General features: G+C 46.1%; 1 protein-coding gene and 1 pseudogene across 1 annotated transcript; both read left to right on the top strand.

Annotated features, from left to right (window-relative positions):
• Nucleotides 1-24965: 24965 nt before the first annotated feature.
• On the top strand, nt 24966-54556 carry NALF2 (NALCN channel auxiliary factor 2). Its single transcript, XM_070785176.1, has 3 exons — nt 24966-26768; nt 51158-51329; nt 51691-54556. Exons 1-3 carry the CDS (start codon nt 25905-25907, stop codon nt 52071-52073), a joined length of 1419 nt encoding a protein of 472 aa, XP_070641277.1. The 5' UTR covers nt 24966-25904; the 3' UTR covers nt 52074-54556.
• Nucleotides 39406-42640, top strand: LOC139181310 (coenzyme Q-binding protein COQ10 homolog B, mitochondrial pseudogene; annotated as a pseudogene).
• Nucleotides 54557-72089: the final 17533 nt, after the last annotated feature.

Below are 72089 nucleotides of genomic sequence, written 5' to 3'. Positions count from 1 at the left end.
TTTGCTGGCATATTGAATGTAACACTTTAACGCATCATCTTTTAGAATTTGAAATAGCTCAGCTGGAATTCCATCACTTTCACTAGCTTTGTTCATAATAATCCTTTCTAAGGCCCAATTACCAATTTAAAATTTCAGTACTTTGGTAGATTTCATCAAATTACCTTTATTCTGATCACTGTCATTTTTATTATACCATCTAATTTAATGTTTTATATTTACTCTGATTTTTTATGCTTCTTTTTTCTCCTTTTCTGTCTTATTTACAAGTAATTGGGGTTTCCTTGTTCAATTTTTCCCTCTACTAGTTTGTATGTTGTATTCTCCATTTTCTATTCTTTTAGTAGTTACTATTAAATTTCAATATTCATACTTAAATAAACCAAGTCTAAATTTAATTACTATTTCTACCTTCTGGTTTCCCTTGTGGCTCTGAAGTTAAAGTGTCTGCCTGCAATGTGGGAGACCTGGGTTCAATCCCTGGGTCGGGAAAAATCCTCTGGAGAAGGAAATGGCAACCCACTCCAGTACTCTTGCCTGAAAAATTCCATGGATGGAGGAGCCTGGTTGGCTACAGTCCATAGGATTGTAAACAGTCTGACACAACTGAGCAACTTCACTTCACCTTTCTCTCAAATGATACAAAGATCTTCTAATGCTTTAATGCTGATCACCCCCTCAGCTTACTTGTTGTTTTTGTCCAATAAATTAATTGCACCCTTTTTTAAACTCCCAACTCAGTCACTATAGTGTTTCACATAGCAAATGGTTGTTTATATTTATCTAAGTTTCTTTACTCATTATTCTTTTTCTCATCTCATTCTTCTTTCTGGAAATTTGATAAGATCTTTAGTGAGGATCTGATTTTATATATATATATATATAAATGTCTTTATTTGGCTCTTATTTATCAATATTAACTTTTCAAGGATGAATATTCTAGGTTGACAGATATTTTCCCTTGGCACTTTGAAAGTATTATCCCTCTATCTTCTGACTCTGTTGCTTTTGAGAAGTCTGTTCTCAGTTTAATAGTCATTGCTTTGGAAATAATTCCTTATTTCTGCTTGACCCCTTTTCAAACATTCTCTATCTTTTTACTAAAATGTATCTCTATCTTTTTACCATACAGCTTTCTTTGTCTTTGTTCTGCCTGAGATTTATTGTAATTCCCAAATCTAAGTATTCATGTTTTTCATCAATAATGGAAAATTATCAGAAGTTTTTCTTTGAATTTTGTTTCTCTCTCATTTTCTTCATTCTCTCCATCTAGAAATGCAATTAGATTTACGATATATTGCCTCATTCTACCATCCATATCTTTTAATTTCTTATTTATAATTCCTATCACTTTCTCTCTCTTTCTGTTGCATTCTGAACAATTTCTTCAGATCTATTTTTATGATCACTAACAGTCTATTTCTGTCTAATTTGCTATTTAATCTGTCAATTGAATATTTTAAATTAAACTAACAATTACATTTTTCATTCTGAAAAAATGTATTCAAGTTCTTTTTAAAAGTGACCTAGGCTTCCATGACACCAGATGTGATGGTATAGATTAACTCATCCCTACTCTCCTTGCTGCAACTAGAAATACTAGAAATAGCACATGAGGAAATAGAAAGAGAACTGTGAAAGGTGGAAAGATGACAATGAAATGTTTAGAGAGTCATGGACTTCAGGAAAGGGACATCTGCAGAGCATCTAAGAATCTCCTACCTGACAGATGTTGACCCAGGCCTATCATAACTGACCCCCAATCTAGTAACACAAGGAAACCAGGTAGGTCCACTTCCCCAGATGGAACAAGAGCCCCAGTAACAACCCCAAGTGATCTTAGCAACATTGGCAAGGGAGATTAATGGGGATCACCTCTGACAATAAGTGAGCGAACAAGTTTCTCCTTCCACACCAGATCCAAGAATCTCCTCCACCACAGAGAGACAATATGTGGCCAGACAGTATCACCACAGGGTACCCCTCCATAACAAATGACCTAGGCCTGCAAATTTATTTGTACCCATGGGCTTGAGACTCCTCTGCCCCAACCAGGGACATGGAATATGGCAGCTCATGGGTACCAACAAGGAAAATCCCATTACAACAAGTCATCTGGGCCTGAAGCCATTCAATCTCCCACAGACAGGAGGGTAATACTGCCACAAGAAGCACCTGGCCAGAAAGAAATCTCCTTCTCCCACAGAGCCAGAGATGTCCCTCCAAAATAAGTGAGAGGCAGGGCCAGTGGTGAGGGAGATCCCACCATAAGTGGCTTGGACCAGGAAGCATCCTTCTTCCCTGTAGAGAATCCCTTTCCCCATAAACATGCACTAGGCAGTCTGACTTGAGAAAAGTGCTTCTGCAGAGACCAGTGAGAACCCAAGCAGCACCAGATAAACCAAGAAGATGAACAGATAATAGCAAAGGCTATGAAAATTAAATTATCATTGGAACCAGAACCTAGGTCAGGACCAGTGTGTTGTACCTAAACAGGATGAACTGCCTGCTAAAATAAGAGATTTAAATACGACCCAGAGTGTTTCAACATAATGGCCAAAATGTCCAAGATACAATAAAAATCATCTGGCTCTTCATAAGAAGAATCAAAGCCAGAAAAATCACAACATGAACAAGAAAAAAAAAACAATCAAATAACACCAACACCAAGATGAATCAGATGTTAGAACTATCTGTCAAGGATCATAAAACAGCCATCACAAAAATGCTTCAGCAAGCAGTTACACATTCACTGAAAAAAAGTGAAAAACAGAAAATCTCAGAAAATAAATGGAAGTTACAAAAAATGGAAATTATGGAACTGGAAAATACAATACAAAACTTGCCACATGGGCTCAATAGTAGAGTGGAGATGACAGAGGATAAAATCAGGAAATTTGAGGACTGGTCAATAGAATTCACCATATCTGATGAACAGAAACAAAAAGGATTGAGAACAAAGTAAAGTGAATCTCAGATGCCTAAGGGACAAAACAAAAATCCAACATTCTTTTCATCAGAGTTCCCAAATGAGAAGAGAATGCAACTGAAAGAATTGTTGAAAAAGTAATCTTTGAAGCTTCCTAAAATTAGTGAAATACATAAACCTACCCATGGAAGAAGCTGAATGAACACCATAAAGGATAACTCTAACAAAATCCAAACCAAGGCACATCACAAATAAACATCAAAAGCCCAGTCTATAAAAGGAAAAACTGCTAAATTGAACTTCATAAAAAATTAAAATCTATTGCTCTGCACAAGACTTTTAAGAGAATGAAAAAACAAAGACTGGGAATATTATTTGCAAAGCACACATCTGACAAAGGATTCATACCTAGAATATATAAAGAACTCTCAAAACTCAATAATTAAAGAAGCAAATAATCCAATTAGAATACGTGCAACAAACATGAATAGACATTTTACTAAAGACTGTATACAAGAGCAAATAAGCACATCATTAGGGAAATGGTAATAAAAACCATAATGAATTATTATTACACACCTATCAGAATGACTAAAATAAAAAATAGTGACAATACCAAATGCTAGCAAGGATGCAGGGAGAGGGCGATGGCGCCCCACTCCAGTACTCTTGCCTGGAAAATCCCATGGACGGAGGAGCCTGGTAGGCTGCAGTCCATGGGGTTGCTAAGAGTCAGACACGACTGAGCAACTTCACTCTCACTTTCATGCATTGGAGAAAGAAATGGCAACCCACTCCAGTGTCCTTGAGAATCCCAGGGATGGGGGAGCCTGGTGGGCTGCCGTCTATGGGGTCGCACAGAGTTGGACACGAGTGAAGCGACTTAGCAGCAGCAGCAGCAAGGATGCAGATAAACTGGATCACTCAGACATCGCTGATGGAAATGTAAAGTAGTAAAATCACCCTGGAAAGTAGATTAGTAGTTTCTTTTTTAAAATAATGATCACATGATCCAGCAATTGCACTCTTGGGCATTAATCCAAGAGAAATGAAAACTTCTATTTACACAAAAACCTGAACACAAATGTTCATAATATCATATAAAAGTCAAAAACTAGAAACAATCCAGATATCCTTCATCCGGTGAATGGGTAAACAGACTGGTACATCCATATTGTGGAAAATAAAAAGGAACAAACTATTAATAAAAAACAAATTAGATAAATTTATAGGCAATTATGTCAAGTGAAAAAAAGTTAACCCTGCAAGGTTACATACTGTAGGATTCCATCTATATAGCACATTTGAAATGATGAAATTATTGAGTTAAAAAACAGATTAGTGGTCATCAGGAATTAGAGAGAGGCATGGAGGAAGGAGCGTAGTGGGTATGTTTATAAAAAAAAAAATAAGAGATCCTTGGGTGATAGAAATGTTCCATGTTTTAACTGTGGAGGTTGATACCTAACACATGTGATAAAATGGCATAGAATTAAACACATACACATACAGACAGACAGACAGACACACACACACACACACACACACATGAATACAAGCAAAACATAGGAAATCTGAATAAAATTGGTGAATTACAACAATACTAATATCTTGGTTATGTTGTGCTATAGTTAGGCAAGCTCTCACCCTTGGGGCAAATTGGATAGAGGGTACATGAGTTCTATCTGTATGTCTTACAACTGTATATGAATCTACAACTATTTCAAAATAAGATTAATTTTAAAAGAATTATAATAAATGTGGTATATTCTTATGATGTATTATTCAGCAATAAAAAGGAATAAAGGATATTGACTTCCAGAATTGCAGTGTAAGGAATGCTGCAAGTCCTCTTCCCAGAGAAAAACCAATCTCACTGCTGAAGATTATTTTTAAAACAACCATTTAAAGTCTCTGGAAATTGTTCTAAGCATGTACCCCAAACAAAGAAACATATATTCAAAAAAAGGTGTGACAGTGAGAGTCTGTGTCTTTGAGTCATGACACACTGCCTTATCAACACCCCAGCTCTCATACCAGTCATGTGCGGCCAAGGAGACAAGCTTCTCTCTTCATCTACCTCCCAGTCTGGCACTGTGGTTTCATCTTTGGAGGGGCAAGTCTCATTTCTCCAAGAGTCATATTTCAGAAGCTCTACTTTGGGCAAACACTGCCAAGAGGACCAGTCTCCTTTCCCCAACCCAATCTCCATTGGTAAGACAGAAACTTGACTCTAGGCATGACAGGTTGAGAAAGTTGGGTCCCAAATGGCCTTGTTCCAGCTTATTCACAGGGTTAAGGGGCAAGTTCAAAAGGGGCTACTATCTCAGCTGTGAGCCTTACTCATAGAGCAGTACCGTCACAGAAGCAGAAGAATCAGGCCACTGCCCCCACCTTTAACTCCTACATAAGAGCAGAGTTTCTACCCAAAGTGAGACAGACCATACGAACAGAGAACTCACACTTACAAGGGGAATTAATCGACAACAAAGGAGGAAAGAATATACAATGGGGAAAAGATAGCCTCTTCAATAAAAGGTGTTGGCAAAACTGGATAGCTATACCCAAAGGAATCAGCCTGTGCCACTCTCTCACACTGTGCACAAAAATAAATTTAAAATGGATTAAGGACTTAAATGTAAGATCTGAAACCATAAAACTTCTAGAAGAAAACATAGGCAGTATGCTCTTTAACATCGGTCTTAGCAATATTTGGGGGTATGTCTCCTCAGGGAAAAGAAACAAAATCAAAAACAAACAAATGGGACTCGATTGGACTAAAAAACGTCTGCACAGTGAAGGACGTTTGAGAGAACGTCCAAATGAGAGAAAATAGCTTCAAATTATATATCTGATAAGGGGTTAATATCCAAAATATACAAAGAACTCACACAAGTCAACATCAAAAAAAATTAATAAACCCAATTAAAATGGGCAAAAGATCTGAATAAGTATGTTCCCAAAGAATTCAGGTAGATAGCCAATAGGCACAGGAAAAGATGCTCAACATCACTAATCATCAGGGAATGGCAAATCAAAAACACAATGAGCTATCATGTCACACCTGTCAGAATGGTTATCATCAAAAAGACAATAAATAACAAATGTAGGCAAGAATGTGGAGAAAAGGAAACCTTCATACACTGTTGATGGGAATGTAAATTGGTACAGCCACCATGGAAAATAGTATGAAGATTTCTCAAAAAATTAAAAATGGAACTAACATACAATCCAGCAATTCCATTCCTGGGTATTTATCTGAAGAAAATGAAAACACTAATTAGAAAAGATATATGCACTCCTACGTTCATTGCAGCATTATTTACAATAGCCAAGATGTGGAAGCAACCTAAGTGTCCATCAACAGATGAGTGGATAAAGATGTGAGATAGATAAATAGGTAGATATACACACATGAAATATTACTAAGTCATAAAAAAGAAGGAAATCCAGCATTTGCAACAACATGGATATAATATATAGAATCCAAAAAACAAAACAAATGAGCAAACATAACAAACAAAATAGAAACAGAGCCATAGATTCAGAGGACAAAAAGATGGTTGCTAGCAGGGGGAGAGAGGAAGGAGAGTAATAGGTGAGGGAGATTAAGAGGTACAAACTTCCAACTACAAAATCAATGAGTCACAGGTATGAAATATAGTGTGGAATGTAGTCATTAAATATGTAATATCTTTGTATAATGACATATGGTAACTAAATTTATCATGGTGATCATTTTGAAATGTATAGAAATATCAAATAACTATGTTGAGTAACAGGACTTCAAAAACAAACAAACTCATAGAAAAAAGAGATCAGATTTGTGGTTACTAGAGGCAGGAGTGGGGAGATGGGAAATTGGATGAAGGCAGTCAAAAGGTACAAACTCTCAGTTATAAGATAAATACATACTAGAGATGTAGTATAGTGGTGGTGATTTAGTCGCTAAGTCATGTCCAGCTCTTGCAACCCCAGAGATGTAATGTACAGCATGATAAATATAATTAACACTGCAGTATGTTATAGATGAAAGTTGATAAGAGATTTAATCCTAACAGTTCTAATCACAAGGAAAACATCTTTTTCTATTTATATTATTTTTGTATCTATATGAGGTGATGAATATTCACTAAATTTGTTGTGGTAATAACTTTATGATGTAGTTAAGTCAAATCATTATGTTGTATACCTTAAACTTATATGATGCTGTATGTCAATTAGATCTCACTAAAACTGAAAGAAAAACATTTTAAACAAAAGGCTCTGTAGCCCTCCTCAAAGGAACTGACATTACTTGGAATAGAGTGTGGGGAAGTTCATGTCTAAGTCTTGTTCAAGACAATGGAGACCTTGATGGTAAACAATTAAAAGGAAGTTAGTAGCTCCAGAATACTTAAAGCAACAAGTAAAATAGTATACCATCTAGAAGTTTAACAGAAAGACACAGAGCTTATGCGGGATCTGAGCAGCCACAAACACTGGTAACACTCTGCTTCTACAAAGGGAATCTACTTTAATCAGATCAGACCATGGAGTGATTCACACCCCAGGGCATCATCATAATCAACAGACTAATCAGCTAGCAATTAATTGAGGCTAACAACTGGTGGGATACCAGTAGAGGAAGACCATCCCAGGTACTCAAGGAGACTGTGCACTTGTCCAAGGCTGTGCCTCTGAGGAGGACAGAAGAGGCAGCAAACTGTGGGGGAAACAGGTATCACTGAAACAGTCCAGAAAAGTCACTAAACCATAGCCAAGAAAACAAGCAAACAACAATAAAAAGAAACCCCAGGGAACAGGGGAATCAGTATCCAGGGTTGCGGATGCTGCTGCTGCTGCTGCTACGTCGCTTCAGTTGTGTCTGACTCTGTGGGACCCCATAGACAGCAGCCCACCAGGCTCCCCCATCCCTGGGATTCTCCAGGCAAGAATACTGGAGTGGGTTGCCATTTCCTTCTCCAATGCATGAAAGTGAAAAGTGAAAGGGAAGTCGCTCAGTCGTGTCCAACTCTTAGCGACCCCATGGACTGCAGCCTACCAGGCTCCTCCATCCATGGGATTTTCCAGGCAAGGGTACTGGAGTGGGGTGCCATCGCCTTCTCCAAGGGTTGCTACAATATATTATCTAAAACATTCTGTTTTCAAAAAAAATATTATAAGATGTGCAAACAATAGGAAACTGTGACCCATAAACAGGAAATAAAGTAGGGGCAATACAAACTGCTTGTTAGGAAGCCCAGATGTCAGACTTAGCAGATAGACTTCAGAACAGTTACTACAGATATGTTCAAAGAACTAAAGTAAACTATAATTTAAAATGTAAAGTGAGCTATTTTGGCAATGTCTCATCAAATAGGAAATATTAATAAAGAGATAGGAGTTATTTTTTATGAAAACCAAATAGAAACTCTGGAGCTAAAAATGTAATAATTGGAATTTTTATATTCACTAGAGAAGTTCAAGAGTAATTAGAGCTAGTAGAAAAAAGAATCTGTGAACTCAAAGATAAATCACTAGAGATTATACAATCTGAAAAACAGAGAGAAAAAAGAAAGAAGAAAAAATTAACAGAGCCTCAGTGAAGTGTGAGACACCATTAAATACAGCAACATACATGTAATGGGAGTACCAGAAGGAGAAAATAGAGAGAAAAGAGCAGAAAAATACTCAATGAGATAATGACTGCAAACTTCCCAAATCTGATGAAAAACATTAACTTGTACATCAAAGAAGCTTGATAAACTCCAAGTATTAATACAATAAAGACAAAGAGATCCATATCCAGATACATCATAGTTAAAATGTTGAATGACAAAGACAAGGAGAAAATCTTGACAAATTGTCAAATGCAAGATGCCCCAATAAAATTAGCAGCTAACTTCTAATCAATAACGAAGACTGTAAGGCAGTGGGATGGCATGTTCAAAGCGCTAAAAGAAAACAAAATTATCAACCAAGAAACATAAACAACAAGACTGTTTTTCAAAAATGAAGGAAAAATTAAGACATTCCCAACTTGGCAGTTGCTTTAAATGTAAACACACAGTTACCTTAAGAGACAAGACAAATTAAAACATGTCTACACCAAGACTTCTACATGCATATTCATAGCAGCATTGTTCAGAACAGCTGAAGGGTGGGAACAGACCCAATGTGCATTGACTGACAAATGGATGAACAAAATGTATATCCATACAATGAAATGTTATTTAGCCATAAAAAGAAATGAAGTACTTATAGATACATGTTAAGCATGAATAAGCCTTGAAAACATTATGCTAAGTGAAAGATGCATGTGTGTGTGCTAAGTCGCTTCAGTCTTTGTGACCCTGTGGACTGTAGCCCGCCAGGCTCCTCTGTCCATAAGAGTCTCTAGGCAAGAATACTGCAGTGGGTTGCCATATCCTCCTCCACGGCATTTTCCCGACCTAGGGATTGAACCTGTGTCTCTTTGTCTCCTGCATTGGCAGGCAGCTTGTTTACCACTAGTGCCACCTGGGAAGCCCAAGTGAAAGATGTCAGTCACAATAAAAACATATTATATCATTGGTATGAAATGTTCATAATAGGAAAATCTATAGAGAAACAGAATAGATTAATGGTTGTTTAGGGCTGGGGGTAGGGATGAGAGCTGGACAGTGGTGGCAGAGGGGTTTAGGGTTTCTTTTTGGGTTAATGAAAATATTCTAAAATCGGTGTGGTGATGGTTGCATGGTTCTGTGAATATACTAAAAATCAGTGTACTGTACACTTCTATGGGTAAATTGTATGGTATGTGAATTATATCTCAATAAAGCTGTTTCCAAAAAGAGGGGGATAAAGTGTCTGATAAACACAATAACATGTAGAATATAAAAACATTATATGACCAAAATAAGTGGAACCCTAAAAAGTATATACTGTTATTCCATTATATGAAATTCTACAACAATAACAGAAAATATATGCATGGTGCCTACAGGGGCCAAGGGGTAACTGAAAGTAGAAATGAGAGAACTTTCAAGTGTGATAAAAATGTTTTATACTTTGATTTAGAGTGGTAAAAATACAATGTACACATTCATAAAAATGCATTGAGTTATTATATTTGGGATAAGTACATTTCACTGTATGTAAATTTTATCTCAATTGAGACAGAATATAAGAGACAAGAGGAAAGAGAGAAAGGGAGAGGAGAGGGAGCAGACATAGAAGCTATTTAAAGTAAAATCTATAAATTTGACATTCAGCAGGATACAAAGGGTAAGGGAGAGGAAGGGATCTAAAACAACAAAAGGTGGCAGATTCTATTAGAATCCTGGCTTAAAAACCAGATAATCCTCCAAGACCTGTCTGTGAGACTGGCAATCTCACTTCTCTGAGCCTTGGTTTGCTGCTGCTGCTGCTGCTAAGTCACTTCAGTTGTGTCCGACTCATAGCGACCCCATAGATGGCAGCCCACCAGGCTCCCCCATCCCTGGGATTCTCCAGGCAAGAACTCTGGAGTGGGTTGTCATTGCCTTCTCCATTGTGTGAAAGTGAAAAGTGAAAGTGAAGTCGCTCAGTCGCGTCCGACTCATAGCGACCCCATGGACTGCAGCCCACCAGACTCCTCCATCCATGGGATTTTCTAGGCAAGAGTACTGGAGTGGCTTGCCATTGCCTTCTCCGGAGCCTTGGTTTATTCATCTGTAAAAAAGAATTGTGATCCCTCTTTCACAAGGTTTTTATGAGGACTAATGAAATCATACATATAAAGTGCCTAGAGATATTTATTATTATGACTCCAGATCTCTAACTTTGCCCCTAAATAGGTCAAGTTCTTCCTCTGGGATGGGATAGGGTCTTGGACACAGGAAGGATTTGTATAAGGAATACCTGAGGGAAGGAGCCAAAAGTGAAAATGAGCAGCAGTTTCCCAGCTTACTGATGGATGGACTTAGAGCCCAAGATGAAAGTCGCTACATCTATTGATATTTCCAGGAGCCTTTTCCCCCACCTAATTCTTAAGCTGAGAGGTGAGATGCTGGTGGTATCCTTACTCTGCCAGCTCATATTCAGAGAGGCATAAACCCCTCCAAACCTTCTTATCTCTGTCTGGGCGGTCAGGCTTGGCTTTAAACTCATTTTCTGGCTCAGCGGGTAGAGCTGTACTGTCTCTGAGAGCAATGGGACATTTCTCTGAGGTCCATGGAGGAGCCTACATCTTTTGCATCAGATAAAGAGTCTGCTTCATCTTCCATCCATGCCCTAATGTCCAAAGGTGTGCAGAGCCCAGAGAGTGAGAGGTGGGCCAGCTGGGTTCTGGATCATGTTTGACCTATCAGAGCTACCTGGCAAAGAATGATAGAAGCTAAGTCATGACTCCTAAGTTAACTTCAAGGCATACTTAGGATGCCTTTGAGAATACTTACTTGTGATAGACTTTGAGATGGGTGCTTGGTGATCTTAAGGGGCTTCATGCTGACAATTTTGAGACTGAGCATGCTTTGAGAGGAATTATAACCTTCCCAGTGTCTTGAACACCCTGTTTCTCCATTCACTTTCCATATCCCTAGAAGAACTCTGACGGAGGAAGTCTGGATACAGGCCAAAGTGAGCAGCAGCCATTCTCAGTGATGGTCTGAGACTTACCAGTCTCAGGACTTGACCAAGTTGTGTCTTTCTCCTGCCCCAACTGAGAGCCATGTTCTTGGCAGCACTGCAGAGAGGGTTGAGAAAGCCATAAGGAACTAGGGAAAGCAGCCAGCAATTTGGAGATCTGACAGCCTTATTTCACAAGTCACCTCAGGTGAGGAAAAGTAACCTCAGTTACCATGGGGGGGCAGCAGAGGCCAAATTACAGAGCCCTTAGCCTAGACTCAGAACTCCTGGGTTAGAATCTGTGCCTGTGCATGGAGCCATGCCCGGGCAGCATCACTCCCTGAAGCCCAGTTCATATGGAACCCAATGTAGAGGATGGAGTCAGCCCAAAGAGCAACCAGAGAAGTTAGAGAAGACGAAACGTTCCAGGACAGTGGGGCAGCCTCAGGGACTGAGAATACCGCAACAAAGAAGTCCAAAGCATGGTAAAGGAGGGGGGCAGTTATTTGCAAATAATTCAGTTCAGTCCTTACTATGTCTGTGGGGCTCCCGGGTGGCACAGAGGTAAAGAATTCACATGCCAATGCAAGAAGTGCAAGAGACGTGGATTCGATCCCTGGCTCAGGAAGATCCCCTGGAGAAGGAAATGGCAACCCACTCCAGTATTCTTGCCTGGTGAATTCCATGGACAGAAGAGCCTGGTGGGCTATAATCCATGGGGTCGCAAAGAGTCAGACACAACTGAGCACACACGCAACTTACTACATCTGTGCACAGAAATCTCTCCCTCCCTAACTGACTCTCACATAGAAACATTCTCCAACTTTTGATATTCTAGGCTGAGCTGTGTGAGCCTAGAACTTCTGATCAGCTGCTTCAACATCTCTCCCAGATCATTCTAGCAATGACTTTTATTCCATATCATTGCTGGGAAACCATGCTGGTTTCTCTGGCCTGGAAAAGCCACCTTCTTACTCTTAAGGTCCATACATTTAAGGTACCCAGATATTATAAGAGGGCAATGCAGGGACTCTTCCTAGAGTTTCACCTTCCCCTTAGGTACACCAAAAGAGTGAATCATCAGTGATTTCTTGGGGAAGAAGGTGAGTCTGGTAACCAGTTCTAGCTTAATTCATTACTAAACTCAGAAGACACTGGCCATCCACATCCTGCAAATAAGCTGAAAGCCAGAAGCACTCCTAAAAAATAGGTCCTTATTGGAAGATTCCAAAACCAAGCTCAGAGTTCAGAACAGGAAAAGAGAGACTGCTAACTGACATATCAGAGCCCCAAAGGGGTTCAAAAGACCATGGAGCTGATAGAATAAACAGGCTCAGATTTTAGACCAACCCATGAAGGTGCTGAGCTTCTCTGAGGGATACCTTGCAGAAGGAAGCCTCTCCCATGCTTTTCCTCCTAAGCTCCCAAACTATGTGTGAACTTCATACCAACTCCAAGAGACCCACTGGCTTCCTTCCTGAAGACCTAGGGATTCAGTCTCCTTTCCTTTTCTGTCTTTTTTTTTAAATATTATAATTTATATGGTTGTGTCAGGTCTCAGTTGTAGCACACAGGATCTTTGTTGCAGCATGCGGGATCCTTCGCTGTGTTACACGGGCTTCTCTCATTATGGCACACAGGCCTAATTGCTCCTCAGCATGCAGGAACCTAGTTCCCCGAACAGTGATCGAACACATATCCCCTCCATTGGAAGTCGGAATCCCAACCACTGACCACCAGGAAAGTCCCTCCTTTCCTGTCTTACCACCAAAGCAATACAGAGCAGAAGCAACACATTGAACATACTAGGTTTGGTGAAGTATTACAGTGGAATGAATATGAACTGGCGAAGTTTCCATTTTCGAAAGTTCCTGGATTGAGAGGATTGAGATTGAAGAGGTTGTGCTCTATCTCCTGACTCCCTTCTGAGATGCCCACTAGAAGGTCTGTGAGGCTTTCTCCCTCTGCATTATTTATCTTGAGAGTGGGAATTACTTCCCCCAACACCCCTTCACACACCTTTATTCCACTCATACCTGAGCAGCAAGGGCATGGAGGCTCCCTTTCTCTGGATCTCAGAGGATGTTTATCTTGAGGGGCATGAAGACAAGCACCCAGCCCACAAGCCTCTAATATACACAGCATTTTCTCTTAGCCAAGAACCAGACTTAATAACCTGCTAGTGTTTCACGCAACAGAATAAAGACGCCATGAGAGACAAAAAGGAAATACCTACCTTGTGCTACAGGGGCTTCTCAGGTGGCGCAGTGGTAAAGAATCCGCCTGCCAATGCAAGAGACACAGGAGACACGGGTTCAATCCCTGGGTCAGGACCAGCCCCTGGGGAAGAGAATGGCAACCCACTCCAGTATTCTTGACTGGAAAATCCCATGGACAGAGGAGCCTGGCGGGCTACAGTCCATGGTGCCACAAAAGGTCGGACATGACTGAGCATGCATGCACCTGTGCTTCAAGGAACAGTTAAAGGTGGACTAATATATACTGAGGGCCATATAGCAGACTCTTCAGAGCCATCATGACATTTTGTCTGCACAAAAGCCTTATGAAGTAGCTATTTTTTCCCCATTTTGCTGATAAGGAAACTGATAGGCTCTGATGGCTTGTGCTGGGCTGGGAGGCAAAACCAGGCCAAGCCTGCCTAACTCCAAAGTCTGTACTGGTTTTACTACAATGTGCTGCTTCCCAAAGAGGGTGGGAGCCATAGACTAGAGCTCACAAGGTCAGCTGAAAGAGGCAACTTTTAAACCACTGTGCATGCATGAGTGCTAAGTCGCTTTAGTCATGTCCAGCCCTTTGTGACACTATGGACTGTAGCCCACCAGGCTCCTCTGTCCATGGAATTCTCCAGGCAAGATACTGGAGTGGGTTGCCATTCCTTCCTCCAGGGGATCTTCCCAACCCAGGGATTGAACCCACGTGGCTTAAGTCTCCTGCATTTGCAGGTGGGTTCTTTACCACTAGTGCCACCCAGGAAGGCTTAAATTACCATGCCATACCCCAAAACTAAGGAGGAGAATCACAGACCCTCCAGGGGACAGGACAGCTACAGAGCCAAAGCACAGCATATGCCAGGATGTGGACCCCAGTCAGAATCAGAGCAGGAGCAGGTTGTGGGAGGGACTGGGGGAAAAGCTCAAGTCTAGGAAACCAGGCCTTCCTTCCTTCAAGGTCCCAGATCATAGATTGAGCAGCATTCAATGTAATTTGGACTCTAGGGCTCCGCCCAGCTCTGTTGCATTACAATGTCCACTCAGTTCCCGTCTGTATTCATCTCTGCTGGTGTCAGAAGATGAAACAGGCAGTGACTTGGTATCGAATTGTGGAGGATGGAGGCCTACATTTCACCACCTTTACTAGGCTTGACAACACAAGAAACTGCAGAAGGAGACTTTCTGGCAATCAGTACTGGATCCCAGACCGGGAGGCTTTTGACCAAGGCCTTGCCCAGCCTAGGGGACTGGTTCCAGAGAAGATCTGAAGAGCAGTGCTGAATGAGCCCCATCTGCCCAATGCCAACTGGAAAATCTACTTGTCTCTATAGATAAGTCCCTTGTTAACCCATGAGAAAGTACCTGGTGAATAAAGAAACCAGTTCCCTCATTATGCACTGAAAAGAGCATGGGAAAGAGGCTATGGTTGCCTCCTAACTCTGGTCTATTAAATCTCCCTTACCTTTAGGGCCCTAGGCCTCACTCTGATCTTACCACTGTCACTCCTTTGGCAAAACAGAACATGGAGTCTCTCAGACTAGAGCAATGATGACCTTGGGGAGGGGGGTAAGCAGGAGGGAAGCTCTCACTCCCAGGACCTCCACAGTGGGTCCCATGGTAGGGTTCTGCTTCTTTCTCATTGAACCTGCTGCCATATACCCAGCTTCAAGCATACGACCCTCTCTTTTTAACACTCTGGCCTAAGAGGGCTACAAAACCAATCTTTGCGTTTTCCTGGGCACAGCAGAGGCAACAGGAAGCATTTTCATGAAGAGCTTCCTAAGGTATTCAGGGGGAAGCGCAGGGCAATGACAGAAACCCAAACAGCCCAGCTTCCACAGCAACACCTCTGAGCTAACCATGGCCAACTCTTCTCTGGGACTCACACTGTCTGTACCACATTCAAGCTCCAAAGGATCAGAGGCCAGGCTCCTTCCCTCTCTGCCCCTGGCCCATGTTCACAGGGTAGACCACTCACCTCCAATTTCAGTGAGGAAGCATTTGAGGGCTAAATTCCCTCCCAGCCAATACCACAGAAACCTGATTCCCAGACTTTCTAGAGGCCTCCCCCTCAGTCCTGGTTCCCTCTCTGACAAATACATTTCTTTCTCAGGTGATCCTCAGGATTATGATAGATACCATTTATTAGTCCACAGTTCAGGTGAGAACCAGTCCCCTACACTGAGAGGCATGGATTTGACCCCCATGGTTTTACAACAGTTCAATCTTACAAGACCCTTAATATCCGAATACCAAAAGTAGCCTACATACAGTAAAACAGATGGCACCTCAATTCTCTGTACTGTGAAATGTGGGGACATATATCCAGCCCATGACAATAACCTTTATTAAGAACTCTTTGGAAATAGCTAGGGCAGTGTACTACTAACCTTACTAGGAGGAACATGAGGAAATAGCTTTAAATTTAAGCAGGAAAGATGAAAATTGGAAGCAAGGTTGTCAGTGAATGATATAACTGAGAGAGCCCTGGAGGTTAAAGGATTTCTAACCACCCCCTAAAGCAATCCTCAATGTAAAATAATGTTGGTCTTCCCAAATATGGACTAGGAAAGATCTCAAGGAAGAGATCCTAGGTTTGGTTTTGGATGTGTTGAACTTGAGTTGCATTTTAGTCATCTCAGTAGAGATATAAAAATGGGATACATACCATAATCATGGATGAGATTTCCTAGAGAAAGAGTATAAGGGGAGAAGATAATGCAGATTTGAGGAACTCCAACATTTAAAAGCCAGTTAGAGGACAATGAGCTCCCAAAAGAAACCAATGAGGCATTCTCAGAGAGGTAGGAGAAAAACAAAGAAAAGAGGCTAATGGGAGAAAGTACCTTAGCAAAGAGGAAGCAATCAGTAATGTCAAATGCCACAGAGATGTTAAGGAAGATAATAATTGAAAGAACTCTTTGAATTTAATGGCATGAAGATCATTGGTGACCTGAATGAAACCACTTTCAAGGTGATGGGGAGGAAGCATATTTGGAGTAGGCCAAAAGTTAATGTAGACAACTCTTTTAGGTTTATTTTGTCAGGGGAAAATAATGACTGATAACTTCAGAAGAGTGTGGAGTTGAGGGGACATTATTTTTAAGATGGGAAAATTTTACCTGCTACTGAGAAAGGTCCATTTGAGAGAAAGAGGTTGAAACAATAGACGAGAAAAGAGACTGCTGATAGTGTGAAAAGGAAGGCAGGAAAAGGCTACAAATACCAGTGGAAGGAATGGGCTTCTGAGAAGAACAGACATATCCTCCACTGTTACAGGAGGAAAAGTCCTACAGAGATGTTGATTGGGTAATGTGGGAAGTGGAGGCTCTACCTAGTGAGCAATCTTTTGATAAAGTAAATGATATTATCTCTCATAGTCTGCTATGGTAGAGAGAGAGTAGACACAAGGATTGGAGGTTTAAGAAAAGAGTGGAGAAGATTTGAAATAGTCATTCTGGAGTGTTGCTAAGTTGCTTCAGTCGTGTCCGACTCTGTGCGACCCCATAGACGGCAGCCCACCAGGCTCCCCCATCCCTGGGATTCTCCAGGCAAGAACACTGGAGTGGGTTGCCATTTCCTTCTCCAATGCATGAAAGTGAAAAGTGAAAGTGGAGTCGCTCAGTCATGTCTGACTCTAGCGACCCCATGGACTGCAGCCTACCAGGCTCCTCTGTCCATGGGATTTTCTAGGCAAAAGTACTGGAGTGGGGTGCCATTGCCTTCTCCATCTGGAGTGTTAGAGGTACTAAAACAACTGAGTACCTAGTAAGATTATGAAATAGTATTGATCGCTCGATTGAGATTGCTGATTTATAGTAGAGTAAACCCAATTTGTGACAATAGAGGTAGGTGGCTCAGGGGGAGTGGAAGAGATGAGGATGTTTAGGAAGCAGGAGGTCCAAGTGATGGCTGAATCATCAACAAGGACAGTGAAGTTCCTTAGGATGATGGCAAGATTTGCAGTGGAGAGAAAGCCAGTGAGACAAAAACCAAAGTCTTCACTGAGAAAGAGGATATATTAATTTCCTAGGGCTACTCCAACAAATTACCACAAAATGGTTTGCCTAAAACAACAGAAATTTATTCTCTCACAGTTCTGGAGGCCAGAAGTCCTAAATCAAGGTGTTGGAAGGGTCAATTCCTTCTAGCACCCCTCAGGGATTATCTACCCCATGCATTTCTCCTAGTTTCTGGTGATGGTCAACAATCCCTGGCATCCTTTGACTTGACCTGTAGATATCACTTCAATATCTGACTCTGTTATCACATTCCCATCTTCCCTCTGTGCCTGTCACTGTGTTCAAATTTCCCTTGTCTAATAAGGACGCCAATCAGGGACCCACCCTAACCCAGCATGACCTTCTCTTAACTTGATTACATTTATAAAGGCTCTATTTCCAAATAAGATCACCCTCACAGGTAAATGGGGATTAGGACTTCAACCCACTATGGAGGCTATGTACATGACACCAATGAAAAGGAGTGAGTGAAATATCAACATGATGTGAGTCTCAAAAGAGCTATAGTTTTTGCAAGAGGGAGGAAAGCTAATGGGCTGGAAGTAGTAGTGGGGAACAAGGAAGGTATCTATCCCACCTCCTGACCCTAAGGTACTGGACAAGACACCAAGCAGCCTTCACATAAGAAAGCAGCAGGGGAAACAGAGCCTTCTGGGTAGAACTAGGTTTCTGTTAGGTAAAAGAGGTTGAGAATGCTGATTAGAGAGCAGCTGGTCAAGAAGGCTCTAGTGGAAGACTCAGGAAAGTGAAGAAAAACTGGAAGAATGGATTGGATAGTAATACTATCACTACTCTGATAGTAAAGTGAAATTCAATGGGAGGGTAGAGGTGAGGTTTACACTTTGGGAGTGAAGTGATGACATCAGGAAATGTGGATCAGGGTGGATTTACTCCTAGTGTCTATGAGGAGTTATCAGACTCTGGGCCTGGTGGCCAGAAAATCAGGTCTCTTGGCCTGGGTTGGTGGCAGCTGCAGGAGCTGCAGGCCCCAGGGTAGAGGTGGCTGACCATCTCTACCATTGTGGGCTACAGTGGAAGAATCTATGGTGAGGTCACTCTGTCAATTTCCTAGAGTTGAGGTTGGATTCCTCACACTAGAAATTGGAAGCAAGAGAGAAAGCCCAAGATGGGCTAATATATGGACATTTACTTCTCTTGGTTTGGACTGAGAAGCTATCAAAGAAAGTATCTCAGAGGAATCCCCTGAGATGGAGGTCTTAAAATGGCACCCTATATCTCTCTGCCCCATCTGTGCCAACTTACTCACCACAGCTGAACAATCAAGCAAGCTGCAAATGGTCTCTGGTATTCATATCTCGGAAATTACCCAGAATTACCAACCCTTTTCAAAGAGGAGGTAAGGTGAGCATGAATTCTTATGTTCAAATTCTACCTCAGCCACTTTCTAACTGGGTAATCTTAGGTAAATGACTTAAGGTGTCTGTCATCGTCTGGAAAATGGAGACAATAAGAGTTCCTATCTCACAGAATTGTTGTCATAGAGGATTAAGTGGCTTAATATATGTAAATGCTTAGACTGGTACCTAGGACATAAAACAAGTACTATATAAATGTTTGTTTTTATTGTTATTGATTCTCTCTCCCACTTAATCTCTTGATACTACCCTGCTTGCTATAACATCCCTGGCTCTGAACCCTAACTTTAAAAATTACTTCTGAGCCTTCCCCCTGGGTCTATTTACCTCTAGACCAAATAACCCCAGGTCCTTCAAATGTTCCCCATATAATGTGGCTGTTGGTGCACCAGGCTAGTGACTCACCTTTGGACGCTCTGTGCTTTGTCATGTATCCTTATTTAAAGGGGATGTCCAGGATGGAGCACAGTGCTCTGGGTGGGATGTGACAAGTGTAGAGAAGGGCAGAACCATCTTTTCCCTTGTTCTGGTTCTATATTTCTATTAATGCAGCCTAAAATCTAATTACCTCTTTTGGCAGCATCATCACTCTGTTGGCTCGCACTGACTTTACAATCAAATCAAGGTCTTTTTCACACGTGCTGTTGTTAAACCAGGCAGGTCTCTTCTATCCTATGCTAGAAGAACAAACCAGCTGTAGTTGCTGTGAGGAATTTAAGTCCAACAGTCAAAGCCCAGTATCTGCAGAATTTACTAAAAAAGGAAAAGTGGTCCAGGCAAGCAGTTGGTAGTTGGGGTTCATGGCAGATGCTTCCAGTTGCCTACTCAGTATGGATTTCTCTTTCTTGATCATTTACAGTATCCCGACTTTGCTTGGAGCAGCAATGTGCCCAGCTAAAAGTATTGGATTTCCCAGCTTCCTCTGTAGCTAGGAGTGTCCATGTGACACAGTTCTAGTCAAAGAGATGTAGGTAGATATCACTGGGTAGAGTGCTCCATTCTGAATAAAAAAGTAAAACCTCTCTAGAAGCTCGATTGTCCTTAGCCATCTTGCCCCTTCTTTCTGTCTATACTATAAACAGGAGGTCCAGAGCGACAGCAGTTGTCTTGTCACTATGAGACAAAAAGCAAGTAGATGAAAGCTGACCCTAAGGATGGTGGAGATAATAAGCCAGGGTCTGGATGGCATTTCTGAACTTCCCTTCCATCCCTGGGCCATGTACTCAGGGAAATTTTGTTGCATAAGACAAAGAAACCTATCTATTTAAGCTACTGTTGTAGAGTTATCAATTTCTAACCTAAAGCACACCTAACTGACTTAGGGTTATAGTATAGGAAAATTGGGGATCCAAATGGAAGGTAAACATGACTAGAGGCATTTAGACATTTATAAATACAAGTGGGCAACAGGATCAAAGGAATCCATCAGTAAGACATCAGCCACTGTGTTAGGGCTTGGGGTCAGGACTCTCTCCCTAGAGGGTGAACTAAAAGCATGACTGGCCTAGGCCTTAACATGAGACTGGTGATCAGGTTGGGGGACTCAGACATAGAACATGAGACAGAAGGCCAGGGATCAGAACTGAACAATAACTTCAGTGAAAACTTGAGATCAGACTCAGACCTGTGGCAAAGGGACTACTTGTTCCTGAGTTCCAGTGCACAGAGAGGAGTAATTTCAACTCTTCCTGTCTTAGGACAGGTATAGCCTGCAGGTGGGAGGGAAATTTGTCCAACTGTGGAGGGAGGAAGGGGGACAGAAAGTGGGATCAGGCAAAACCTGACAAGCTTTAGCTCAAGTTGTGCTTTAGCCATCCTGGCAGTCTTCCTATGCGTTCTTCGATTCACCCTTAATTATGGGCTCTGGTTTTCATCTTTTGCCTGTGCCCTTTTAAGATCTGAGCTTAACAAAAATTTCCCTGTGTCACCACATTAGTCTCTTTAAATGGATCCCGCTTCTATTTCTGCCTAATTTTCAGAATTTCACTGTGGAAAAACCCTTTCCCTCCTCCTTCTACTCCAACTTGTCTTCTCCTCTGCCCAGTTTGAAGGCACTCTATCACTCTTCTTGGGCTCCCCTCAGAAGTGATCCACCTTTATCCTCCGGCTTAAGCCTCTGCTGACCTGGGAGCAGGTGTAGAGAAGGGGCTGGGAAGAAGGCTGGCCAGGGCCCACCAGCTCTGGGGAGCAGCAGCCACCCCCCAGCCCCTCACCCCACCCACAAGGCTGTTCTGTTCCAGGGGCCTGATTAGAGGCCAATGCCTTCCCTTCCCCATCCCAATTTCTTGTGTCATCTAGAGCAGAGCTCCCTCTGACCACTGATGTGCTACCACTTCTCCTTTGTGTGCACTGGGTACTGTGTAGATAAGTTATTGCTACATTGCGTTCCTGTGATAGATGGATCTTTGTGAGACAATTTTCACCCTGTCTCTGCTGGACAGAAGGGAGGGAGTCTTGCCTGAGTGACTTCTCACAGAAAGCTCCAGAGGTGCTCAGAGCTGATAGCCTAGGCCTGGCAAGTTGCTATTTCATTGGCACTCAAGAATGTCAATCATTGTGGTCCTGCCAATCATCTGTGAACTGGGTATCTGTAAGCCATTAGCCTTCTTTTTTAAACAGAACACTGAACCCTCCAAGGACTAAACAAAGAATGGCTCTGGAAAGATAGTTCCTAGGTGGGCAGGGGCAATTGTGCCCATGTCACTAATTCAGACCCTTTGGTTTCATCCTCCTTCTTCAAGCCCTGTCTCTACTTGATTCCTTACATCCAGGCCAGTCCTGCTGCTGCAGCTACTGCTGCTAAGTCGCTTCAGTCGTGTCCGACTCTGTGTGACCCCAGAGACGGCAGCCCACCAGGCTTCCCCGTCCCTGGGATTCTCCAGGCAAGAACACTGGAGTGGGTTGCCATTTCCTTCTCCAATGCATGAAAGTGAAAAGTAAAAAGTGAAAGTGAAGTCGCTCAGTCGTGTCCGACTCTAGCGACCCCATGGACTGTAGCCCACCAGGCTCCTCCGTCCATGGGATTTTCCAGGCAAAAGTACTGGAATGGGGTGCCATTGCCTTCTCCAAGGCCAGTCCTAGCTTCATTCAATTCTACGCCTGTCGTTTCCCTCCCCGGTGCATTTCTTATCTCTACTCCTGCTGCTGCTGGCCTTGTTCAGCCTCAATACCTCTTACCTGGACTACTAACCAGTCTCATAATCGGTTTCCTTGCCTTGAGTCCTCCCGACCCACCCCCTGCCCCACCCAACCTAGTCTCCATCCTACAGCCAAATCAATCTTCTAAAAATGAAAACCTGATTGTGTCACCTCCTGCTGAAAACCTTTCAACCTCTCCCATGGAGCTTAGTACCCTTGGGATAAAGTCCAAACTACTTAGCATGGCACCCAGGGCCCTTCATGATTTGGCTCCTGCCAAATCTTCAGCCTCATTTTTGGCATTGCTCCCATTTCACACCTAGTCACAATGAACTACTTTGTAGGTTTCTGAGCACGCCATTCTTGGCTTTGCTCCTAGGCCTTTACACATGACATTCCCTCTGCCTGGGACATTCTTTATATCCTTCTCTCCTATATGTCTAGCCAACTCTTACTCATTTCTTAAGACTTGGACGAAACTCCCTCAGCCCAAGACACGTATTTTACTGCTGTCTGTGTCTCTGATGCCTAGTACAGTGTCTGGAATATAACAGATCCTCAGTAGTTGTTTGCTGAGTAAATAAATTCATTTACTCAGTGATCCCATGGACTGTAGCCCACCAGGCTCCTCTGTCCATGGGGATTCTCCAGGCAAGAATACTGGAGTGAGTTGCCATGCCCTCCTCCAGGGGATCTTCCCAACCTAGGGATCGAACCCAGGTTTCCTGCATTGCAGGTGGATTCTTTACCATATGAACCACTAGGGAAGCCCAATAAATGAATGAATGCTCCCCAACTCAGTTGGCTATGTGGAAAATCATCTCTGACGGATGCTGGCAGAGTTGATCAGTCCCTCCCTCTAAGGAAGGAGCCCTCTCTCTCTCTCATATATTATCCTTATTATACTGGGTTGCAATTCTTTCTGTAAAATTCTGCCTCCCTAATTCAACTGTGAGCATCTCAAGGGCAGAGCCATGTTTGATCCACCTCAGGCTTCTACCTAGTCTGCAGCATAATGCTTGAAGTATAATGAATAAGCCTCCCAAACACCTGACAGTTTTGTCCCTTGTCTCATATTCCTTTACTCTCTTACCCACAAATTCTCACCACTAATACAGCCAAATTGTCACACTTGTGGCTTCACAATCATACAAAGCTCCTCCTCATGCCTGAGACTTTTCACCCGCATCCTCTTATTTTATATGCCTTTCCCTCCCATCCACTCAAATTCTGCTACTTCTTTAAGAACTGTCTCAAATGTTCCCTCCTCCAGAAACCTTTCATGCATCCACCCAAGCCCACCTCTGAGTAATGCTAATGATGCCCAACCATCTCATTCAGCCCTGGGCATCCCCTCATGTTACTCATGTGAAAACCAAAACTCAGAGAGAGAAAGAGGACTCTCTTAAGGGCACAAAGCATGTGCAGTGGTAGAAATATTACCTGAACCCAAGTTTCCAGTCCACGAGTCCTCCCAATAACCAAAATATGTGTCTTATCTATATTTTCCTCATGAAGACTACAATTTCCTTGAATGTAAGACTATCTTCCACCCATTTATCTTTCCAGGACTTAACTGGAGTGTTGAAGGCTCTAGAGGTTTCTCTCTTGGCTTCATTGGTTACTAGCTGTGTGACTTTAGACAACCTAACCACTCTAAATCTCAGGTTCCTCGTATATAAATGAAGATAAGACCAATGCCTATGTACTTAGACTGTTGTGAATATCAAATGAAATAATGAATATAAAGTGCTAGCACCTAGTATACACTCAATAAAGGCTATTTTCTTTATTGTTGGTATTCTTAATACTAACAAATCCTTGCTGGTAGTGGTTGATCAAAAATTGGAGGTGGGAGTTACTGGGGTATGAGGCAATGAGAAAAGGAAGCAAACAACCAGCTCAGTCTGAGATCTGGTGGAATCCAAACAAGGTTAGTGGCGCGGCAGGACGTTTGTACGTCTGAGTTCCTAGTGCCATGTGACTGTGAGGGCCCCAAGCACATGGTTCCATCCTGGCGGCGTAGCTTCCCTAACTCTCGCTCAGCTATTCTCAGCAGTCTGTAGGGGGAGCCAGGAAGCTAGGACAGGGAGAGGTTGCTGGAAATCTTACTAAGGGCAGAAACGACACCCCATCGCTACTCCCCACTGTCTTGCCCCTCCAGGACGCTCTCCAAGCTCTGTCCTCTGAGGTAGCTTAGCCGGGAGCTGTCCTTCAGCACCAGAGACCGCCCTGGCCTCAGGCAGGACAGTGAGGGCGACAGCGGAGTTAGGGACAAGGGACTGGTCCGATCCGCAGCCGGCTCCAGCGTCGCCTAGTCACGGGAACGGGGGCGGCGACCCAGGGTGGCAAAGAGACGCTATGAAGGTGCCTCCTGCTTTCTGCCTCTAACAATCACCCTCAAAAGTCCCCTAGCCCTCGGGTGGGGAGTGAGCGGCCGCTACGGGGACGAAGGCGGGCGCCCGGGTCTGCGAGGGAGGGGGAGCGCCGGGGCCTGGGACTCAGCGTGCGGCGTGTGCACGCGGAGAGCGGGCGTATGAACGGAGGCGCTGAAGTGAATGGAGTTGGGGGTGGACTGGAAACATCCCCAAACAGCACAGGCTGCAGCCGGCTGGCGGGGGGGCGGGGGGGGGGGGCGTAAGTCCTGAGGCGCAGGCGCAGTCGGGGCCCCAGTCCCGCTCCCTCCTCCTCTTCGTGGCTCTTTCTCCGCCCCACTCCCCCCCAAACACACTCGCACACGGGCTCTCAAGGTGTTCTCCGCACAGCGGAAGATGGCGACAGACTGAGGGGGCATGGCCAGCGGGAGCCACGGGGCCGTGCCGCTCGGCTGCCGCCACAGCGGTCCGAACGCGAGGCGGAAGCTAGAGGCTCACTAAGTAAAGCCCCGCGTCGGCGTCCGGCGCCTGTGGCGCCGCGGAGAGCTAGGTGGCCCGCCCGAGCCGGAACTCCGGAAACGACGGGCGCTGAGCCGGAGCGGAGCTGGCCCCGGACCGGCCCCGGCGAACAGCCAGAGCGCGAGCGAAGCCCGAAGGGCTGGGCAGCGGGCCGGCCGGCGGGCCTAGGAGGGCGCAAGCGAGGCAGGGAGCGGTGCGGAGCGGGCGGCCGGCGGGCGGGCGGGCGGACTGGCGGGCGGGAGCGGAGCGGCGCGGGGCGAGCGAGCTGAACGGAGCGCGGCGACCGGGCCCGCACGGCGGCGCTGAGGGGCGCAGAGCTGCGCCGAGCCGAGACGGCCGGAGCGGAGTGCTAGCCGGGCAGCCGCCGGCGCGGAGTGGAGTGGCGCTGGGCTCGGGGCAGCTGAGGGGCCCGACACTATGAGGAGTGCGGCGCTGCCGCCTCAGCCGCCACCGCCCCAGTGCCCCGCACCGCCCCCCGCCGGGACGCTGGGCAGTGCCTAGCGGGCCGGGCGGCCGCGCCCGGGCGGCGAGCAAGGGAGCGCGGGACGGGCGCGAGGACGGTGCGAGAGCGCCCCGCCACTCCGGCCTGAGCGGGGCCCCGGGCCGGCCGGCCTGACTCGCCATGCAGCCCCCGAGGTAGAGCCTGGACGGCGCCGAGGAGCGCGAAGCGGCGCGCAGCCGCCCGCCCGAGACGGCCGTCCGGCCTCGCGCCCGCCTGCTCCCTCCAGCCCGGACCCCCCTGAAATATGTTCAGGGGCGCTTGGATGTGGCCCGGAAAAGACGCCGCCGCGCTGACTATCTGCTGCTGCTGCTGCTGCTGGGCTCCCAGGCCGAGCGACAAACCTTGCGCCGACTCCGAGCGGGCGCAGCGATGGCGACTGTCCCTGGCGTCCCTGCTCTTCTTCACCGTACTGCTCGCTGACCATCTGTGGCTGTGCGCGGGGGCCCGGCCCCGAGCCAGGGAGCTGAGCAGCGCCATGCGGCCGCCCTGGGGGGCCGGCCGGGAGCGGCAGCCGGTGCCTCCTCGCGCGGTGCTGCCCCTGCCGCCGCCGCCGCCTCCCGGCCAGCCCAGCGCGCCCCCGGGCACCTGCGGCCCGCGATACAGCAACCTGACCAAAGCCGCCGCCGCCGCCGGTCCCGGGCCGGACTGCGGCGGCGTCCCAGAACCCACGGGGCTGGACGCAGCTTGCACCAAACTGCAATCTTTGCAGAGACTTTTCGAACCGACTACCCCAGCGCCCCCTCTGCGGCCCCCCGACTCCCCTTCCCGTGCCCCGGCCGAGTTCCCCACCGCCAAAAAAAACTTGCTCAAAGGCCACTTTCGGAACTTCACTCTTTCCTTTTGCGACACCTACACGGTCTGGGACTTGCTGCTGGGCATGGACCGCCCCGACAGCCTGGACTGCAGCCTGGACAACCTGCTGGGGGACCTGCTGGCCGTGGTGGCTAGCCCGGGCTCCGGGGCCTGGGAGGTGTGTAGCAACTGTATCGAGGCGTACCAGCGGCTCGACCGACATGCTCAGGAAAAATATGACGAGTTCGACCTCGTGCTGCATAAATACTTACAGGCAGAAGAGTACTCAATCCGGTCCTGCACGAAAGGCTGTAAGGTAGGGACTGGCGTCCGCGGCCACAACGGCTGCCGCTTTGGCGGCGGGAACGGTGGCGGTGGAACCGGGAGAAAAAAGGTTTCCCCCTGTACCCACCCGACCGCCTCCCATCACCCCCACCGTTCTCAGTGGGCTACGGGTAGTGCTACTGTGGGACCCTCCGCGGAGAAGGGGCCTCAGGGATTTAGGTCAGGTAACCACCTGGCTAACTTCTATCGATTCTGGGTTTGGGCACCATCGGACAAGGGCTTTCTTGCATCCCGTCCCCCGCATGAGGCGGGAAGGGTTCCGGAGGGTGGGGCGGGGGGGCAAGTCAGCAAAGGGGTGGAAAAAGGGCTCTGGCTCCCCCAGCCCCCATCCTTAGCCAGCGATGCCCCTTTCCTTTCCTGGGCTGGAATGGAAAGTCCTGGGACTGGCTGCTACAAGGGGAAGGCCAAAGGTGGGGGGAAGAATATTTGCCATTTAACCCTCACTCTTCAGCCCCTGCCAGTGGGTGAGGGGAGGGGCGTTTGGTCGTGGGACACAGCACACTGCTGACCTTATATGACCTGAGGTGGCTGGTCAGAGCCTAGGCAAGTGGAGCCCCAGGGTGCCTGTTTTCTCCCAAGAAAGGAAGCTGCTAGCTCCTCTCCCCCAACAAGAGAATGAGCTGGGAGCCGGGAGCCGGGCACAGCAGCTTGTGAGAGGGTCACTGGAGGCTGGTGCATTACAAGTCTCAGGTGCCTTCCCAGCACGCTGGGGTGGCAGTGGAGGAAAAGCTGGCTTTCTAAGCTGTTGGGGACAGGCATCCAGAGAGAGGAGAGGCGAGGCTGCTGCAGAATGCACCTGCCTGGGGCAGAGCTGAGTGTTGAGAAACTTCTTGACCCTGAGCAGGGTCATTCTGGACAGTGAGTGTGTGGGGGCTGTAAACGTTTGGGACGTGGTGCTACTCCTTTGTTCGTGCAGCCTGCCAGGTGGCCTGCCTTTGAAAGGAAAAGGAACAGCAAGGTCAAAGGGTCAAGTGAAGAGGAGGCCAGGTGGGGTGCTGGCCTCACCCATCCTAGAACTGGGGGCTGAGAGGAAGATGGTTACCTCCCAGCCTAGCTTGTCTCCCTCTGAGGCTTTGGGGAGGGGCGGAAAGTGCCCCTTTCCATCCACCGTGACAGCGTGGCCTTCTGCCGGGTTCCAAGCTCATGGTGGGCTCCTTAGGGATTTGAGCAGGGGGTTGGGGAGGAAAGGGGTAGCTCCTTGCTCCTGACTTCACTTTCTTGTTCTCCTTTTTCCTGTTCTCGTAACCTAGCAGTCTCCCTCCCGCCTCCCTCAGCCTCAGCTGACTCACTGCCTCACTCACACTACCAAATGAGATATTCCACTTCTTAAAGGTGTACAGACAGATAGACATGCACACACTGCCAAACAGCACCACCGCCACCCCAGGCAAAGTCACACCGAGATGGAGAGAGGTCGGCACACCCACAAACAGTGCCACTGAATCAGACATGGTGTCATACACATGCACATCTCCCCAGCATCTCAGAGACACACAGGCAGAAGTACTGTCACATGAAAAAAGGACACATTTTGTCACATAGGGATAGACCTACACCCTTGATGTCAGCCACAGATACACACACTCAGCACAAACAGAAGGATGCAGCCCACTAGCAAGTGGAATAAAGGATGTCTGTCTTTTTGTGGTCTTCACTCTGACCCCATGGCCCTGACATTTTCTTTCCCACAATCTGCAGGATAAAAGAGAGACCATGCCACAACTTTCCCACGGGATTTTCTTTTTCTCCAGGTCACAGTTGGCTTCAAACTCTGTCTGATGAGGCACTAAATAATAACCCCTCCCATTGATTATTTTTACCAGGCAGCTTGATGGAGAAAAGCAACTGGTCTCTTGGATTCAGGAGGCCTGATTATCTCTACCACTTGTTCGTAGTGTGACCTTGGGCACATCACTTCACTTCTCTAAGCTTTTGTTTTCTCATTCATAAAACAAGCATAATAACCCTGGCTGTGCCCACATCCTGAGACTTTTGTGAAATTGAAGTGGGAAGAGGTAGCTGATAATATTTTGTAAGAATAATAAAACATCTAATGGTGATGTCCTGCTTAGGGTTTTTATCCTCTCTCACATATATTATGAGATCACAACTGCCTGGGGAGGCTGGTAACACCAGCATCATTAGCTCCATTTTACAGATGGGGAAACTGAGGTGCAGGCTCAAGCAGTTTACCCCAACGCCACTTGGCTAACGAGCAGGAGTACCAGGCCTCTAACCCTCATGGTGTTGGTGCTAAGCCCATGCTTTGGCCGTGGTGTCTTATCTGGTCCACAGTGGCCTGGGTCCTCCCTGCTCTCCTTTGTCTCCTTGTCGTTTTCGCTCTCTCTCTCTCTCTCTCTCTCCCCCTCTCAAGTGAACTCCGCCTGCTCTCTTGCTGCCTGCTGTGCTGGGAGAAGGGCAGTGCAAGCTCCACGGCTTTCTTCCTGTCTTTCCCACCCTCTCCGAGGATGTGCTCTCCCTCCGCTGAGGCCTACACCCACAGGCCTCTCAATTCCAGCTGTATTACAGGCCCTACGGGAAAAGACAGCCCTGCTCCCCTCCTTCCTGCAGCCTCTCTCACTTCACCCCAGTGCCCATCTCTATCCCAGACCTTTTTTGCAGATCCCTAGTCTGGCCTACAGCTTCAAGCCGTCCTGCCCAGCCCCTCCCCCAAATGGGACCCCTTGGAGACAATGCCCCGTCCTCCAAGCTTCTCCAGGGTGGAAAGCCCACAGCCCCAGGCCAGGGTGAGGAGGCCTCTTCTGCTGCTGGAAACCAAACCTGGAGATTTTGCTCCAGGGCCAGGTGACACCCCCCCACCCCCCGTCCCCAGGGGCCTGTCCCGAGTATCTCAGATCTTTCCCGGGCAGCCCCAGAAACCCTGTTCTCTCCCTTTGCAGTGTCTGCCCCTGTTTTGGGCCACACAGGGCCCCACACATCATACCTGTCCTCACTGCTTCCTGTGACACCTCCCAATTTAGTACCAGCTGCGACATTTCCTTAATGTGCGACTGACTTCCTCTCGCACAGCAGGGCGATGATAACTTAGGTTGATGCCCATCCCCACCCTGGCCTCTCCCAACCCCCAGGGCCACTCTCCACCCCTCCCTTAACTCCCTGTGCAGGTACCCCCTCAGCCTTTGCCTCCCGCTCTGCTTGGCCCTCCTGGCCCTGCCTACAGTTACTGGACCACCTCCTCACTCCCGCAACCCTCTCCATCTCCCAACCCTGCCAGGCCCTGCCTGGTTCTGATTGCCTCTTCCTTCACCCCTGCCCCTTCCCTAGTCTAAATTCAGTATAGTCTAATGGGGACAGTGGTGAAGATGGGAACAAAACCCTGACCTCTTCTCTCATAGCTCTGATCCAGGAGGAGATAGAAGCCCAAGAGAAGGCCAGTGCTCAGCTCTCACTAGCCATAGGGCCAGGGAAGGATGCAGTAGTTCTGTTTTCCTCTAGACTGACCTGCACCCACCTGGCAGATTGTATATTTGGTTCTGGGTCTCACACTGAGCAGGTAGGAGGAGGCTAAAACCCAAGTTCTCCTGGATATAGTTGAAGGAGCTGTTTCACCAGGAGAAGAGGAGACTCAGTAGGGTGTGGTCTCTGACTTCAGACCTCCGAAGAGTTGTCGGGGTGCCAAAGAAGAGGCATGTCCTGCTTAACCCCAAAGGGACTTCATGGTTAGAGAGTCCTAGGCTCAAACTCAGCTCTTTTATGTATTACCCACGTGACCTTGAGCTAGGGACTCAGCTCTCTCATCCTCACTTTTCTCATCTGTAAAATGGAGCTAATTCATCAGAATGGCCCTGTGAGCTCATTATTAACGAGAAATCTGCACAGTACGTAGACCTGGCATGTCAGAGTTGTTCAGTTAACAGTTTTTTCCTTCCGAAGAAGAAACAGAGTGCCTTGAGAGGAGGTGAGTTCCTTCTCCCAGGGGAAAGGTCTAGGCTGATTCAGGCAGACCCCTAGAGGAAATGCTGTGGAGATGACTGACTCCAGATTATAGGGCAGGTTGGACCAGCCACCTCTGAGGTCTGTGTCAGCTCAGAGCTCAGGCTCGTGAACAGAGGCTGCTCCCTCAGCAGCAGGATTGAATAGAGAGGGCCAGGAAGGAGGCCTAACACCCACAAGCAGGGGTAGGGGCTGCCAGAGCCAGCACCTTGCCTTCTGCCCTTACTCTGGGGGCCCTGTTCTTCCTCCACTCCGGCTGGCAGCTGTTTCTGCCTCACTGCCTTCCTCTTTCCTCCCACCTGCCACAGCTTTCCTGCCAATCAGGACTCCCAGGCTAACGCTGGTGCTGCGAGCAGGAAGCTCAGGGCACTGGGCTAAGGGCAGGAGCCCAAAGTTGGCAAGTGGTCCCTGTTGTCACCCAAGCTTGCAGGCAGGGAACAGTGCCCCACAGTCAGCCTCCCTGACCCAGGGTTCTTACAGGCAAAGAACCTGTTCACATGTGGAGGGTGGAGGAAGAAAGGGGGGGTCAGTCAAGAAGCAGGCTCCTAGGAACCATGGCAAAGCTTCGAGGAGGGGCATCCACATCCGTGGAAGTTCATTGGCCACAGACATGAGCACTGGGCTTCTGGGAAGGGCCAGCGATAGGGAAAAGGCAGTGTTTGTAGCTCGGACAGGATGTAGGAGCGCAAATGTGAGAATGGGAAAGTGGCCTTATGCTACCCACACCACTCTGAACCCCTTCACCCCTATCCTGACCCCCCCACTCCAATCCACACAATCCCCCGAATTCTGACCCACCACCAACATCCCCTATCCATACTCCAAGGACTGCACAATTTTCCCAACCTTCTGTTAGAAGGTCACCCTATGTTAGTCGCTCAGTCGTATCCAACTCTTTGTGACCCCATGGACTGTATCCCCCAGACTCCTCTGCCCATGGAATTCTCCAGGCAAGAATACTGGAGTGGGTAGCCATTCCCTTCTCCAGGGGATGTTTCTGACCCCAGAGATCAAATCCCAGTCTCCTACATTGCAGGCAGATTCTTTACCGTCTGAGCCACCGGAGAAGCAGAAGGTCACCCTAGACCCTTCCCAAACCACACCTGCACCTCACTCTCTATTTCTTATCCCCACACCTACACTCCTCTAGTCCCCACTTCTCCCCACAGTTACCCCCATCTGCTCCCACCCCTTCCTTTCCCCCCTCGCCCTTCACTGCTCCCTTCTAACAGCCAGCCCTCTCCCATCTCCCATCCTGCTCCATTCCCCTTGTCTCTCACACTCCCCCAACCTTTACCCTGCCCCACTGTGATCCTCTTCTGGCCTCATCCCCTAAGCACTATACCTCTTGCCCTTGTCACCTCCATGCCCCCTCACCCCTCGCATCCCTCACACCCCACTCACTGTTTGCCTCTCTGATCCGCATCCCTCTTCCTGCCCCCTTTGATCTTCTGGTCCCCTCTTCTCCTGTCCTCTCTCTCCCTCGCTGCTCTTTTTCTCCTTCCTGCCTTCTCTCCTCCCCACTCAGGGTGGACATGTGCACACATGCTTAGACACACAGACACACAGTCCTCTTCATGGCAACTTCCCATCCTTCCCACAGGCTGGTGCCTGACTACTATAGTCACCATAGCAACGGGAACCTCCAGGAAGGATACACTGGTATCTCCTGAAGGTGGGGGTGGGGGGAATTAGGTGGAGGAAGGGAGCCCAGCAGCCTCCCACCCATCTCTTGGTCTGGCTGGAAGAGTCTGCCGAACACAGTGGAGGGAAGGGTGAGGAAAGGGAAGACAGTGGGTGCCGGTGGGGCTTACACTAAAGGAGGGCTAAGGATCTCCAAACACATCACAAGCACAGGAGGGTGCTTCTAAGCCAGGTGGTGTGTGTTGGTCTCCTCCTGCAGCATCAGTGTCTCAGGGAAAGGGCATATCCACCCTTCAGTGTGTGGGTGCATCTGTAGGACACCTTAGACTCGAGGGTGGGAGTTTGCCCTAGAAAAACTTCTCCCTCAGGGCAGTCTTTTATGTTCCCACCCTGTGAGGCTGTTTACCTGTTGTGCGCCCTTGTGCCCTGGGAGTCAGACCTGCCCCTCCCTGCCCCCAGCTCACATCTCAGCCACATGTGGATTCCAGCTGCAGGTGTTTGTTGGAAAGCCAGAGGCAGCTTCTGAGGCTGGGGTAGACAATTGTGGGCCTCCAGGAGCACCATTCTCTGATGCTGACCCAGGAGGCCTCTTGGGACAGATGTGTTATTCCTGTGGTTACAGGGGTGCAAACCAGGGTGTGTGCAGTGATGCTGGACCAGACTTTTCTTCCTGGGCGTGTAAGGGGGTTCAGAAGAGCCTGAATTTTTGAGCCAGACAGGTGCTGAGGGGGAGAGCAAGGGTACCAGGTGAATTGCAGCTGGTCCTGGGGAAGGAAGAAGTTACTATGGAGTAACAGGTGCTGCCAGGGCCAAAGCTCCTGTTTGAATGGACTCTGGAAAAAGGAGCTGGAACCTGAACCACAAGTCTCTGGGCCAGAAGGCAAAGGCAGGCTGGCACCAAAGAAGAAAGAGAAAGGGGAAAAGAAAACTGCCAGCTTTCAAGTGCCTGGGAGATGCCAGGGGCTTTATGTGTGTCCATGAACTCAGTTAATTCTGACAGTCATCCTAGCAGGCAGGTACTCTTATAATCCCCTTTTTACAAATGTGACAACTGAGGTTTATTGACAGAAAGGGACCCATCCAGGTCACATAGCTAAAAGGTGGGAAGACTGCCACACAAACCCAGGTCTGTCCATTGTTTCCCCAGTCACACATGTACAAAGAAATGCTTAATAAACTCCCTCCAGCTGTCAGAGGCAGTGCCCAGCTGACTATTGAGAGACTGGAGTGAGAAGCTGACCAAGTGCAAGGGGATCCAGCAACACCTACTGCCAACTTGTAGGGAGCCCCTGGAGTGGCTCAGATCCAAAGTGGGGACCTACCAGCACCATCTTTGTTCAGTACCCCAGTCTCTCGTCCTTGAGCCCCAGTGATAATCACTGGTATCCTCTTGGGATTGTGACAGAGGATGAGAAAGGGAGGTGTTTGCTCCCTTCTATTTCTAAAGGCTCTTCCAAGGGGATGGGAGGAGCTGGATTCCTCTTGCCTGGAGGGGAGGTATCTACTATATTCTCAATCCAAATCTGCTAGAAGGATCAACCAGAGCATGAGAGGAGTACATCCCCCTAAGCAGGCCTGAGCCCTGCCCAGCCTTTGCTGGGAGAGAAAATGATGAGACCTTGTTACCCAAGAGCCTCTGGGCTTTGGACACACAGTTCCCATGCCAGGGTTTTGGTGAGCCCTGGCCTAGGATGGCTGAACTTCTCTTAGAGGTAGAAGGAAGTGCAAACTCACCAAGCTCTGCCTGGAGAAGGACATGTGGCAGTCGTGGGTGTTACTGTTGTTCCCTGTCTCTGTATTTGGTTTCCAGCAGATAGCATGTCTACCTGGCTGATCTGTGGAAGGTGAGCATATCTGCTTAGTGTTGAACTCAACTAAAACTTCTAACCAGGTTAATCCTTCAGAACTATTATAGACTCAGAATCTTAACAGAAAAAAAAAAAAAAAAAAAACTTTTTTTCTCAATTACCAAAAAAATGATCTTTGAAATATTTTGGAAAATAGAAATATAACAGTTTGAAAAGGGTCCTTGAGATGTTCTTAATGTTAGTGTATTTCCTCCCAATATGTCTTTTTGTGGCATAGTTTTTTACTGTAGTAAAATATACATAACATCAAATTTACCATTCTAACCATGTTTAGGTGTACAGTTCAGTGGCATTAAAGTATATTTGCAATGTTGTACAACCACCTCCACTATACATTTCTAAAATGTCTTTATTCCCCTAAATAGAAAGTCTTTACCCATTAAACAATAACTCTCCATTCCTCCTCCCCCAGCCCCTGGTAACTTCTATTCTTCTTCCCATCTCTATAAATTTGACTATTCTAGATAATTCATTTAAGTGGAATCATATATACTTTTTGTCCTTTGTGTCTGGCGTATTTCATTTAACATAACATTTTCAAGGTTCATCCACGTGGTGGCATGTATCAGTACTTCATTCTTTTTATGGTTGAATAATATTCCACTGTGTGGATATACCACATTTTAAAAATTCATTCATCTCTATGGACATTTGGGTTGTTTCCACTTTGGGACAATTATGAATAAAACTGCTATGAATGTTCATGGACAAGTTCGTGTGTGGACCTATATTTTCATTTCCTTCCATCTTTTGGCTATTGTGAGTAATGTTGTTATGAACATTGGTATACAAATATCTATTTGAACCCATGCTTTCAGTTCTCTTGGTTGTATACCTAGACTTGCTGCATTACGTGGTAATTCTATATTTAACTTTTTGAGGAGCCTCCATATTGCTTTCTACAGTGCTGCACCATTTGACATTCAATGCACAGGGTTCCAGTTTCTCCACATCCTCATCAACATTTACTCTTTTCCTTTCTTTTATTTTGATAGTAGCCATCCTAATTGATGTGACTATATATTTTTTACATAGTTGAAATCATCTAGGTTTTTTACTCTACTTTTTCTAACTTATTGCTAAAGTTATACTGAGTATCTTTCCATGTAATTAAATATTCACAAACCACATTCTTTTCTTTTTTTGGTTGCACCACATGGCCTGTGGGATTAGTTCCCCTATCAGGGATCGAACCTGGGCCCTCGGCAGTGAAAGCACGGAGTCCCAACCACTGGACGACCAGGGAATTCCCACAAACATCATTCTTGATGAGCGTATAATATTCCATCACATGAATTTAGTGCAATTTATTTACCTAGTTCCCTATTATTAGGTATTTACCTTCAACTTTTATAAATAATGCTGTGATGGATAACTTTGTCCATAAGTCTTTGTCACATCTACAATTTTCTTTTTCTAATAAATTTTCTACCTCAATCATTTTTTCTTATTTCTGTACTTTACTAAGTTTCTTAAATCACAAAATAATGCACCTTCATTGTACCAAATCTAACAATACAGAGGTTTATAAAAAAATATTTAATAATCTTTCTGTTCCCTCCTCTCCCAATCCTACTGCCCTGAGGCCACTGATGTTAACAATTTGGTGTGTATCCTTCCATCCCTCTTTCTGAGCTTACATTAGCATTTGTACACAAAATGATTCTTTCCCTTGTTTTGCATACACGTGAAAGCATATACATTAATTCTGCAGAATGAACTTCCGGGATGAGTCTTACAGAATCAAAGAGTATTGACCTTTTTCAAGCTTGTGGCATACAAATTTCTTTCTTACCAAATTTATTTCCAGAAGGGTGATTCTAATTTAAACCCTTGCCACAAATGTGAGACTAATTTACCACTCTTGTCCAGTATTGAGTATCATATTTTTAAAAACTATATTAATTTGGAGCTAAAAATGGTATATCATTGGTTGTAATTTTCATTCCTTAGGTCAAACATTTGTTTTTCTTATTTATGGGCCATTTGTATTGCTTGCATTGTGAATTGTCTATTTATGTCTTATGTTTTTATTATTGATTTGTATGTACTCTTTTATGTGTATTAATGAGTTTTTTCTGATTACATTTATGGCAGTATTCTTTCATTTATTATTTGACTCTTGGAGCTGAAAGGGGTGCATTGGAAGGAAAGGAACTATCCCAGGCACTTTTATATACTTTATCTCACTTAATTCTTACATCTGTCTTGTGCCTATATATTTATCCCTGTTTTACTTAGAAGACTGGCTCAGAGGAGTTAGGTAACTAGCTCAAGGTCATCCAGCTAGTAAGGGTTGGACCTGGAATTTGAATTCAGGTCAAATCCAAGGATTTAGTTACCAGAAGGCAATGGTACTACCCGATCTGTACTAGTGTAATTTTACTATAGGTAAATCTTTGTGCTAGTTGATTTACAGACATCATTTGCAGAAAGGTTGAGGATATATACTCTTACTATCTCCCATTTTGTAGATGAGGAAAGTATAGATCAGGGAATTTAAGTAACTTGTGTGAGGTTTCATAACTAGTGAGAGCAGACCTGACCTTTGCCCACAGGACTGTTTGAGGTTAAAGATGTTTGACCCTGTCTTCTCCCTATACATGCTGCCTCCCTAGGGACCATCTTCTTGGATACAAATTGAGGCTCAGAGAGAGAGAGAGTACTTTGCTTACAGCCACATAGCAAATTAGTGACTGAGTCTCTCCCTCCTTACAGATGACTTGTCTAAGTTCATACAGCCACTTAGTGGCAGAACCCAGCTCTGGCTAACTACCTGACCAGAGCAAAGGCTTTTCGATGAAGAATATTTACAGAGCAAACTGGGAAGAAAGAACAATTAGGTAGAGTGTGTGGCTGCCCTGAAACCTTTCTAAAGGAATTAACTCTGGTTTTGGAGCCTTCTAGAGCAAGGCAGTTCCAGGAGCCCCTACATGGTAAGACCTAGGACAGGAAACCTCATGTCCAAAGACAAGAAAACTTTTCTACAAGGAGACAGCTGCCTTCCCATCACCAGTTGCTAAAGCAGGAACAGTTGCCTCTTTTCAACACTCCCAAGGTGTGTGTATGTGTCTGTGCTTGCACACATGCATACATTTAGAGAAAAGAGGAAAGGGAGTGCTTTGATGGAGGAATGGAAATGGTCTTTTGTAGCCCCTCATACTTGAATGTTCTTCACCCCACACCCCCTTACAAAGAAAACTTATATCAGGAATGAGCTGAATACACAGATTTTAGAAAATCACTCTCCCATCCAGTCCTAGAAATCTCTCCCCAACTTGACCTGAAATTCCATCAAAAAGATTTGAGTAACAAGCTAATTACTTCAGTGGTCATAGTGAAATGGAGGGACCATCCAAGAGACAATATTATATATAAGAGCTTGGGCACTGAAGTCCAGGTAAACCTGACTTCAAATTCTGGCTCAAAATCTGTCTACTACGTAAAACAGTTGTTGAGACCTTTCATCTCTCTTGGAACCTCACTTTCTTTGAATTCAAAACTAAGAAATAGGGTCATTGTGAGGTTTCAATAACATATAACATGCTAATCTCTCAAGAACACAGTGCCTATGAAATGGAAGGTGCTCAAGAAATGGTAGCCACCATTATTGTTATTGCCTGTGTGGCCTTGGATGAGCTGTTTAAATTCTGGTCCTTCCTGTTCTCACCTGTAAATATGTCTCCATCTCAGGAGGTGGTTGTGAGGATTCAATGAGTTAATAAATGTCAGTTGCTTAGAACAGAGCCTGGCATATAGTAAGCACTTAATGCTGCTGCTGCTGCTGCTAAGTCACTTCAGTCGTGTCCGACTCTGTGCGACCCCATAGACGGCAGCCCACCAGGCTCCCGCATCCTTGGGATTCTCCAGGCAAGAACACTGGAGTGGGTTGCCATTTCCTTCTCCAATGCATGAAAGTGAAAAGTGAAAGTGAAGTTTCTCAGTCGTGTCTGACTCTTAGCGACCCCATGGACTGCAGCCTACCAGGCTCCTCCATCCATGGGATTTTCTAGGCAAGAGTACTGGAGTGGGGTGCCATTGCCTTCTCTGAAGCACTTAATAAATGGTAGCTATTATTATTCTCACTTTAATTGGATGTATTTAATCTAAATGACTGCTTAATACTCAATTGAGATCAACAACACTTTCCCTTAGGAGGAGGAAAAGGTAATTTGGGAGCAGGAGGTGACGTGTTCAGTGTGGAGGTGGAAAGTTAGGAGCCAGAAGGCAACTGGAGAGATTCTAGTGAGTGAGAACACAGAGACATGCTCAGGTAGGAGAGGGAAGAGCCAGAGGTGGAAAGACTCCAAAGCCTTTATTTACCTCACCCTCAGAGACCAAGCACAACTGACAGGTCCTTTCATTGGGTCTCTGTTCTCCCCAGCCTGTCGTCTGTTTAGCAAGGTTCTGTGTTTGAGGATGGAAGTAAGGTAACGGCAAGGAGCTGGTTTCAGAATGATCCCTGCAGGAAACTGAAGATACCTGCCTGAGCCTGAGCCCAGGATTAGCAACGTGTGGCAGACAGGCATGCCTGTGAGTGGGCAATGGGATTTCATGCCCAGCACATTTGTGTGCAGCTCAAATGAAGCTATGGTTGTCAGTGTCACAGTGGCACCATTTCTGTGGGTGGGTAGCCTGCACCGCTTGGGTACAGAGGCCACCAAAGTTCCCCTCCTCTCACACTAGTTCTTCTCTTTGGCTATGGGACCACTCATTAATTTCATTGGCCTGTTAACCTGGCCCAAGCCCATGGCCCAGACAGTGGTGATGGAATAGATGATCCACGACTAGACACTAGGACCTGGGGTTTGGGGGCTGAGTCTGGTAAGGTTGATCAGGTCAAGTGTTGGGGACTTTGTTTTGTTGTTTTTGAAGTTCATGGCTGCATTAGTTTATATTCTTATTTTATTTTCATTTTATCAAAGTAATATATGTTCATAATTTTAAAAGACATATTAGCTACACATATATACTGAATCTTCAGTATAGACACTTAGCTTTTTCTTTTGATATTTATTGTCACATTTTTTATGATGTGCCAATACTGCTGCTATTTTTTGACTTTTCTGTTTGAAATATCTTTATGCACGTGAAGATACACACATATACATATATACATATGTATATCTATCACATATATACATATATATATCCTTGTAGCATCTGTCTTTTAAATTATATATAATATAATATCTTTTAAATAATAAATAGCAATCTCAATGCTTATAATTAAAGCAGAAGCCCTCTGTTCCAACCCTAAGCCTCATTCTTCAGAGTCAAATACTTCTAAACTTCTTAGCTGTTTCTTGTGATATGTACCTCCACATCTCTAAATAGTATGCTATTATTTCTTGATTTTTTTCTGATTTAAATATGTACTGACTTTAAGGAGCCTAATAGGCTACAGTCCATGGGGTCGCAAAGAGTTGGACATGACTGAGTGACTTCACTTTCACTTTATAGAGGGGTATTTAGTTGTCTTACTACCAGCAGCACCATATGCACACTCCTCTCATATATCCAATATTGTCATATCATAATTTCTGGTTTTAACAGTATTCCATATTTATATCATTAGGATTATAAATATTGTTCATAGCTGAGTCATGTAGAATACTGTGATTATATTTTCTTCCTTGGCCAACTTGTTTTCCTGGAGTTAATAATTGCCTCTTTTTTCCCCCATTTGCTTAGTTTTCTATTATTTTTTTTTTTTGCTAATGCATTCCCAATTTCTCCATCAAAGCTGTAAAATGCATGTGACACATTACATAACCATTACTTCCATCCTTTTCTTGGAGATCTCCACCTTCCTCCAGTCTGGACTAGTTGCTGGAGGCTTGGCTTTTAAGCGGTTGGATTTCAAGCACTTAGCAAGCATCTCTTCTGTACACCTAGTTCCTTGTGAAGTCCTGAGGGAAATACACAGATATGTAAGATACAACCCCTGTCCTCAGGGAGCCTACAGTCCCAAGAATGTTAATAATTTATTCAGATATCTCACCAGAAGGCTTGAGCGCCTTCCAGGGACTTTGATCTAAGCTATGTCTTTGATCCCACACTCTAGGCAGAACTTCCTCCCTCCATCTCCACTAAATTATCAGAAGAATACAATATAGTCTCCTAGAGAGTAAATGTGTTCTTAGACTGTATTAACAGAAACAGAACTTCTAGGATTGGAAGGCTGATATTTCTACTTGACTCTGTTGATAAACTCTGTCTAGGGATTGCATTCAGTTGCAAGGGACATGGAAAAATAGGAACTTGTCAGAAGATGATGATGGCATGGCAGCTTGGACCAGTCAGAGGGCCCTGAAAACGGTGGTTTTGGGATGTTGTCCAAAGTTGGCTGTAGCAGCCAGAGCCCCGGCTCCAGCACAGTATACTGATGAGCAGAACTCTTCCACTACACTCTTCAGTTTTGCCTAAGGAGATATATGCAAGAACTTTCTTCAGAATCACTGCACCATTAATAAACAGAAGAAAAAAATATTCAGAGAGGAGAATTATAGGATGTTCTATGCAGGAAATGTATGATGTGGTATTAGGAATGGAGGATTACAAGCATTTTGCTCCTTGGTGCAAAAAAACAGATGTAATATCAAGGAGATCTGAATACTGCAAAACATGATTAGAAATTGGGTTTCTACCTGCAGTGGAGCACTATATATCAGTAGTAACCTTAGTGTAACCACATTTGGTAAAGGCATACTGTGCTGATGGGAAGCTCTTCAATCATTTGGAGACTGTTTGGCATTTTAGCCCAGGTCTTCCTGGCTACCCAAGAACTTCTACTTTGGATTTTTTCAATTTCTCTTGAATTTTGCAAACTTCTACCACAGCTTGCCACATGGTTTTTCAATGAAGTTGTAAAGCAGATGGTGTCTGCCTTTGAAAGAAGAGCGTGTAAGTGTATGGTCCAGAAACAAATATGCTTCAGGAATTAGTGCTTCATGAAGTTCATTGCACATAAAGAGGAAAACAAAGTGGTCACCTACTTGCAACTAGTTTATTTACTTTTAGAAAGTGCTTTCATCATTTGCTTTTAGAAGTCAGAAAAAGTGAAAGAAAGTGAAGTCGCTCAGTTGTGTCCGACTCTTTGCAACCCCATGGACTCTAGCCCACCAGGCTCCTCTGTCCATGGGATTTTTCCAGGCAAGAGTACTGGAGTGGGTTGCCATTTCCTTCTCCAGAGGATCTTTCCAGCCCAGGGATCGAACCCAGGTCTCCCACATTGTAGGCAGACACTTTAACGTCTGAGCCACCAGGGAAGTCAGAAAGCATTTGTCAAACCCAACTTTGATTATAAACTTGTACCTTTGAAAATTTGCACTTGAAATATGAAACCACGTGTATGTAGAATTTAATCAAGTTTAATTCAGACTAATATGTATATTAGCATATTTATAATAATGGGGTGTCATCACTGTTGCTAGAATACTGACATCACTCTTCTGAACAGAAATCAAAACTGTAAATTTAAACCTTTTAATTATCATGTCACCTGAAGAGGCTGGTTGAGATACTCATGAAGTGTGTATAATATTAACCATATCATGTTTAAATTATTAAATTCAGACTATTTATAACTTATTGTTTTAGGGCCTGCCTCATGGCTTAGGATATTGAGTAGTCATCAGACAAAGTAAAACTTTGACTTAAAAATATTGTTAATGAAGGTTCCCTGGCACTTTTCTTATTTTTAAATTGTTCCTATGGGTAGTGTAGATAATTCAATGTTAAACTGAGCTTAGCTTCCAGATAAATAATTTTTTGTTGAGTGGTCCAGAGTTTTAAGCTACTTTTGTCTTTGTTTGCAACCCTCTCCCCAGTCCTTTGACTGCTATTTTAATAATGCTGAATCAGTGTCAAATTTTGTCTATAGCAATGGACAATAAATGAAGATAAGTCGGTTGATATGTCTACAGCACCATGCATCCTTATTTTCTATTTATTGTGTGAATTCACTTTCAATAATGTATTTCAAACTGATATTTTTGTAAACAAATCAATGTAAGGACTGAAGTGGTAACTTAATAAAGTTAATCTGTTTAAAAAAAAGAAAAAAATAGGAATTTGTCTGAATAGGAACAACCAGGATAAAACAGAAATGGAAACTACATCCCCCAAAATAGTTGAAAAACTAGTTTGGCTTCTTGGAAAAGTAGTGTACACATAGCTCTCTCCATTTTTTTCCCCTCACATTCCCTTTTAAATTGGTTTCTGTCCCCACTGCTCCACTGAAACTGCTCTCACCATGATGAAACTGCCAGCGTGTCCTCATCTGCTGACCACTCTTACTCTTTGGAACTTTCTTCCCTAATTTACAGAATGCCGCTCTTCTGTTTCTTCTCCAAGCTCTTTAACCACTCCCTCGTCTTCATCACACTCCCTTCTCCTACCTACCCCCAAATGTTAATGTTTTCCAGGGCTGCGCTGTTGGTCCTTTTCTCTATGTGTTCATTCTCCCTAGGCAACATCCTCTACTTCTTTGGCTTCCGCCATTGCTTTATAGGTCAGAGTGAGCTAGGTTGTGCTGTGAAAGAAAGAAAGAAAGTGAAGTAGCTCAGTCGACTCTGTGACTCTGTGTCCGACTCTGTGACTCCATGGACTGTAGCCCACCAGGCTCCTCCATTCATGGAATTTTCCAGGCAAGAGTACTGGAGTGGGTTGCCATTTCCTTCTCCAGGGGATCTTCCTGACCCAGGGATCGAACCCAGGTCTCCCGCATTGCAGGCAGATGCTTTTACCGTCTGAGCCACCAGGGAATTCCCAAATATCAGAGGCTTATCACAACAGTTATTTCTTGCTCATAATACATGTCCAAAACAGGTCATCACGGAGCATCTGTTCATGATAGTCACCAAGAGACCTAGGCTAGTAAAAGATCCATTTCAACATCACTTCCACAGTCAGCAGCAGAGGGAAGAGAATGTGGCAAATCATATTCCAGCTTCTTAAAGCTTCTCCCCAGAAGTGATCCAGGTCACTTCAACTCACATTTCATTGGCCAAAGTCTTATGGCCACAGCTGATTTCAAAAGGTGTGGGAAAGTATAGTCCTACTATGTTCCTAGTGATTAACTCCTTAACCATTGGTAACTCCCAAACCTTTATCTCTAGCCCAGACCCTCCTTCAGAATGCAGACCATTATGTCCAACTGTCTCCTTGACATTATACCTTGCCTAGTATATATTGACCTATACTTCAAAGTCAGCATGACCAAAAACTGAATTCATCTTCTTGACCCCCAAATCTACTTCTCCTCCTGCTTTCCCTTCCTTAATGAAACTACTATTCATCCTGCCATGCAAACAAGAAACCTGGTAGTCATCTTGACCCCCTCCCTCACCCTCAATCCCCATATCCCTAATTTACCTCTTCTCATATCCATCCCCTTCTCTCCATTTTTAACTCTGCTGCTACTGCTTCAGTTGAGGCCTCCATCGTCTCTCACTCAGATTGTTGCAATAGTCTCCTAGCTGATCTCTCTACCTCCAGTCTTGATGCCTATAATCCATCATCCACATTTTCAGAACATAAATCTAAAAAGTTAGTCATAGAAGTGATAAGCAGTTTTAAAAAGCAGTTATTTAAAACTCACGAAAGGTTCTCTGTTGCCTATAGGATGAAGCCTGGCATCCAGAACATATCATAATATATTATGATATTATGTCCATGGCCTTCCTCTGCAGCCTGATCTCCCATCATGGCCCCCTTCGTATCCTCTAACTATGCTGAACTACCAACAGTGTCTGAACCTGGCAGTATTTCAAACCCCCAGGCCTTTATACCTGCTTATTCCTTTGCTTTAAGTGCACTTATTCCTGCCATATTCTATCCAGTGAACTTCAACTCATTTTTTCTAAGCCCCAACTCTAGCCTCTCCCATGTGGAGATATTTTCCTATGCTTCACCCCTCAAAACACAGTTGATCCTTCCTCCCTTTATGGGATCACTTGTACCAAGTACATACTACTTATTACAGTGACTTCTAATGATTGATACACAGGGTTATCTCTCCTGCTCCTTAAAGATAGCAATCTTGTCTTCCCTATCTCTATCATCTTTAGTTCTCCAGCACAGTGCCAGGCACTCAAACGTGTTCAAACGTGATCATTGCAGGAAAAAAATGAATTGGAAGACCTGATCTGATTCAAGGAAGTTTACAAATACCTCCTGCAGGGCTGGCATGGAGACAGGAAGTTTATGGCCCCAGAAGAGCTAGTAGGAGCCATGAGTAATGCCACAGAGAGGCATTATGTCAGCTCAAAAGGAGAAAGAATTCTTTAATTGTGAGAGTTGTCTGAAGATACGGGCTTCCCTAGGAGAATGTGTGCTATGACAAGAGGTTTACAGTCAGTAGCTGGATAAGATGTGGCAGTGATGTTGGGGTGGAACTTCCAACAGCAGATAGGGAGGTGGGGTTATGGTTGTCACAGTCCTTTCCATTCCTGCATGGTCATGAACCTGCCTCCTTGCTCACCTGATTGATACGGGTCCTCTAGGCTCCTTCGGAGAGCTGCTCTTGCACCAGGGACACCACTTCTGCACCGACCAGGCTGCCCCTGGTCTTGGAGCAGGTGGCCTAAGGGACTTGGAGGCGACTGGCCCTCTGGAACTACACTGGCTCTGGGTTCATATATACCTCTCCAGCTATCTACCCTGACTTTCCTCCAGGCCAGGCCAGGCCACTCTGACTCATGACTGCTCATTCTCAGCAGCAGGAAAGCTATTGCTTATTTTTACAGCCACTTAAGTAAAGCCATGTCACCCACCTGCATTTGCGCTGTAATGCCTCTAATCTCAGTCTGACTTTGCCAGTCCCAAAGAACTACTCCCAGAATTATGTCCATTATCTCCCTCCCTGGGTTGGAGAGATTGACTTTAACCTTACCCTGTTCTGATCCAACTCTTTGAAAGCCCAGAATCAGGAATAGGGGCACGTGGCTCTTTTCAGACCTACCCACGGAGGTCCTTCACACAATGCTAGGTGTGGACTCAGTGCGAAGAGACATCGGGTTAGTCATCAGAGTAATTCCCTTCTAGTCCTGGCTTTATATTAATAGTTGATTTCTTGCATGTTTCTGAGTTGGCTGAAACAAATCCCTTTTCTCGGCCTCCGTTTCCCCTTAGGTAAAATCTAGGGGCAGGGTGTTTACTGTGTGCTGTGGACAGTGGGTTTCATCCCCAAGCCCAGCCCAGACTACCACTCTTCCTGTACAGTCTCTGCAGCTGCAGCTCCTGGCCAAGTGTCCCAGGGGTGCGTTAGGACAACAAGCAACGATGAAGAGAAGGTCTATTGGGAGTATTTGGATGGGAAAACTGGCCCTAGGGAGGAAAGCAAGTTGGAATCCAAGAAGGAAACTGCCGACTTTCTGGTTGGCAGGAACTGAAGCTCTCCTTTCTGGAGGTTTTCTGGCCCCCAAAACAAGGAGTCCAGGGTGGCCTCCTCTTCTTAAACCTTCTGGCCCCAAGTCTTGGCTGTGGGCTGTGTATGTATACACACACTCGTGTGCATTCCTGCAGCACCGTGGGGGCCTGGACAAGTCACCTGCTTCTTCCCAGAAGAGCATAAGAATGAGAATGCCTGGGCCAGGGCTGCACGCCAGGGAGCAGGAAGTTAAGGCTCTTTAGGTCCTCCTGCTCCCCCCTAAACTAGCAGCTGCAGAGCCCAGGATGGGTGGGGATCCCTCTCATCTTACCCGCTCCCATTTCAAGAGTGGTTTAACAGCCCAGCCGGGAGGAGGGGTGGGATAGCCTTCTCAGCTTCCTTTTTGGGTTAATTGGTGTTCCCTCTAGTTACTCCCTGCTTCCTTCCCCTCCCAGTTCCCATAGCAACTTGGCTGTATCTGCCAGAACTTGAGTGAGCCCAGCAGCGGCCTGCTGGACGTGGGGAAGGGGCTTCTGTAGGGAAAAGAGGTCACTGCCAGGTCAAAGCTTCCACCCCACCCATTGTCTGCTGCTACTTCAAAGGTCCAGGATGCTTAAGCACAGTGCACAGGGCGTGATAAAGAAGCCTTTCCTGCCAGAGCTGGAGTTTGAAGAAAAGCCCAGAGCAGTCCTGGTTCTCCTCAGCTGTCCTCCCCTCCCCACACACCTGTGTCCTGAGTTTAGAATGCAGTCACTGATAGGATGGTCCAGTAGGAAGAACCCTGGAGTTGGAATCGAGAAACTGGGTTTCAAGTTCCTCTCTCTGCCACTATTTAGTGTGACTGTAGACAAGTCCTTCCCCCCTTTTCTGAGCCTCAGTTCCCTCAGTTATAAAATAAAGTGAGGCTAAGATCTCTGCATATTAAAATTACCTGAGCTGTTTTGAAAAACTCTAGATGTGTAGGTTCCACCCACAAGGATTCTAACTGCTTGGTCTGGAGTGCGATGTAAGCCAAGCAGAAGCATTTTTAAAAGACTGAGTGATTCTAATATGCAGCCAGAATTGAGAAACAAGCAAAAGATCTCCAAGGGTCTCCCAACTGACTGCTGTCTGGTTCTGAGACATTTCTTCCTTTGCCCTGCATGCCCCGTCTCCAGCCAGCCCTACAAGTCTCGAACCTGGCTCTCTCAGCTCTGCCCCTTCCTTGTGGATGAATGCCCAGGACCCCTGCAGCTGCCCAAGCAACACAATCCCCTCTGGCTCAGTCCTAACACTGATGAGATGAGGCAAGTGACTTAAGCCTGTCTAAGGAAGAGGGCTGCAGAGACTAAGGCAGGCTTGCTGTCCAGGTGGTCGTCCTGAAAGCCAGACTTTTCATCTGAGAAGGACCCCAGCCCCTCTTAAAGCATGTGGACCAGTGCAGTGACCTCAGCTGGCCATCTGCTGAGCCAAGGAACTGGATTGCCTCTCAGCCCCTTCTTCCTCCATTCCCCTCACTAGTTCCTTGCCTGTTCCTGCCTTGCCACCCACAGGCCTGGTGTCTTCCTCAGGCAATCTGCTCACCCACTTGTTGCCATGGTGACTCTGGGGGGTGGGGCTTGAGGGAGGGTCATCTAACTAAGGAGAAAGGCCTCCCTCCCACAATCAGGCCACCCCTCTTCCTGCCTCACCTCCCTCAACTCCCTCCCTCTCTCTTAGGGCAGAGGCGGGGAGTGCCAGCCACCAGTGCCTGCTGTTAAGCTAATTGCAGTTGCCTGGGAGGAGGGCTGACCCTCCACTGCAACCTCCTCACCTGGGAGCAGGAATATTGAACCAGAATCGCGCAGGGAGAATCCCGAGGGGGCCTCTGAACCCCAGTGGTGGAGGACTGGGCTGTTCCACACAGTCCAGGGTGAGGGTGGAGGTAGACTCTGGGTCCAGTCTGTAGAGATTGGGGAAGAGGCTGTGGACAGAGAGATTTCTCTTGGAACTCTGGGGCCCACAGGATGGAGGGGGGTCTCTGAGGTCCTGGGGCCCTTAGCATTACAGGTTTCTTTTTGTCTTTTCTTTCTTTCTTCCCCGTATCCTTCTGCTCTCTTATCCCTCTTTCTTATCTCGGTTCTCCTCTGCTCCCATCTTATTCACCTTCCATATTCCCATGCTGGCTCTTAAACCCTCTTTCTTACTCCTTTCTTGCCTCTCCTCTTCACAGCCCCTCTTCCACCTCTCCTGTACCTCACCGCTATCCCCTACTCTTTCTTACCCTTCATCTTCTCTTACCCTCACCACACCTGTCTGCTTCCCTTATACCCTCCATCTCTCATTCCCCTGCTTCCTCCTCAACCCTTTTTTTCCTATCCTGCAAGTACCACCATTTCTCCCCTTCCATCTCCCTACTCTTTATTGCCCTCTCTTTCTTCCTCTCCTGCTCCCTTGTGCTGCTGACCCCACTACCACTCTCTCCAACCCCTGAGCCCCTCTCCTGCCACTCCAGATCCCTCTTCCCCTGCCTCTTACCTTTACTTGTCCCTTTCCACCCTCCTTCCACTCCCTTCTCACTCCATTGCACAGACCTTTTATCCCAATAATTTCACTCTTAAGAGTTTATGTAAATAAAATTTAACACAAGTATTCAAGAGAGATGTGTATAGACCTATTCACTGAAGCATTGTTTGTGATAGTAAAAACCTGGAAATAAATGTCCATTTACAAGAAATTGGTATCCTTTGCACTTCATTCATACAAAACCATTCTCCATTCCTCCAACACATTGTACATTGCACTCACGTCCGTACCTTTGCTTAAGCTGTTGCCTCAGTCCAAAATGCCCTTTTGTCTCTCTCCCATCTCTGCCCTTCTCATCCAAAATCCTACTTTGAATCCCTGCTCAACTCTCATCCCCTTATTGAAATCTTTCTCAGCTTTCCTATTTACTTCCCTCCCTTGGCCAGTGATTTAACTTCTCTTGTAGAAAATGTGCCATAGTTTCAAGTTAGATGAAACCGGAGTTTCTCTGAGAGTAGGGACATGTCCTCATATACTCGTCTGGTTCATTGCATTAGCACTTGTGTTTTTTACATACATTGCACTGAGTACACAATGGTCAGTAAGACACGCCTACATCCGCTTTCATGCAACTCACATTGTAGTGAGGCTGACAGAGAAGAAACAAGGATGCCGACAAACTCATACTTGTGGCGAAGAAACAGTTAAAGAAAAGAATGATGAGGGGTCATTCTCTAGCTAGAGTGGTCAGAAAGACCCGCTCTGAGGAGATAACATTTGAACTGAGGCTTCAAAGTTGAGAAGGACCCAGGCAGACCAGAAATGGGTAATCAAGAGCATATCAGGCCAAGAGAACAGTGTGTGCCAAGGCCCCAAGGTGGGAAGAAGTAGGGCATGTTCAAGGAAAAGAAAGAAATCCTCAGCATGTGGAGCATGATGAGCTGGAAAGGAGAGGTAGAAAATGAGGTTGGAGAGACAGGCAGAGGCCACATTATGCAGGAATTTGAAGTCTGTGGTTGAAAGTTTGGATTTTATTCTAAATGCATTGAAGGATATGAAGCAAGGGAGTAACATGATCAAATGTCATATTGAGATCCCTCTTACTCTTGTGTAAACAGTCGATTCAAAAGAGCATAAGTGGAGGCAGCGAGGCCACATAGGAGACTGTCATAGAGGTGACGGATGACAATGGCCTGCACAGAGTCATGGACATAGAGGGAGACTTGGCATGCCTTGCTGATAGACTGTGTGTGGGAATGCCTATTAAGAGAGACATGATGAAAAAAAAAAAAAGAGAGAGAGAGACATGATGGCCGACACCTAAGTTTCTGGCTTGAATATTCAGATGCATGGTTGTGACACTTAACTGAAGTGGTCAAGACTTAGTGGTGTGGGCAGATTTGGAGTTAAAAAAAAGAGGATAGGAGCTAAATTTTAAGATTTAGAGCATGTTAAACTTGAGAGGCCAGTGAGATAGCAAAGCCGTGTTCCTCAGGAGGATAATTTGCACCACAACGCACTACCACCACACCCCTGCCCCCACTTTGGAAAAGGCCAGTGTGGGGTTACATTGCCAAAATCCAGGTTCACAGTGGAGTTATTTGCATTTGAGTGTACATGTTTAATGTCTGTAAGAAGCTCTGACCATGTTGCTCAGAGTGTGGTGGAAAGGCCTCTGGAAGCAAAATAACCTGGACCCTTGTTCCAAAGGCAGATTCCTGAGCCCTCCTCTGTCCTCTTGAAGCTGAATTGGAGGGGGCCATCTGCCTATTTAACAAGTATCCCAGGGGATTCTGAGGCACACTGAAGTCAGAGAGCCATTGCTACAAGAAGCAACTGAAGACATGAGGACTGGATGTGGGCATGGCTCTGGGCATCCTGTTAAAATGCAGGTCTGACTTGTCAGGTCTGGGGCAGGGCCTGGGAATCTGCACTTTTCACAAGCTCCTCAGTGATGGTGATGCTGCTGGTCCAGGTCCACACTTTCAGGAGCAAGAAGTTAGATCAGTGGTTCTCAATGGGAGATGGTTTTGTGTCCCTTGCCCCCCACCCTGCTCAGGGGATATTTCGCAATGGGCAGAGACAATGGGGAGGTGGAGGATGTGACTGGGTAGAGGCAAGGAATGCTGCTCAATATTCTACAGTGCACAGAACAGCCCACACTACAAAGAATCCTGCAGTCCAAAATGTCAGGAGTGTCACCATTGAGGAACTCTGGTCTTGATGATAGCCAAAGAGCACAGTGCAGGAAACCTTTCTTAGCTGGGACCCAGTGCCTGGTAGGAGAGGGCTAGATGAGGGGCAGAAAGTAGACACGTGAAGTGAAATGGCCAAGCAAAGTTTGAAGCAAATGAAATGTGGTGTCTGCTCCACTCCAAGGCCGAAGCCAACAGGACAGAGCATGGATTAAGTAGAGCTTGAAGGCACATCTGGTGCTTAGTAAGGCAGATTCCTGTTTTTATTAAAAAATAACCTCCCACATTGGCACTGCACTATAGAATTTACAAAACGTTTTCATACGTCATATTATTTGATCCACACAACACCTTAATGAGACAGAGCAAAAATTATCCTCTCCATCTCTTTTCTTGAGTTTAGAAACTTAACACCATCAGCCAAAGAAATGTTTGCTGAATCGAAAGCAAGTGAAATTTACCTCAATATAAGTAACCTCAGAGAAGTCAGGACATCTCTTGGGACCAGCTATAACATGGTGCAGTTGGTTGGGATGACTGGTAAGACCGTTTCCAGCTCAGATACAGGAGTCATTTTGTGATTTTACCAGTGAATAAATTAAAAGTCTTCGATTACTACAGACTGGGGACTCTGAGTTCTGGCTATGAAACGTGAGATTTTGGGGTAGGAGGTAGTGGTTTTGACCCAAACCCTTCTTCCCCAGTCCCTGGATCTTAGGGTCGACTTAGTAAGCACACAATACCCTCCCCCAACAGACTACAGGTACACCCCTCCTCATCACTTTCCTCTGACGCCGGAAGGGGCTGGCGCCTGGGCTGACGCTCTTTCCTCTCCCCACAGGCTGTCTACAAGGCCTGGCTGTGCTCAGAATACTTCAGCGTGACCCAGCAGGAATGCCAGCGCTGGGTGCCCTGCAAGCAATACTGCCTGGAGGTGCAGACCCGATGCCCCTTTATCCTCCCTGACAATGAGGAAATGGTATACGGAGGGCTCCCTGGCTTTATCTGTACAGGTAAAGACAGGGCCCTGGGAGAGGGGGGAGGCTGGGGGCCCAAGGCAGGCACCAGGTTAGGGCTGTGGGTGGGGAGGACAACAGGGAAGTTGGGTTAGGGGAAGGTTAGTGGCTGCCGGAGTGGGTAGTGAGGCCCCAGGTGGGGATGGGATGAAGTAGAATAGGGCCAGGGAGTTATCCCAGAGAAACTATCTGGGGTCCCTGGGAAATAGTGTTCAGAAAGGGATGGTACTAAGGGACAGGGGGCAGAGTCTTGGGCAGGACTGCCAGAGCAGCCCCAGCTTTGACAATCACCTCTCTCGGAAAGGCAAAGCCAGCAGCCCCCTTAGCACCCCACCCTGCCTTCCTTATCCATTGGCAGGGTTGCTGGATACTTCACCAAAGCGGCCAGAAACCAAGTGCTGCGACGTGCAGTGGATCTCCTGTGAGTCGGAGAAGAAGTTCAAGGAGTCTGAAGCCCCCAAAACCCACCACCAGCAATTCCACCACTCTTATTTCCACCACTACCACCAACAGTACCACCACTACCACCCCCGCCACGAGCCCCCAGGCCGTCTCGGCCACAAGCCCTCCCTGCTGCCGGTTTCTGGGGGCTCCCGCCTCAGCCCCAGCAGGATCCGGCTCTACATCCTTGTCCTCGTGCTCCTGCATACCATGGTGTCCTTCTCCAGCAGCCAGAGTGGTGGGGGACCGGGCCTGGAGGCACTGCCTGCCCTAGATGAGGGCCTGGCTCGGGAGGAGTGACCGCAGGGAGGGAGATCAGACCTCCACCACGCACTGACATCAACTCCAGCCCCCCCCAGGGGGAGGGGGAGGGGGCCCCTCCCATGGGAGGTGTAGGACCAGGTGGGGGGCGGGGGAAATGGGGGGTCACACATCACCCCCGACCAACCCCCACCCCAAAAGCAGCTCCAACAGAGCTGCCAAAGGGCCCCAGGAAACTGCAAAACTCATCCGGGAGAAAAAGGCAGGAGCAGCAGGTGCCCCCCCAGGCTCCATATATGGAGCTTAGCCAAAAGAAAAGGGGAGGGGGTCGGGGCTGGAAATGCCCACCCCTACTGAGAGCCCTGACCCCAGGGAAGAAGGCTGCTTATCTGGTCTTGGCCCTGCAGGGAATGTTGGGGGGCACAGAGGGGAGAAACTCTTTTCCCCCTCTGCATTCCTTTTGTTGCCACGATCCTTAATTCCCTCCTGCCCATACTCCTACAGGCAATGGCAGACGATGCAGTGGCCTTCCTCACGCTCCAGCGCCCCTTGTCCCACGGTGGGGGGCCCGCCACAGGGAAGGACCAGGCTGGGACATGAGGTGTATGCAGTTGCGGCTAGGTCGGGGCCCCAGTTAAGCTGTGCCCCAGCACCCTAGGTGATAGGAATAGTGGAGGGTGGGAGTGGAGCGGAGAGAAGAACACAGAGGGCTTAGAAAGATGGCTGAATGGCCTGTCGCCACCTGGCCCTGGGGAAGCAGATGATCAGTAGTGAGGCAGGCTCAAGGACACCGCCCCAAGTCAGAAAAAGTTGCAAAAGGAGCCCTCTGGGGAAAGAGCACAGGGACTGGGGTCTTGGGCCTTGAAACAGAAGGCTGAGGGCACATGGTCAGACTGCCACTGTCTGAAGGGCCATATCTTACAGAAGGTGCACATACTCCCAAGGGCCACTCTTGCCCTGGAGATCTTGGCCTTGGGGCCAAAGATGTTTCCCTTTCTGATCTCCACGGGGAGGAGGGACTTAAGCCCAAGAGGGTCAGGCCTGGCCTGGGTCCCCAAACTCCCCCAACTCATCCTAGCCCAGGCCTCCATGAAGGAAACCCTGGTGGTGGTGCCCCAGGGCTTTCCAGAGATGAGCCTCCCATCCCCAACCTGTCCCCATTCCCAGCCTACCAAAGAGTATTTATCCCTTCCAATCCCTGACCCCGTGGGTTACTTCCCTAATTGTGGAACCACCAGACTGCTCCTCACCCTATAGCGGGGTCCCCTAATCCAACCACCCTTGCCCCTTGCTGGAGAAAGTCCAGAAACTGGCAAGAGGACCCACTGGATAAAGACAATGTGCTGTGGTCCCTTGGCCAAGAGACTTGAAGTGTTTAGTCAAGCCACAGTGCTGCCCGAGAGAAGAGGCCTGCAGAGAGCCTTGGGGGCCATCAGCCTGGTGCTGATCTCCTGGGAGTGAAAGGCCTGGGACATCTACAAACCAACAGGCACAGACAAGAAAGGGAGCCACAACTATGTTTCTGGGACAGGCCAGGTGGCTTTCAGTGCCGGAAGGGCCTGTGTCTGGGATGAGATGCCAGTGAGTTAGGTGGGGGGTGGGTGATGGTGGACCTGGAGCTACATTGGCAAAACCAAGAGGGGGACAGCTGGAATTGGTTGGCTGAGGGCTAAATAAGAGACCTCAGTAGTAGAGAGGAAATCATTCAGGGGCCTCAGCAGGGTCCCCAAATAGGCTTTGTGAGACTGCAGAGTCCTTCCATGCCAGGTTTCCCATTTCTCACAGCGTGTCCCTCCACCCACCCCCAGCCCTGTGCCCTGCCCTCACACTCCCTGTTCGGCCTTCAGCATTTCAGGCCTAGCCACATACCCCATCCCTAGAGTGCTCTTTTCAGCTGGGGAGGGTAAGAGGTGCTGGCTCCTTTCCAGAGATGCTTCTGTAGCCGTGAGAGACCCTAGGTACTGCCTTCTAATTCCTGCATCCTCAAGAGGGGAAAAGGGACTGGGAAGTAAAGGGAGGGCCTTAGGGCCCCAGGAAATGGACCCTTGGAGACTTCTACCCCCTCTTCCCCCTCACCAAGTGCCCAGGAGACCCCTGGCTCAGACCAGCCCAGGGCCTTGCCCAGTGGCAGGGGAAAGGGGCACCTCACTCCACTTCGAAGTCATTTGACTGTCCCCATCCACCCCACTGCCCAGATCTTCCACCACCCCTCCAGCTGCCTCTGCCCTTCGTCACAGGCAGCAGAGCTGGGCAGCTTTCTTACGCCATTTTCTACACTGTGCTTCATGAGTAGGACTTTCTTGCACTAGTTCCTATGACTGAGTCTCCAAGTCGGATTCCTAGTAGTCCCCATCCCTTCCTCCCTCACCTGGCTATGATTCACTTGTTGCCCTACCCCTGCCTCTGTGTTTCGGTGAGAGTCTGTATGTGTACCGCTTTCTGTTTTGTTGCATTGTGGGGCAGAGGCCTCTCTGCTCTTGTTTAACCCCATAAAGAAATAAATGGTAAAGAGTTGATGATAACCCTCCCTTGATGGTTTTGTTCCATGGCATCAAAATTGCCGGAGGAAAAAGTCTATGGCTTGGAGAGGAGGCGGGACCAGGAGATGCTGACCCCTCTGCCCCGCTGCTTGTTGGCTCAAGTCTCAGAAAAAAAAGAGTAACCTCTGTAGCAGGCCATTCTAGAGAAGGAAGTCCAAATTCAACCTGGAGCAGGGATCAGGCAGATAAGTGTGAGTGAAGGAAGTGGGCCAGGCTGGGCTGAAGTACAGACACCAGGGCTGGCAGTGGTGACAAGTTCAGGGTGCAGGCATCTACATGGACAGCTCAAGTCAAGGACTGACTTGTGGGAATGTGGGCCCAATGATGACATCTCATTCTTCAAGAGATATCAAGGCTTGAGATTTTTATGTGAAGCCTTGAATGTTGAAATGTTGGCTCAAGTCTAAAACAAACAAAAAAACCCACATACCTCTCTGTGGGCTAAATATGCAGGCCCCACATGGCCTAGGGATTAGCAGTTGTTCACCTTCATGGCAGCCTTTGTTCCTAGTCTCCCAGCCTCATCTCTCCCACACCACCTGACCAGGCCCATCTTCCCATCCCAGGTGGGAAAGTGCTCAGGTAGCAGAGGAGAGGCGGCAGACAGAGCCCTCCATCACAGCCACATTCTCACATACCCGAGACAGGGGAGAGTGTGACCTAGGAGGGAATCTTGGCATCCTCACTGAGCTGCCGAATTTCTTCACTGAGGAAACCCAAGTGCCCCAACTCCCCTAGAAAGCAGCAGAGTATGGAGTTTAGGGCGCAGTCTCTGGACTCCGAGTGTATGAGTTCACAACTTGGCATGAATTCCTTGACTTCCTTGAGCCTTCGTGTCCTTATCTAGCCGGGTTATTGTGAGAATTAGATGATAGACATCAAGGGCTCTGCACAGCAGCTGGCATGAAGGAGCTGCTGAACTATGGGTCATTATTATTGTCATCAGTCTCTTAGTCTTTCAACTCTTTCCTTGACCTCCACCTAAAACAGTCACCAAGTTCTGTCAACTCCTCCGGTGTAATGTGCCAAATCCTTCCCCTCTTTCCCACCCCTGCCTCCCCGGTTAGCCACTTCAGGCCCTCTGCAACTTTCATCTGGTCTACTACAATACCTCCCAACTAATGTCTTGTTCGATTACTCCGATTCTGATCCATCTTCCCCAGCACTACCTGCTTTGGCATTTAGGAGGCACACTATAAATATTTTGTGAAAGAACTGCTGTGGTAAAGTACACATCTAATCTTCCCAAAGAGAACATATTACACCTATGATCAAAAACATCAGATGGCTCCACATTGCCTGTAGAATCAAGTTTAAACTTCCTAGCAAGACTTTCAAGCCTCTTTGGATTCTAATTCCCATCCAACCAGTCTGAGACTGTCAAGCACTCCCATCCCATACACCTTTCACTGAATGGGCTCTGCACCTTCTCACCTCTTGTCCTTGGCTCACATGGTTTCTTCTGACCAGGATGTCTTTGCTCCATCTCTACCCATCACTGCCTTAGCTAGTTTTCAAAGTCCAGCTCAAATGCCACCTCTGCTACAAAGATTTCCTTATTCCCCTTCTCCCAGGCTAAACACTCTCTTCTCCTCTTCTGTACTTCTACACCACTTTGTACCTGAATCATGGTACTTACCACATCCTGCCTGTATTCGACTTAGTCATTCTTTCATTCAAAACATACCTATCAAGGAATTACTATAAGTCAAGTACCATGCTGTGTGCTGGGAATACAGCAGTAACAAGACATAGACATGTTATTGGTCCATAAGATAACATGATGTCATGTGCTCAGCAACCATAATATACTTACTATAACATTCAAGTTTTTGTCTCACCACATGTCCATGAGGGAGCCAGGCTCTCTTGACCAAAGCACAGGAAAGTAAGGCAAGGGACTGGGGGAGGCTATGTAGCCACATTGCCAAGACAGTAAAGGGCACAACAGCTTTGCCAAAGAAGTGACCCTACCAGCCCTACCAGCCCTTTGACTCCTGGATTTTGCCCTGCAGCTGCTCCTTCATCCTGGGCCTGGGCCCTGGTGTGCTCCCTTCAGAGCAGTCCAACTGTAGGCAGCCTCAGTCTCTTACAGTCTCAGCATGTGCAGGAGCGGTGGCAGCAGTCACACCCCTGACCATGCTACAGAATCACCTGCAGAGTTTCCACTCTGGTCTCACCAGCAGAGATTCGGATTGAATTAGTCCAGGTTGGGGTCCTGGCTTCAGTATTGTTTAACAAACTCTACAGGAGGTTCTAATGTGCAGCCAGGCATGCAATCACAGGATGAAGAGATGATTGGGGCTACATGAAGTCCTTGTTATTCTCAGATAAGTGGTGCTAGAAAAAGGCCTCTTACAATGAGTCCATTTGAAGTGGGGACCAATATTTCATAACAGAGAGGGGGAAAAGGAGGAAAGGGTTTGACTGTGACTTTATCTTGGAAAATAAAATGAAAAGGTGAGAAACATTTTTATTTAAATTTAAAAAGTGTAAATAATTGCAAATATGCACTAATTCTTTGAACAAAGAATGAATCAATCATTGGGGGATGACAGTCTTCCTGACCAAAGCGCATGACAATACAATATTGACTTTTGCCACACAATCATAAAGGTTTGTTTTGTTTTTCCAGAATTAGAGAGCTTCTTCAGTTATCCCTAGGACCTCTTGTAATCCTTTAAGTGTTAAATCATTCTCTTTGAAGCCTTGATCCTGTCATTACCCAGGTCGATTTTCTTTTCTGACAGTGGTAGTGACTGGTTTATCTCTGCCAAATCCCATTTTCAAGGACTTTACATGACATTAGAGATTGTCTTCTATGTCACTGTCATTGTTTTCATGAAACCCTGAATCTTTTTCAAGACCTGCAGTTTCACTCTGAAATTTATTAGCATTGCATAATACTAGCAATTAACAAGAGGCTGAAAAAGACCTTAGCATAATGGGTTTGGATAAACAGTATTAGGCTATGAAATGGGGACAGAGGGACTTATGTGTCAGACTCAATTAGTGAATATTTAGTGCTAATAATGACTTTACCTTTATAAAGTCACTTTTCCTTTTTGGACTTTTGATCTATTTATCTCTAACATGAATGGATAGGGTTAGATGTTTTTATAAAAACTAAATAAATTTAAAAAATAAATTAGCATATGAAGTAGTATATGTGATAGCATTAAGTACAGTGTCTGGTGCAGAGGAAGAACTCATAATCCCTGCTTTTCCTTCCCTCTAAAAACATTCTTAGATTCTTTTAGAAGACACCGAGGGACAAAGAAGGAAAAAGGGAGATATGCATCAGAGTAACGAGAAAGCAGACCCAGAACTTCTGCCCTAGGCCAAAGCTTCTATCTTACTATGATTCCCTCCTGTCACATTCTCTGCAGAAGGTCACAGAGATCTAGTCACTAAACACTGAGCACTGAATAGACTGTTTAGGGGTGTAGAGTGGGAGTCCAAAGATCACTCAGATAGGGAAAGTGCCCTCAAGAAACTTCTGGGTTGGTCAGGAAGAAAACATGAACAGAAATCACTCAAAAATACCTCTAGACAAAAACAAAACCAAAAAAAGACACAAAAAAAATACCTCTAGAATCTGACAATTTCTCCCACCTCCATTGTCACCACTTAGACCAGGCCACCATCAACTCTCTTCTGGACCACTGCAATGACTTCCTAACAGGTCTCCCTGTTTCCAGCTTTGCATCCCACCCCCACCCCCCATACACACACAGTCCACCCATAGTGATCTTCCAAAAATGCAAATCATGTCTTTCCCCTGCTAAAACATTCCAATAGTTTCCCACCTTAATCGATGGGAAACCCCCTACCATGGCCCACAGAGCCCTACACAATATTACTTGCCTACCTCCAATCACCCAGGACACTCCCTTTAGCATCCTTCAGTCACTGTGCCTCATTTCCTTTCCTCTAATACACTAAGCCTGTTTCTGTCTCAAGACCTTTCTATGTGTCCTTCCTCAGCCTGAAATGTTCTTCCCTTAGATTTTTGTATTACTGACTCTTTCTTGTTATCAGATCTAAGCTCACATGGCACTTTCTCAGAAAGGCCTTTTCTGACTCTTCTAGGTATGGTACTGCCCTTCTTGCCCCCAGACACTGCATCATACCACTTGTTTCTCCATGATCAAGTGCTGGTAACTATTTGAAATGATCTTGTTTATACATCATTTTTCTTGTTCATTGCCTCTCTTTCATTTGAATGTAAGCTCTGAGTAAACAATAGTTTTCTGTCTGCTCCCTGCCTCCCCAGTGCCTTAGAAAAGCTTCACTGCCTGAATGGATGTTGATGGAGGTGAGTGGTTCATCTGGGTAAGAGTGAGTGGTGCTTGGATGTGTGGAGTGGATGGCAAGAGATGAAGACTGAAACACAGCCTGAGGTCAAAATATGGAAGGTCTTGAAGGTCACGGTAAGAAATTTGAACTTTATACGGGGGCCCACGGGGACCATGGAAGATGGTTGAGATTAAGAGGAGTATTATCAGTTGACCTGAAGAAAGATTCATTTAGTGCCACCTGCCGGGTGGATTGCTGAGCGAAGCGAATGGGGAGCCTGGTCCACTCGGCTCCCCCAACTCTTCTGGGGCCACTCAAGAGCCCTAACTGCCGTTCCCCGGCACTGGCCGCTGGGTGGCGCTGTGGCTCCTCCTACCCGGGCAGGAGGCGCCAGGGAGGCGGAGGCGCAACCGCCGAACCGGGCCTTGGCGCGGGGGGTCCGTCGGCGCCTGCCCAGCGGGCTCTTCCTAGTCCGCCTAGTTCTCCCTCCTCCGCGCTGCTCCACGTCCAGGCCCGTCCCGCCCCAACCCCTATCCTCACCCCCATTCCACCCCCACCCCAGCCCCGGGGGCCCTCTGCCTCTGGCGCTCCTCGGCTTTCCGACCCGCCAGGCCAAAGTGGGGCCAGAGGCGGGCGGGCCAGAGGCTGGGGGCCGAGCGGAATGCAGGGACTCGTGGGGTCCCGGCGACGCCCTCCCTTTTCAGCCCAATCGGTCTTCAAGTCTCCCTGGACCCTAGAGACGTGATAGAGCCACCGCCCTGAGCTGCCCCGCCACCCAGTCCAGCCAGACCCGAATTAAAGTGATATCAAGGATGCAGGGATAGCCTTTTGTTGAAGAGAGGCCCCAGCTATGAAAGGGCCAATTCCTCGTTTGTGTTAACAGCCCTGCTTTACCTCTCGGCCCCCTGAAACTAGAAGTCATTCATCCGGGACTCCTCCTTTGGCCCCTTCTACTTCCCTACTATAGGCCCAGATATCTGATAACTCTATGTATATTATATATCCTAAACTGATCCTGCCATCCTTGTCTGCCCAGTGCCTCATTACCTCCCAACAGGCCTCCCTGCCTCCAGCCTCCTGCCCCTGCAGCCCAGACTTCTTGCACGGGACTAGGAGCCTCCTGGAGCACCAGTCTGGCATCCTGCCCATGTAATGGCTCCCATTGCTTGGAAAAATGGAAAGCTGGCGTTCAAGACCCTCCACTGACCTCACTATTTTGGCCTCTCCTCAACTTACATCTAGAGTAAAAGCCCTACCCCTGGTATGCTGCCCTGAGTAGAAGAGGAGCTAGAAGGGGGAGTGAACACAGTGGGAGGCTCTGTGGGGCTCTCTACAGGGCTCCATAGGCATCTGTTTGCACAGCTTTAACTCATGATCACACTGTCACAGCTGGAGAGATGCAGAGAACGGAGCACCTGCCTCCCCTAGAGCAGCAGTCCCCAAACTTTTTGGCACCAGGGACTGATTTCGTGGAAGATAATTTTTTCCATGGATCAGAGGTGGAGAGGGATGGTTTGGGGATGATTCAAGCGCATTATGTTTATTGTGCACTTTATTTCCATTATTATTACATCAGCTCCCCCTCAGATCATCAGGCATTAGAAACTAGAGGGTGGGAACCACTGCCCTAGAGCATAAGAACATATCCAGGTTTATTCCTTTGCCCCCTCTCTTTGTCTCCCTCGTCCCATGGATCTGTTCTAGTCTCCTGCCATCTCCCTGTCCCCCTTCCCAACCACATTGCCCGCTCCTTTATGCCCCCTCCTGCTGGTCCATGAGGCTTTTTCTCAACAAGGGCACACCATCCTTTCACAAAGTGGTTGATGACATGCATGACCAGGTTTCCCCATGATGTTCAGTCTCACTTCCAGCAGTTTTTTCTTGAGTAACTTAATATTCACAGATGCTAAGACTATAGGTAGCTCTTCGTGAGTAAAGGCTAGAGATGCCTATATTGAATTTAGCCTTGTTGAACCTGGCACAGAAACATGGGAATTAACAAGGAAAAGCATACAAGTGAACAGGAAAATTGGCAAAGGCAGATGTATTGGCAAACAAGCACTGATGGTTAATTCTAGGCTGCCCTGTGCCCTTGAAATCTGTGCCCAGAGTTAGATATGGCTCATTCATGGTCTTAAAAGTGGCCTGATAGATGAAAGAGCTTGGGATCAAAAACATAATCCTGAGAAGGGTGGAATAAGAGGAGGCAGCTCATCTTCCCTGACTGCATCTCAGGGTAGCTTCCCCAAAGAAATGCCAGCTTTCTGTTCCCCAAACAAGCTCTACTGCTAAGAACACCCTCTTCCATTTGCACTGAACATGTACACACAGTGTCTTGTGCTCCTCACAATGACCTTGTGCAGTAGGGATTATCATTTTGAGTTTACAGACGAAGAAACTGAGGCTCAGAGAGGCTACAAGCCCCACCCTCACACCTACCATCCCCCAAAGAAAGAAAACCATAAATAAAATGCAGATCAAAAGGCCAGGACTAGAAGCCAAGAATTCCATCTCCCAGACTGGCCAACACCCTTTTACCCACAGTTTGGTGACCTATTGAGGACCCAAAGGTAAGCCAGCTGGCCCAGGCCCTGGGCCATCACTCTGTTTTCAAGAGTGGTTGAAAATGCAGGCAGTGTGAATGAAGTGGAGGAAGGGGCTTGTACCTGGACCCTGGGCTGTGCTGACACCCACCCTGGCTCTGAATGATGACAGGGGAGCTCAGTGAACATAAGGTTTACAGGACCAACATAGCAAGAACCAGCCTTGCCAGACAGCCTCTGAAGCCAAGGTCTGCAATCAGGCTTCTAAAGACATTTTGTTCAGTTTGGCAGTGTTGGTCTGTGCGGTGCTTAAATGTGACTTTGGTTCCCTCAATAAGAGGTTTAATAGGAATGTTAAATGAAAGTTCAGTGAGAATATAGTCATTAAGAGCATGGCCCAGATTTGCCTCCTGACTCTGCCCCTTGTTCTGTATTACTCTGGGAAGGTTACTTAAAAGTCTCTGTGCCTCCACTTTGCTCATCTGTGAAATGGAGATACACCATAGCCCTCCACCTCATAGATCTACAGCAATTTTTGAGTTAGGATATCTAAAGCACCTAGAACAGTGCCTGATACGTAGCAAGTGCTATATGCATGTTTGCTGTTACTATTACTATTTTTATTGTCTATAAATTGAGGCGTGTTCACATAAAATCCGTATTTCTCTCTTCTTAAAATGTCAGCAGTTCTGATAGTACTGGGGCCCCATTGCCTGGCAGAACAGAATTGGCCCTCTTCAGATGGAGTGCACCGTTGCTTAGTAAACTACTTGGCAAAGTCACTACTACAGTCATTATTCCACGTCCAAGTGTATTTAAGTTAGTTTCACTCTGCTCCTTCCTGCCTGGGCCACCTCATCTACTCTGGTTGGCTTGGCTTTACTCAACCTCTATGGAGTCCAGGTTTGGGCTGCCTCCTTGGCACCTAGAAATGAAGCCTTCTGAGCATTTCAGCTGAAGTGAAAACGGGTTGGCAAGAGCAATGACCAGAAGACCAGGACTTAAAAACCATACTTCTCCAAAAGCGTTTCTCCCAGTCATTTGGGGGAGGGGGAGCTCCAAAGTGGGCAGAGTACCTGCATCTGAGTACCCTCCCAGCCAAGGTACCCCTCCTTCACCCAACCAAAGGTCCCCAGTTCGATCCAACAGATTTCCTTCTTTTACCTTTTGCTCTTTCAAACGTTTGTGTGAAGCCCTGGGCCAGTGTAAAGGTCCGGAGGTACTGGAGAAGCAAGGTAAAGGAGACAGAGCTCCTGCCTTCTAGAGACTCACAGTATAGATTCTGAAAAAGTCTGAGTTGGAAGGACTCTGGAGGGGTAACTGAAGTGATGATGGCTTTCCCTCAGAGTTCTGTGCAGGCCTCAGGCTTTAGAGATGTGCTTTAGGTGTTCTGCAAATATTGGATGTGTTGGTAGATATCAGACAGGAACCCTTTATTTCAAATCACTAATTTAATCAAAATTCCCCCATAATTCAGATTGATTTACATTCTAATAAGTGAGATAAACTTGAACTCAATAAAAAAGTGGGAAAGTGGTGAAAGTGTTAATTCTTTAGTTGCGAATGACTCTTTGTGATCCCGTGGACTGTAGCCTTCCAGGCTCCTCTGTCCATGGGCTTCTCCAGGCAAGAATACGGGAGTAGGTAGCCATTCCCTTCTTCAGGGGATCTTCTCGACCCAGGGATCAAACTCAGGTCTCCTGCATTGCAGATTCTTTGCTAACTAAGCCACCAAGGAGGCTCATTAAACACATTTTTATTCACAAAGTGCTGCTTTGATCTGTTTTATATAGTAGGGTTCTGTGTAAGAGTTCATGAAAAATGGGAAGGTTCAGCTGCTTTAAAAGGTTCTTGTCTGACAGAAAAGGAAATAGATCCAGAAGAAAGGAAAAGACTTACCTAAGGTCACACAGCCTGGTCCAGAAGCAGGGCCCCCTGGCAACCAGTACTAGGTGATGCCAACTATAAGTATGGAATACAAAATCCAATTTAAGAATTGAGTTGGGTTAGGAGCATCCTTCCCTGTGGGATCTTAGCACGGCTAGAACAGATCACGGCTCCAGGATACTTGGGAGCTCAACCATTTTCTCCACCATATGACTTACTTATGGAGTCTGAGCATTCGACAGGCCCCAGCTGTAGGCTTCTTTCTATCAGAGGCACAACCCTCCTGCTTGCTCTGTTTTCTGGGGCATCCTGAGGTTCCTTCAAGCCCGAGCCTGAGCTAGGAAAGCCAAAGTTTATTACTTGTTCAATACAGCTTGACTCCCAAAGGCTGGATCTGAGCGCTGAGCCTCTTGCCTACTCTTCATTGAATCTTGCAGCCCTTGCCATGTTCCTGCTCGTTCCACACCCTTCCTCCCAGGCGTTGGACCCCTTCAACGCTCACTTGCTGGCAGACGTTCCTATGGACCCTCCCCTTTAGTCACCACTCCCCTGAAACCACTACTGCTGCCTCAGACCTCCTGCCTTTTATCTTGCCCCAGATGCTGAGCCCTCTGGTCCCTTAATTGTTTGGGTTGTGCTTTTCTGAACTCACTCCAATTGAGCTCTATAAATTGAAGATAATTGGACTGTCTCGTTCAGGTTATGAGTCCCTGGGGCAGTGTCTTCTGGGTCTGGTACAACCCTGCCCAGAAAGGGTGGGAGCCAAGGGGAGGGGCACAGGGGAGACCAGCCTAGGGGTCCGGCTCAGACCCCTGGGGAGAAAGCAGAGGGTCAAGGTACAGACATTCCTCCACCTGCTAAGCTTTGCAGCCTCAATATGCTTGCCCTGTTCCTCCCAGGCCAGTAACTGTATGAGAGGCCAACCCTTCACCACCAATGATGTTGACAGCAGTTGTGTGGTATATAAAATTGTTTTTCAAATACTGTCCAAGAAGTTCTAAAATTCTACACAAAAGATCCTCCTTGGAGGACTCCTGAGTGAGTCACCAGTGACGAGGTAGAAGCTTATAGGAGGAAACCCAGATTGAGAAGAACCCTGGACAACTTGCCCCTGAGTGAAAGGGCTCCATTCCATACAATAACATCTCCCCAGGTAAGTTGATGCTGCCACCTATCTTGGAAGGTTGACTTGGCCGCATCCAAGGTATCCAGGGATATAGGATTTATTGTTGCTCTAAGAGGTGGTTACAGTAAGGATTGAGGGGCTAAAACGATAATGTTTTGCTCTACACTCATGACTCCCTTTCTGCCCATCATCTCATGATGTCATGTTGTCATGATACTGCAGTGAGCCAGGACACATCCTAGAGCCGCCCTCTGGCCATTATCCTTGGTGTGGGACATGCTCACTCCCCACCACTACCAAGGTTGTGCTCCAATGGCTCATCCCCTTGCACTTCCCACTGTGTCAAAAACTTCCCATTGCTGTCCAGTTCCTGAAGGTAAGAGAACCCACATCATATCTTCAGAGGCTGGCACAAAGTAAATGTCTGCTGAATAAATGAATGTGAGTTAATGAATGCAGAATTATGATCTGAATTCTTCCATGCTTTACACCTCGACAGAATCTATCTCCTTCCTTCCTCTGTGAGTCTAACATCATAGCATTTCCTCAGAGGAAGTGACAAGGGGCGGTATATTGCCTGTCCTCTTGTCTCCAGTTGAGATTGTATCTATATGCTCCCAAGTAGAAGGTCTTTTAGGGTTTCCACGGCTGAAAGGGAAGCAGCTGGGCTATGGTTGAAAGAGCGCTCAAGCTCAGAATCAGAAACCCTGTTATGAGATCATTGTTCTTACACTCACTGCTGCTACTGCTGCTGCTGCTCCTAAGTCACTTCAGTCGTGTCCGACTCTGTGTGATCCCATAGACGGCAGCCCACCAGGCTCCACCGTCCCTGGGATTCTCCAGGCAAGAACACTGGAGTGGGTTGCCATTTCCTTCTCCAATGGATGAAAGTGGAAAGTGAAAAGTGAAAGTGAAGTCACTCGGTCGTGTCCGACTCTTTGCAACCCCATGGACTGCAGCCTACCAGGCTCCTCCGTCCATGGGATTTTCCAGACAAGAGTACCAGAGTGGCCTCCTCCGTTACACTCACTAGCTAGAATTAACTTGCAAGAGAAGAAATGAGGCTGGAAAGTAGGAATAGGCTTTGTGCATCACTTGAGAGAGAATTTGGACCTCCATTCATTCAACAAAACTTTACTAAAGATCTAATCACTCTGGGTGCTGGGTGAAGCAATCATTGAGGAGCAAGACAATAGACAAGGGAACAAATTAGAAGGCTGTATCATTACTTATGGCAAAATGTAAAGACTGAAAGTGGTAGCAGCAGAGAGCAGTAGAAACATTGAAGAGCTATTTAGGAAGTAGAATTGATAAGATTTGAGGGACAGAGGGCAATCTAGACAACTACACTACACCTGGGTTTTTGTTGTGAGAGACTTAGTAGATAATAGTATCACCAATAAACCTGAGAAACAATGGGCTCTGGTTTCATAGTTTGATGGGAAGAGACTCAGGGAAGTTAAGAGCTTGTTTGGGACATGTGAAATACTAGGAGGAGAAGGAAGAGAGAGCCAATAGATAACTGGATATACAGGTTTAGAGCTCAGGCAAAAGGTTCAACTGAAATGAGAGTTTGAGAACTCTTTGGTATGAAGTTAGCTAAGGAGAAGGCCCCCTTCATGGATCACAGCCTTGTCATGGCAAAGGGGCTTGTATAACTCAATGAAGCTATGAGCCATGCCATGCAGGGCCACCCAAGATGGAAGGGTCATGGTGGAGCATTCTGATAAAATGTGGTCCACTGGAGGAGGGAATGGCAAACCACTCCAGTATTCTTGCTCTGAGAACCCCTTGGACAGTATGAAAAGACAAAAAGATATGACACCAGAAGATGAGCCCCCCAGGTCAGAGGTGTCCAATATGCTACTGGGGAAGAGTGGAGGACAGTTACTAATAACTCCAGAAAGAAAGAAATGGTTGGGCCAAAGCAGAAATAATGCTCAACTGTGGATGTGTCTGCTGATGAAAGTAAAGTCTGATGCTGCAAAGAACAATATTTGCATAGGAAGCTAGAATGTTAGGTCCATGAGTCAAGGTAAATTGGAAGTGGCCAAGCAGTAGATGGCAAGTCTGAACATTGACATCTTAGAATCAGTAAACTAAAATGGACGGTAATAGGAGAATTTAATTAAAATAACCATTACATCTACTACTGTGGGCAAGAATCCCTTAGAAAAAATGAGGTAGCCCTCGTAGTCAACAAAGAGTCCAAATGCGGTCAAAGTGAAAGTCCCTCAGTTGTGTCTGACTCTTTGCTACCCCATGGACTGACTATACAGTCCATGGAATTCTCCAGGCCAGAAAACTGGAGTGGGTATCCTTTCCCTTCTCCAGGGGATCTTCCCAACCCAGGGATTGAACCCAGGTTTCCCGCATTGCAGGTGGATTCTTTACCAGCTGAGCCACAAAGTACTTGGATGCAATCTCATAAATGACAGAATGATCTTGGTTAATTTCCAAGGCAAGCCATTTAACATCACAGTAATCCAAGTCTATGTCCCAACCACTAATGACAAAGAAGCTGAAGTTGAATGGTTCTATGAAGACATACAAGACCTTCTAGAACTAACAGTAAAAAAAGATGTCCTTTTCATCATGAAAGTGTTAGTCACTCAATCATGTCCTACTCTTTGCAGCCCCATGGACTGTAGCCTGTTAGGCTCCTCTGTCCATGGAATTTTCCAGATAAGAATACTGGAGTGGGTTGCCATTTCCTTCTCTAGGGGACCTTCCCAACCCAGGTATCAACCTTATATCTCATGTCTCTGGCATTGGTGGGTGTGTTCTTTACAACTAGTGCCACCTATCATGGGGGACTGGAACACCAAAGTAGAAAGTCAAGAGGTACCTAGAATAACAAGCAAGTCTGGCTTTGGAGTACAAAATGAAGTAGGGCAAAGGCTAACAGTTTTGTCAAAAAAAACAGACTGGTCATAGCAAACATCCTGTTCCAACAACACAAAAGACGACTCTACACATGGACATCACCAAATGATCAGTATCAAAATCAGATTGATTATGTTCTTTGAAGCCAAAGATGGAGAAGCTCTGTACAGTCAGCAAAACAAGACCTGGAGCTGACTGTGGCTTGTATCATGAGCTCCTTATTGCAAAATTCAGGCTTAAATTGAAGAAAGTAGGGAAACCACTAGGTCATTCAGGTATGACCTAAATGACCGTGGAAGTGACAAATCGATCCAAGGGATTAGATCTGGTGGACCGAGTGCCTGAAGAACTGTGGACAAAGTTTCATAACATTGTACAGGAGGCAGTGATCAAAACCATCCCACAGAAAAAGAAGTGCAAGAAGGTGAAGTGGTTGTCTGAGGAGACTTTACAAATAGCTGAAGAAAGAAGAGAAGTGAAAACAAGGGAAAAAGGGAAAGATATATTCAACTGAATGCAGAGTTTCAGAGAATAAATAGCAAGAAGAGATAAGAAGGCCTTCTTAAGCGAATAATGCAAAGAAACAGAGAAAAACAATAAAAGACTAGCAATCTCTTCAAGAAAATTGAAGATAGCAAGGGAACATTTCATGCAAGGATGGGCATGATAAAAGACAGAAACTGTAAGGATCCAATGGAAGCAGAAGAGATTAAAAAGAAATGGCAAGAATCCACAGAAGAACTATACAAAAAAGGTCTTAATGACCCAGATAACTATGATGGTGTGATCACTCACCTAGAGCCAGACATCATGGAGTGTGAAGTCAAGTGGGCTACGAGCAAAGCTAGTGGAGGTAATGGAATTCCAGCTAAGCTATTCCAAATCCAAAAAGATGATGCTGTTAAAATGCTGTACTCAATATGTCTGCAAATTTGGAAAACTCAGCAGTGGCCACAGGACTGGAAAATGTCAATTTTCATTTCAATCACAAAGAAGGGTAGTGCCAAGGAATGTTTAAACTACCAGACAATTGCACTCATTTTTCATGCTAGGAAGGTTACGCTCAAAATCCTTCAAGCTAGGCTTCAGCAGTACGTGAACCAAGAACTTCCAGATGTACTAGCTGGAAAGGTAGAGGAACCAGAGATCAAATTGCCAACATTTGTTGGATCATAGAGAAAGCAAGGGAATTCCAGAAAAACATCTACTTTTGCTTCATTGACTATGTTAAAGCCTTTGACTGTGTGGATCACAACAAATTGTGGAAAGTTCTTAAAGAGATAGGAATACCAGACCACCTTATCTGCCCCCTGAGAAACCTGTATGTGGGACAAAAAGCAACAGAACCTTACATGGAACAACTGGCTGGTTCGAAATTGGGAAAGGAGTACAACAAGGTTGTATATTGTCACCTGTTTTACTTCTATGCAGAGCACATTCTGGAAAATGTCAGGCTGGATGAATCACAAGCTAGAATCAAGATTTCCAAAAGAAATATCAATAACCTCAGATATGCAGATGACACCACTTTAATGGCAGAAAGTGAAGAGGAACTAAAGAGTTTCTTGATGGTGTGACAGAGGGGAGTGAAAAAGCTAGCTTAGTTTTTTTTTTTTTTTTTTTTTCAGGTGAGTGGCCTGAGATGACCTCTAAAAATGGTCCGCTATTCACTCAACCCAGAAAACCCCACAAAATCACACAAATCAAGAGGTTCAAATCTTCGTGTTCACTTTAAGAACACTCGTGAAATTGCCCAGGCCATAAAGGGTATGCATATCTGAAAAGCCACCAAGTGTCTGAAGGATGTCACTTTAAAGAAGCGATGTGTGCCATTCCGTCGCTACAACGGTGGAGTTGGTAGGTGTGCACAGGCCAAACAGTGGGGCTGGACGCAGGGTCGGTGGCCCAAGAAGAGTGCTGGATTTTTACTACGCATGCTCAAAAATGCAGAGAGTCATGCTGAACTTAAGGGCTTAGATGCAGATTCTCTGGTCATTGAGCACATCCAAGTGAACAAAGCCCCAAGATGCAGCGCAGGACTTACAGAGCTCACGGTCGGATCAACCCCTACATGAGCTCTCCCTGCCACATTGAGATGACTCTTACTGAAAAACAACAGATTGTTCCTAAACCAGAAGAGAAGGTTGCACAGAAGAAAAAGATATCCCAGAAGAAACTGGAGAAACAAAAACTTATGGCCCGGGAATAAATTCCGCAAAAAATAAATGCAAACAAAAGTTAAAAAAAAAAAAAAGCTAGCTCAAAACTCAACATTCAAAAAACGAAGATCATGGCATCTCACTTCATGGCAAATAGAAGGGAAAACAATGGAAACAGTGACAGACTTTATTTTCTTGGGCTCCAAAGTCACTGCAGATGGTGACTGCAGCCATGAAATTAAAAGATGCTTGCTGCTTGGAAGAAAAGCTATGACAAAACTATACCACATATTAAAAAGCAAAGATATCACTTTGCCAACAATATATGTCTAGTCAAAGCTATAGTTTTTCCATATGTAATGTATGGATGGGACAGTTGGACCATAAAGAAGGTTGAGCATCAAGGAATTGATGCTTTCAAATTGTGGTGCTGGAGAAGACTGTTGAGAGTACAAAAGACTGCAAGGAGATCAAGCCAGTCAATCCTAAAGAAAATCAACCCTGAATATTCATTGGAAAGATTGATGCTGATTGGAGCTCCAATAACTTTGGCCACCTGATGTGAAGAGCCAACTCACTGGAAAAGACACTGATGCTGGGAAAGATTGAGGGCAGGAGGAGATGGAGGCGACAGAGGATGAGATGGTTGAATAGCATCACCAACTCAATGGACATGATTTTCAGCAAACTCTGGGAAATAGTGAAGGACAGGGAAGCTTGATGTGCTGCAGTCCATGGGGTCACAAAGAGTTGGACACAACTCAGTGGCTGAACAACAACAACAAAAGCAAGAAGGTATAGAGACAAGCAATGAGGATTAAGGACAGGACTTTCAAATATGCCAACTTTAAAAATACACATGAAAGACTATGTATAGGGGCATAAGTTAGGAATTTGGGGTTAACAGATACACACTACTGTATATAACATATATAAATAATAGGACCTACTGTATAACACAGGGGAACTATGTTCAATATCTTATAATAACTATAATGGAAGAGAATCTGAAAAGAATCATGTGTGTGTGCGTGCTAAGTCTTTTCAGTCGTGTCCGACTCTGCGACCCCATGGATTGTAACCTGCCAGGCTCCTCTCCATGGGGATTCTCCAGGCAGTAAAACTGGAATGGGCTGCCATGCCTTTCTCCAGGGGATCTTCTCAACCCAGGGATCGATCCCACATCTCTTATGCCTCCTGCATTGGTTGGTGGGTTCTTTACCACTGGCACTACCTGGGAAGCCTGAAAAGTACATATATATATATAAGCAGAATCACCTTACTGTTTATATGAAACTAACACACACTGTAAATCAACTATACTTCAATTTAAAAAGACTATAGTTAATGCAGCAATGAAGACTGAGAAGAAGCAGACAGTCAAAGAGGTCGGAGGTGAGCCATGTTAGGAGACAATCATGAGAACCAAGGTAGGTTTTCAAAAGGCAGTAGTACTTAGCACAAATGGTGTAGAGAAGACGTCCAATCAAAGAAAGATTGCAAATGCCCCTGTGGCTTCTGCCCTGACGATTGCCCGTACAATTAGCATAGTAGCAGAAGCCTGGTAGCTGTGGTCTGAGGAGTAACTGAGAGGAGAGGAAATGGAGGCAATGAATTAGACCACTCTTTCAAGGTTAGCTGAGGCTCAACACATGAAGATACTAGCTGAAAGAAAATAGATGCTCAAGAGAGAGTTTTTAGAAGATGAGATTTGTGTGTGTGTGTGTGTGTGTGTGTGTGTGTGTGTGTGTGTGTATGTGTAATCTCAGGGGAAGAAGCCAGCAGAGATTGAAGAGACAACAAAGAAGCAGGCATGATGATTGCATCCAGAACACAGAAAGAAGAATTAGCCTTTTTCAGGAAAAGGAATACTCTTCTCAGAGCAAAAGGAAAGAGAGAGGGACTAGGAGATGCAAAAAAGCTTGTGATTCTGGAAGGGGAGCTCATAACTTATGGCCTCTATTCAAAAAAGGGGCAAATGTTTAGAATTGTGGCCAAGGGAAATGGGAGAGAGCTGAATAGAAATAAAAGGATCAACAGTGTTCAGAAAACAACTAAAGTTAGAAATCACACATTTGTAGTGGTATCCATTTGACGGGCATCCAATTCTTCTCTAGAAGTTCTGGCAGAAGAACAGAGGAGGCAGATTTTTCAGTTGAATCAGGGTTTGGGGATTTGCAAGATAAGTGTGATAGATAGGTAAGAGAGCTTGGGGGGTAAAGTTATACTGGTCAGAATGGTCAACCACAGAAGCCAGAATGTATAGGAAAAGAAGCAAGGATGGAGGATTGCTAATAAATTAGGAGAATGATGGGGTTAAGGGTGTGAAGTTATAATGAGATAAAAGAGGTATGCAAGTAGGGAAGTATGAGAGCTAGAAGATTGTAGTGGGACTCTTGGGATGACAGAATTCAGAAGTAATGAGATTCTAGGTGATACAAAGGTCAGGATATGACCATGAAGTTGGTTTTCTGAAGTTTAGTGGAAATGAAAGTCATTAGAATTGAGGATGTCAAGGATCTGTGAGGCCAGGACAATAGTCCTTGTTCCAGCTTGTAATGGAAATCTTAATGTTCATTGCAATCCTGACACACTAGAATCACCTGGGAGCTTTA

Source organism: Bos indicus, chromosome X (assembly GCF_029378745.1).
Source record: "Bos indicus isolate NIAB-ARS_2022 breed Sahiwal x Tharparkar chromosome X, NIAB-ARS_B.indTharparkar_mat_pri_1.0, whole genome shotgun sequence".
In the NCBI taxonomy this organism is placed as follows: Eukaryota; Metazoa; Chordata; class Mammalia; order Artiodactyla; family Bovidae; genus Bos; species Bos indicus.
The sequence above is the reverse complement of the archived record's forward strand: the minus strand, read 5'-3'. Positions and strand labels throughout refer to the sequence as shown.

Excerpts from the sequence above, each read along its gene's own strand:
- NALF2 (XM_070785176.1), top strand. The coding sequence starts at position 25,905 with ATGTTCAGGGGCGCTTGGATGTGGCCCGGAAAAGACGCCGCCGCGCTG. Across the intron at positions 26,769-51,157 it reads CCTGCACGAAAGGCTGTAAG|GCTGTCTACAAGGCCTGGCT; the intron begins GTAGGGACTGGC and ends CTCTCCCCACAG. Across the intron at positions 51,330-51,690 it reads CCCTGGCTTTATCTGTACAG|GGTTGCTGGATACTTCACCA; the intron begins GTAAAGACAGGG and ends ATCCATTGGCAG.